General features: G+C 42.7%; 1 protein-coding gene and 1 long non-coding RNA gene across 4 annotated transcripts; one reads left to right on the plus strand and one right to left on the minus strand.

Annotated features, from left to right (window-relative positions):
• Positions 1–23636: 23636 nt before the first annotated feature.
• On the minus strand, positions 23637–28648 carry LOC129824191 (uncharacterized). Its single transcript, XR_008754725.1, has 2 exons — positions 25722–28648; positions 23637–23976 (listed from the first exon to the last, which is right to left on the minus strand). It is a non-coding gene; the product is annotated as an uncharacterized LOC129824191 (long non-coding RNA).
• A 165-nt stretch (positions 28649–28813) lies between these two features.
• On the plus strand, positions 28814–60700 carry LOC129824189 (CDK5 and ABL1 enzyme substrate 1-like). 3 transcript variants are annotated; one of them, XM_055883637.1, is made up of 10 exons: positions 28814–29522; positions 38940–39011; positions 39378–39470; positions 40801–40878; positions 49800–49905; positions 50000–50159; positions 50712–50818; positions 54350–54456; positions 54691–54898; positions 56424–60700. In XM_055883637.1, the coding sequence occupies exons 1-10, from the start codon at positions 28960–28962 to the stop codon at positions 56562–56564; spliced, it is 1635 nt and encodes a 544-aa protein (XP_055739612.1). In that variant the 5' UTR covers positions 28814–28959; the 3' UTR covers positions 56565–60700. The 3 variants fall into 3 exon arrangements, with proteins under 3 accessions (XP_055739612.1, XP_055739613.1, XP_055739614.1); XM_055883639.1 differs by lacking the exon at positions 28814–29522 and adding an exon at positions 38422–38659; XM_055883638.1 differs by lacking the exon at positions 40801–40878 and having other exon boundaries at positions 28815–29522.
• Positions 60701–65204: the final 4504 nt, after the last annotated feature.

Here is a 65204-nt window from a genome sequence, read left to right on the forward strand (position 1 = left end):
GGATGTTTGCGTCGAACGGCCTACTTTGAATTTGTTGTTTACATTTCCACTTGAGGTATAGGAACGGGGTGGCTAGACAGAACAGTATAGAACAGACGTTGGTGGTTGCGTTGCATTGAATCGCTGCCAGAAATGTGTTGTGAATGAAATGTATTCACTTGGCTCTTTGATACCTACTAGGTCGACCGGGAACTTGAATCTTCCCACCAGAGGAATGTGAAAAGGCCAACAGTGAATTCTCCCTACGTGTCATAATGGAGCGCTCTCAGTCTCTGAGGACGAGAGTGAAAATGAACATTTTAATCATTGATCATTTAATCTGGGAAACATCCCAAGGTTTTGCCTTAATATTTATTCTATTGTGAATTTCTTTGTTACAAAACTGTACTCATGTTGAAAGACATGTTCAAAAGTACAAGCCACATTGCGGGGTATCAAGTTCAGGCCATGCTATTGTTTAGGTCTAAATTGAAACAAGACACTCCCTCAAGAACATAGTCATTCATATTTGCTAATTGAATCTGACATATGATACATAGCTTTTTTAAAGAAATATACATATTTCCCTTAAAAAGACCCCATTAATTATAATGATACGGTACTCAAATATAAAATAAAACATTCCAATAGATATTTCCCTGCAGGAAAACATAAATAATGACAACAAATGAACATCCCCAGAAGAGATGATTCCAGAGGCTTCACTTAGAACTTCTCTTATCCAGACCAGTGAGGACTACGAGCAGTCTGACCTGTGAACTTTGAACTCTCTGTGTCTCCATGTCACTATCTTCCTGGTGTTCAGTAAGTGGGCCTCCAGCTCCAGGTTCCTAAACTAACCTCAGTTCCACTTTAAACGGAACATATCTTTAAATGGAACATCACTTATAAGGATGAATACAGGCATCATAAACCATATATAATGCAGAAATGAAATGTAGTGCCATAGCCTGTGGCAAAATTGTTATGACACATTTCTAACAATAATCATATTGAATCACAAAGGGGCAGCAACAGAACCTGGGAAAGTAAAAAGAAACACACCATACACTGTATCAAGTTTGTTATGCCACTTGTCATTTTCATATCGTTTCTAGCCAAAGCAAAATGGAGCTGCCATACATCACATAAGGGAATATGCAACATGAGCTATTAGCATAATAGAATTTGTAGGGTAGAGTTTGGAAAGATCCCGAGAGAGCTTTTCTACTCAACATTCCCATCTCTACTTCACTCCCAAATCTGTTCACTGCTTACAAACTACAAGGCCCTTATATTGCTGGCCTGAAATGGTGGCTACATTTTCACGGTTTATTTTCATATGGTAACAAATGATAAATGGATATGTTTATAATGTTAAACAATGGTAGTTTATGACTGGTTAAACACTTCTCTGCTGTATCTCATTTATCAGAGGTTGGTGGAAAGTTGACAGAAACATTAAGTTGGGGATGTTTAGGATTACATGTTGGGTCAGACATGTGTAGCACTGGCTAGTCACTATATGTGGAGGGTTAACGGACTTGAGCTTTCTATTGCTGCCCTGAGGAGAGAGCCCTTATAGCTTAAAAGTACTGTACCTCAATTGAAGGCAAAATACTAGGAAAATGAGGAATTTGGCCAAATACAAACGCAGCAACAAAAAAAAGAAGAAGAACCCTGAAAATGAAAGGTGAATAAAGATGGTTTTGCATGGGTGGCTACAATAACAGAATCCCACCCGTTTCAAAAACACTGCAACGGGCCACTGAAATATAACATTCCAGTTTCAAAGAGTGGCACTGAGAAATCCTGGAAATAGTAGACGGAGTGAGGAGTCATCCCCTGCTCATGATCAAGCCTGGTTGTTCTTTGCACAATGTCTTCATCACCTCACTCCCACTGGAATCTGATGACAAACTAGGTTTAACCTCCCAGCTACAAGGAGCTGGATGTGCTACTCCACCACCTCCTAATGCTCCAGGGTGTGGGAGTTGTATATTTCAGCGAGAGATGGATCGGTAGTGTACCGTTCTGTAGTAGCCTCTGTAGGTTATGTTTCAGAGCAAAGGGAGGGAAAGGAGGTATGAAAGTCCAGGACTGTGAGATGATGACTCATGTGAACACAGTATACCAGGAAGAGAGGGGTGGTGGACGACGCCCCCCACTACTTGCTCAGAAGACAAATGGTTCAGAAAAGTACGGCCGGGAATTCAATTAACACAACTTTTTTTTGTTCACAAAATAGGCCTCTTGTAAGGAACCATGCAAAGATGATGAGTAACCTTGCTTGCGACCTGAAGACTTTAGCTCAGCAGGCCAATACAGTTTTGTAGCCTGAGACCCGAGTTCAAACCCAGTCGGCCACACCACCTCAATATCTCACCATAGCGTGTACACTATGCTCTAAATATAAACTGGGTGGTTCCAGCCCTGAATGCTGATTGGCTGACAGCCGTGGTATATGAGACAGTATACCACACCCCCCTGGGGGTGCTGTAAATACCCTCCTCTCTCTAGAAAAGATAAAACTAGTGAAAGCTTAATTAGCTTGACATCAAAGCGGCTGCAACATTTTCAATACATCCCTGCTGGCATTTCAACTTGTGCCAGTTCTTTCATCTCATCCCCCCAGGGTCTGCCACTTAGACGGAGTCAGGAAGTCATTTCTATTGCCTGGCATGCTGGGATAGTAGAGGACCAGGAGAGAGAGGGTTCTGTTGGCTAGTCTATAAGGTCAATCATCACAACACCATATATATATTTTTTTGGGGGAAAAGTCTCCTACTCAAATAAAGATGCATTTGTATTTTATTTGTATTTATCAGGGCATGCTGCAGCACCTTCAGCACCCGTACTTCCTGCAGCTATGCTCACAGGTTAAATGACTTGGTGTTGAACACAAGTCAGGAAAAGGTTTGAATATTACTGAAGTAGAAGGCCTTTAGTAGCTCTATAAATCAGGGCATGAAGCTACCTCTGTTGTCTCACCACAACACAAACTGACACTCCATGTGCCATCCACCATCCTTTCACATGACAAATTATTCATATTTCCACCCGATGCGTTTCCTCCTCTCCGCCACAACAGACAAAAGAAAGGGAAAAGTGCTGATGCTGCTCGAAAGAGGCTGTTTTCATAAGTGGTCCGGCATTGCTGCTGTCACAAAAGCTGTCCTGTCACCCTGCCTCAGCTATCCATTAGCTTCTGTTGGAGAGAGGAAGTGATCCAGGGGTCTTATTGTGTGCGTGTGTGTGGCTCCAGATGAACGCAATGGCTCCAGGGGGCCTGTCCTGTCCTCCCCCATGGCTCCCCTCTGGGCTGGTGGTGAGACAGACAGGCAGGCAGAGGATGGGGCTGGATATAGAGGGAGGGAATGAGGACAGACAGAAAGGGGTGGGAGGAATAGAGAAAAAGACAGAGACAGAGACAGAGAGAGAGGAGGCGCTGGGCCGGCTCTTGCCCTGTCTCTGACAGTATCTGGTCAATGTCCTGCCGCCGAGGGTCGCGGCCCAAAGCTTACACACACTCTCTCTCACACACACACATGCACACACACAAACATATCTGCAGTGCATCTGCCCAGGCCTCCTGCGCAGCCAGCCTGTCTCCAAGGCGGCCTGCAAGCTTTTTCCTGCTCGGGGGAGGGGGGAGGAGGGAGAGGGGATGGCAGAGAGAGAGTGGGTAGGAGGGGAGGGGTCTCAATGGGAAACTGAGCTGAGCTATAATGAAAACACCAGCCCCCTCCTGAGTAGCAGGCAAACTCTTGCACTTCTGAATTTTGGACAAACAAAAATAGCTCTGAAGACTGGCTGGCTATTGACCCACTCTTTCTGTCTGTCTGTCACTTAAAATTCCCACGCGTGTAACAGGCTCATTTTCAGACCTGAGCCGCTTGCAAGAACAGCTCATTTGCTCTTCTGTTAAGAAAAGGAGGGAGAAAAAACAGAATGAAATGTAATAATTCTAGTGGAGCCCCGTGTATTTATCATTCCTTCTTTCTGTGGACTGATTCAGGTCCGATTGGCGAGTCATTTCATCATTCATGCCGAATGCGCTCAAATTCTCATGACCTAATGCGTTGTAGGATAATTGCAGTAAAGGAGTCAATGGAACGCAGACGTTTCATTTACCATATTGGCGCACATTCAACAAATCTGATGTAACAAAGTGGATATTTGTCAAATATGTCATGATTTATGTATTGTAACAGGCCCACAATGTGGTTACTTAAGTCCGATTTGGATATATCTGGCTGTTTTCGCTGCATAAAATGTAGAAGTTGTCTCTTTTCAGATTTAGAAGAGTTGACTGCTTAATGCTAACTCCCATTCGTATAAGCTGGTTAGCATAGCTAACTCCCATTCGTATAAGCTGGTTAGCATAGCTAACTCCCATTCGTATAAGCTGGTTAGCATAGCTAACTCCCATTCGTATAAGCTGGTTAGCATAGCTAGCATACAGACATCGGCGGTGGTAGTCAAAGCAGTTTTTAACTGTAATACAGATGGTTGGTAACGATGACATGAACATGTGTTGGGGTCAATATCCATACAAGTATTTTACACAGATGTTTACCTCAACATAGTGTGAAATACACATATAAACAATAGCCTAAATGCAGTGGTGAAAAAAGTACCCAACTTTCATACTTGAGTAAAAGTAAAGATGCCTTAATAGAAAATGACTCAAGCAAAAGTCACCCAGTAAAATCCTACTTGAGTAAAAGTCTAAAAGTATTTGGTTTAAAATATACTTTAGTATCAAAAGTAAAAGTATAAATTATTTCACATTCCTTATATTAAGCAAACCAGATGACACCATTTTCTTGTTTTTATTTATTTACGGAAAGCCAGGGGCATACTCCACCAATCAGACATCATTTACAAACAAAGCATTTGCGTTTAGTGAGTCCGTCAGATCAGAGGCAGTAGGGATGACCAGGGATTTTCGGTTGATAAGTGCGTGAATTGGACTATTTTCCTGTCCTGCTAAGCATTCAAAATATAACAAGTACTTTTGGGTGTCAAAGGAAATGTATGGAGTAAAAAGTACAATCAATTCTTAAGGAATGTAGTGAAGTAAAAGTAAAAGTAGTCCAAAATATAAATAGTAAAGTAAAGTACAGATATCCAAATAAACTACTTAAGTAGTACTTTAAAGTATTTGAACTTAAAGTACTTTACACCACTGCCTAAATGTAGACTAATTTTGCTGGGGGGAAATGAGGAGACTCGGGATCTTTCCCCCCACGTGTTTCCATGGGAATTTCATTGTTTTGTTCGAGTTGGACTTACCTCTTTACCGCATCTATTCCTGAACGGTGCTCATTATGTTCTCTGTAATCCACTCCACTCCATCGTCAACAGAACAAGAGAGCCATGACAGATTCTACATGGGGGAAAATGGAAGTTACATTTGAATCATTCTGACAGAAAAATTGCAGTTATATTTGAGAGGTTCTGACCGACTGATGAAGTGGAGATAAATTAAAGAGGATACTATGATGGAGAGCAGTGCTTGTCTGTCTGCTGGTTAGAACTGCCAGGGTCAAGTACCTCAGATCATTGAGAAGTGATTTATTAGAAATAGGGGCATAATAAAAATGATTGAACTATATTAGAGGCATGTTATATGTCCCAAGGACACCATATACAATTGACAAATAATGTTGAGTTATATATGTTAAACAGTGCATTAGTTCTGTAGTAAATCTGATTTCTAAAAGTTACTTAAATAATTTTATTTCTTCTTTCGGGGTTGTTCATACTGTATTTTAGTCTTAGGACAAAGGTTTGTCTCAGTTTCTCATTTTTTGGGGCTGAAAAACAGGGGGTTGATGATGCTGGTATATGCCATAGTAATCCAGCACTTCTAGGACCTGTTGTAGATTCTGCTAAGCCGTCTCTGACAGTCTACCCGACACTGACACATGCACAGTCATAAACCTCTAGAGCACAGCTCTCCTCATCTGCTCCTTGTTGGGAGCCCTGTTCCAGTCAGACCTTTAGCACTGGAGCTACAGAGGTAAACCCTAGCTCGGAGTGTTTACAAGACAAAGTAGCATCTCATGACCTCTTGTATTAAAATAGAAAGAGAGAGAGAGAGAGCGAGAGGGCGAGAGAGAAAGAGAGAGGGAAAGAGAGAGAGAGAAAGCCAGAGGATGTGTCATATTGCATTCCCTCAGAGAAAAGACAGTAACGCGTACAGGAGGCAGCCGAGGGGAGAACGGCTCGTAATAACGGCCGGAACGCAGCAAAATGGAACGGAAACCATGTGTTTGATGCATTTGATACCATTCCACTCATTCCACTCCAGCCATTACCACAAGCCCACTCTCCCCAAATTAAGGTGCCACCAACCTCCTGTGCAGTAATGTTATAGTAATGTCATGAAGTACGGTTGCATTTCAGTCTTATTTTAATTGGAAGTAAGAAACCTGGGACAATAGCAGCTCTACTGGCAGGGCTAGAGCAGAGAGGTTTAGTCATGCTCTGAGCTGAGTGTTGTGCTCCATTCTCCGCTTTCCAGGGGTCATATTATCCACTTTGCTCCCATTGACATCACTGTAAACATAATAAGAGGAGTCAGAGGTATGAGGGAGAATGCGATTTGTATCCAGCGCCGCACAAACGGGATGTCGTTTTCTGCGTATGGAGGAGGGGGCAAAGCCGAAGAACTTTACTTCACACTACGATCGGGACGAAACTGTGAGAAGAAAGAGAGGAGGAGAGGTAGAGCGAGAAAGTAAGGGCAAGAGGGGAGGATAGACAGAAGAGCCTCCCTCCTGTTTTAATGTACATTCTGTCCTGGCTGCATTTCTCAAGGTTGCCTGAATAGTGTGTGTGTGTGTTATGTGTGAGTGTGTGAGGTGCCTGCTGGTGCCAGGCACAGTGGAGTGACGTCTCCTCCAGCCCAGTGTTGACCCTGTACAGTCTGAGTACATGGTGATGAATACTCCTCCTACTACTACTCTGGGCGAGGCTCCACACTGCATGTACAGAAGACACACACACACACACACACACACACACACACACACACACACACACACACACACACACACACACACACACACACACACACACACACACACACACACACACACACACACACACACACACACACACAGAGGCAGGCGCTTAAAAAAGCAGACAAATGAATACACTTGAAAACACACAGTGATACACCAAGGGCAACGTAGAAGTTGGAGTAGAAGGGAGACAAATGTATTGCCATGGAATTCATCAGCACAGGTGAAAACTAAACTAGAGGATCATGGTCCAGAAATTAGGTATAGGATGAGATGGTCAAGGTCCTCTCAGGTCACATCTCTGACTTTGACACCATTGAATATTGTCCATTCAGTAACACCCCCCTTACTATTGGAATCTGGTGGAAATGTATAGTCTACTACCTCTTGCATCCTTCCTCTACACGGCCCAATGTTCTTTACTATGGAATTCGCTGGTATGTTTCATCAATAAGGCTGTGTCTGAAAGATAACAACTCATTACGGAAGACCTCTCTGAGTTATATGATTCTGGTTAGACTGTCTCTGCTCCCTCTCAATGAGAAGTCCCCTGGTATTCCAGATGTTCTGAGTGAACTCATATCGTCCCCCTTGTCATAATGGTGCCTGGTCCTATCTAGCCACCAGCCTCAACTCCTTCACTCACTCTGTCTTACCCACACCCAGACACCCGCAAATGAATACAAATGAGTGTTTTCATTCTGAGCTAGACGGCAAAGTATGTTATCACAAGCCTGCGTTCCTACTCTCAAAACGAACCAATCTCATCCCCAAGAAAAACAAGGCAACAGGAAACATGTTGTCCCCCACGAATGATGCAGCGCCCCCCTTTGGGACAATTGAGATATGGTGTGTAAGTAATACATTTCAGTTACTATAGCTCCCGCCTTGGGCCAATCAGTGTAATTTTGTAAATGCTGGATCTCCATGGCAAGACGCACAATTCACCCAAGTTCCATCAAAATCGCGCCAATGTGTCTGAGACATTGCGTGTGACTAACAGACGAAGGGACGGACACAGATCCACAGTCCCCTCCCCAATTTGGTTGTGGGGGACAATACATACTCTTAGAAAAAAAGGTGCTATCTAGAACTTAAAAGGGTTCTTTGGCTGTCCTCATAGGAGCACCCAGAGGGTTCTACATGGAACCCAAAAAAGTTCTACCTGGAACCAAAAAGGGTTCTCTTATGGGGACAGCCAAAGAACCCTTTTGGAACCCTTTTTTCTAAGAGTCTATGATGCGGTGGAACTCTTGAAAATGCAATCGTATTGTGATCAAATTGCTTCTAATGTCCATTAATTACTGGAGCTGAGGACCGAGAGAGCTTCACTGATTGATTCAGTGTTTTGGTCATAGAGTCATTGAGAGGGCATGCTCTATAACGAACATGTTTTTTGATGTACTAGTAGGCTATGTGGGAGTGTTACATATGTATGATGGACCAGGTGAGCTACTTCCTCAGCCAATAGGATCATACACAGAATGCATAGCTCTTATACTGTTTAAGGGGTGAATTCGTTTTTTCCACCTAACCATTATTAATGCTCCATAAAAGTTATTTCCTCATTACTGTGGAATTCTCAGTGATGCCAGGAACATGTCAGAAATATAGAGGAGGGTTGAGTAACTTACACCCTGCCTCGGAGTTTGACTCAAACTATTTGCTAATGTGTTTATAGTTGATGTTGCTGAAAATTTACTTCAGAATCTCACAACTTAGTTAATGTAACTATGCACGTGGTGACGCAAAGAACAATATATACGACAGCTACATTTAGTCAAATCCTCTTCAAGTCTTTCAATTAAACAATTTCAGATGAATGGCTTTAACTATGTTTTTTTCATAATTCCCCAAAATATTTTGAAATATTGATCATATTTGGGTAACAATTTACAGACATACCGATGTTAATTCTCCGCATATTTGAGCAGGTCTGGTTAATATAGAGGTTTCGGTGAGGGGACGTCACAAGGGGCTGAGAGGGCTACAATGTCTACAATGTGAAGGCTGCCTCAGTATAAATCTCTCAAGCAGAGGCCTGGGTTGACCCTCAGCCTTAGCCTTTGTTTGGCAGACGCCTTGGCCCCCTTTAATCTTGTGAGGAGATAAATCCTTTGATGGACCTGGCCTGACTCAGTTGAAAGAGCTGCCTGGCCATCTCCATAGATCACCACAACCCGGCATGTTTGAAGTTGGACTGGGGAGCTGTGGTGGACAGTGCGGGTGGGCCTGGAGAGGGACGAGGGGGCTGGGGGGGCTTCCTCACGACCCAGAACAGAGGCATCAATCCTGGATCATGACCAGAGACCCCTCCTCCCCCTCCTCTTCAAACCAGACACACACACACAACCAGACCACACCAAAACCACTCCTACTGCTCTCTTGACCACAGACAACCAACACCATTCGATAATTCTACTCGGTTATAGTCACAGCCGTGTACAGTACCAGTCGAAAGTTTGGACACACCTACTCTTTCAAAGGTTTTTCTTTATTTTTACATTGTAGAATAATAGTGAAGACATCAAAACTATTAAATAACACATATGGAATCTTGTAGTTACCAAAAAGTAGCAACCCTTTGCCTTGATGACAGCTTTGCACACTCTTGGCATTCTCTCAACCAGCTTCACCTTCAATGCATTTCAATTAAAAGGTGTGCCTTGTTAAAAGTGATTTTTTTTAAAGTGATAATTTGTGGAATTCCTTTCCTTCTTAATGTGTTTGAGCCAATCAGTTGTGTTGTGACAAGGTAGGGGTGGTATACAGAATGTCACCTGTGCTCCCTCTCCGGCCTCTAGGTCACCAGGCTGCTCGTTGTGGCGCACACCTGTCACCAGGTTATGCGCACCTGCGTGTTATCAGACTCACCTGGACTCCATCACCTCCCTGATTACCTTCCCTATTTATGTCACTCCCTTTGGTTCCTTCCCCAGGCGTTATTGTTTCTGTTTCATGTCTGTGCGTTATTCGTGTTTTCTTGTTTTGTATTATGTTACGTTAATTTATTAAAACACTCTCTCCCTGAACTTGCTTCCCGACTCTCAGGGCACTCGTTACAGAATAACGCCTCACCAAAGGGAAGTATCGGGGAGTGTTTTTTTTTCCGTGGGAATGACGTTGTGTCTGGGAGCCGCTACAGGCTCTCATGCCTCAGCCAGCTCGTCAGGCTTTCATGCCTTTGCCAGATAGCCAGGCTCACCTGCATCAGCCGGTCTGTCAGGTTCCCGCGCTCCAGCCGGCGACAGGTTTTCGAGCATCAGCAGGGATGACCGGTCTGCTCCTGATCCCCGGGATCGTCATATTGGTCTGAGTCCTGCGGCTGGAGCCGCGCGCCGGGAAGGGGGTACCGTCACGTATGCTCTCTCTCTGGCCTCTAGGTCACCAGGCTGCTCGTTATGGCGCACACCTTTCACCATCATTATGCACACCTGCTCGTTATCAGACTCCCCTGGATGCCATCACCTCCCTGATTACCTTCCCGATATATATCACTACCTTTGGTTCCTTACCCAGGCGTTATTGTTTCTGTGTCATGTCTGTGTGTTTTTCTTGTTTTGTATTATGTTACGTTTATTTATTAAAACACTCTCTCCCTGAACTTGCTTCCCGACTCTCAGGGCACTCGTTACACAGAAGATAACCCTATTTGTGTAACGGTTCTCCTCTTCCTCTGAAGAGGAGGAGCATGGATTGAACCAAGACGCAGCATGATACTTAGACATAATGTTTATTAAACAAGACGAAAAAACACGAAACGAAATACACTTGAATAATTAACAAAACGGAGTAGACAGACCTGGACATGGAACTTACATAAAACACGAAGAACTCACGAACAGGAACAGACTACATAAACCGAGACAGTCCCGTGTGGAGCGACAAACACTGACACAGGAGACAACCACCCACACCAAACACTGTGAAACAACCTACCTTAATATGACTCTCAATTAGAGGAAACGCCAAACACCTGCCTCTAATTGAGAGCCATACCAGGCAACCCTAAAACAAACATAGAAACAGAAAACATAGACTGCCCACCCAAACTCACGTCCTGACCAACTAACACATACAAAACTAACAGAAAACAGGTCAGGAACGTGACAATTTGGTAAAATACCAAGTCCATTTTATGGCAAGAACAGCTCAAATAAGCAAAGAGAAACGACAGTCCATCATTACTTTAAACATGAAGGTCAGTCAATTCAAGAAAATTCCAAGAACTTCGAAAGTTTCTTCAAGTGCAACCGCAAAAACCATCAAGCGCTGTGATGAAACTAGCTCTCATGAGGACCGGCACAGGAAAGAAACACCCTGTCACAGCCGTCAACAAAAGTAGACCAAAGAGCAGCGTGGTGAGGGTACATATTCCTTTATTATATGACGCTGACAAAAACAATAAACAATCCAAAACAACCGTGAAGCTAAAGGGCTATGTGCCACAAACAAAGTTAACCTCCCAAATAATAGAATTAAAGAACATAGAATACCCACCCCAAATCACACCCTGACCAAACCAAATAGAGACATAAAAAGGATCTCTAAGGTCAGGGCGTGACAGACCCAGAGTTACCTCTGCTGCAGAGGATAAGTTCATTAGAGTTAACTGCACCTCAGATTGCAGCCCAAATAAATGCTTCACAGAGTTCAAGTAAAAGACACATCTCAACATCAATTGTTCAGAGGAGACTGCGTGATCAGGCATTCATGGTCAAATTGCTGCAAAGAAACCACTACTAAAGGACACCAATAATAAGAATAGACTTGCTTGGGCCAAGAAACACAAGCAATGGACATTAGACTGGTGGAAATCTGTCATTTGGTCTGGAGTCAACATTTTAGATTTTTGGTTCCAACTGCCATGTCTTTGTGAGATGCTGAGTAGGTGAACGGATGATCTCTGCATGTGTGATTCCCATCGTGAAGCATGGAGGAGGAGGTGTGATGGTGCTTTGCTGGTGACACTGTCAGTGATTTATTTAGAATTCAAGGCACACTTAACCAGCATGGTTACCACAGCATTTTGCAGCGATACGCCACCCCATCTGGTTTGCGCACAGTGGGACTATCATTTGTTTTTCAACAGGACATTGATCCGAAACACACCTCCAGGCTGTGCAAGGGCTATTTGACCAAGGAGAGTGATGGAGTGCTGCATCAGTGCTGCAACAATCAACAGACCTCAACCCAAATGAGACGGTTTGGGATAAGTTGGACCGCAGAGTGAAGGAAAAGCAGCCAACAAGCTCTCAGAGTATGTGGGAACTCCTTCAAGACTGTTGGAAAAGCATTCCTCATGAAGCTGGTTGAGAGAATGCCAAGAGTGTGCAAAGCTGTCAACAAGGCAAAGGGTGGCTACTTTGAAGAATCTCAAATATAAAATATATTTTGATTTGTTTAACACTTTTTTGGTTACTACATGATTCCATGTGTGTTATTACATCATTTTAAATGTCTTCACTATTATTATACAATGTAGAAAATAGTAAAAAATAACAAAAAACCTTTGAGTGAGTAGGTGTGTCCAAACTTTTGACTGGTACTGTATATTCCTCCTCAAGCCGTTACCACGACGGCCCTCAAAGAACTACACTGGACTTTATGCAAACTGGAAACTACATATCCTGAGGCCGCATTTATTGTAGTTGGGGATTTTAACAAAGCAGATTTGAGGAAACGCTACCGAAGTTGTACCAACACATTGACTGTAGCACGCGTGAAGAACATTGGACCACTGCTGCTCAACTTTTCGAAATGCCTACAAGGCCTTCCCCCGCCCTCTGATCACGACTCCATTTTCCTCCTCCCTTCCTATAGACAGAAACTCAAACAGGAAGTACCCGTGCTAAGGTGTATTCAACGCTGGTCTGACCAATCGGAAACCATGCTTCAAGATTGTTTTGATCACGCGGACTGGGATATGTTCAGGGTAGAATAACATCGACGAATACGGAGACTGAGTTCATCAGGAAGTGTATAGGAGATGGTGTACCCACTGTGAATATTAAAACCTACCCTAACCAGTACCATGGATAGATGGCAGCATTCGTGCAAAACTGAAAGAGCGAACCACCGCATTTAACCATGGCAAGGTGACTGGGAATATGGCCGAATACAAACTGTGTAGTTATTCCCGCCGTAAGGCAATCAAACAGGCAAAACGTCAGTACAGAGAAAAAGTGGAGTCGCAATTCAACGGCTCAGACACGAGACGTATGTGGCAGGGTCTACAGACAATGATAGACTACAAAGGGAAAACCAGCCACGTCGTGGACACCGACATTTTGCTTCCGGACAAGCTAAACACCTTCTTTGCCCGCTTTGAGGATAACAGTGCCACCGATGCGGCCTGCTACCAAGGACTGTGGGCTCTCCTTCTCCGTGGCCGACATGAGTAAGACATTTAAGCGTGTTAACCCTCGCAAAGCTGGCTGGAGTGTTAACGGACATATTCAATCTCTCCCTATCCCAGTCTGCTGTCCCCACTTGTTTCAAGATGTCTACTATTGTTCCTGTACCCAAGAAAGCAAAGGTAACTGAACTAAATGACTATAGCCCCGTAGAAATCATTCTGTCATCCTGAGAGGATAGTTAAGGATCTTATCACCTCTATCTTACCTGACACCCTAGACCCACTTAAATTTGCTTACCGCCCCAATAGATCCACAGACGATGCAATCATCATCGCACTGTACACTGCCCTATCCCATCTGGACAAGAGGAATACCTATGTAAGAATGCTGTTCATTGACTATAGCTCAGCATTCAACACCATAGTACCCTCCAAGCTCATCATTGAGCTCGGGCCCTGGCTCTGAACCCGCCCCGTGCAACTGGGTCCTGTTCTTCCTGACGGCCCGTCCTCAGGTGGTGAAGGTAGGAAACAACACCTCCACTTCGCTGATCCTCAACACAGGGGCCCCAAAAGGGTGCATGCTCAGCCCCCTCCTGTATATGCCCTTTTCACCCATGACTGTGTTGCCACACAAGCCTCCAACTTAATCATCACGTTTGTAGTCAACACAACAGTAGTAGTCCTGATTACCAACAATGACGAGACAGCTACAGGGAGGAGGTGAGGACCCTGGGAGAGTGGTGCCAGGAAAAAACCTCTCACTCAACGTCAACAAAACAAAGGAGCTGATCGTGGACTTCAGGACACAGCAGAGGGAGCACTCCCCTATCCACATCTACGGGACCGCAGTGGAGAAGGTGGAAAGCTTTATGTTCCTCGGCGTACACATCACTGACGATCTGAAATGGTCCACCCACACAGACAGTGTGGTGAAGAAGGCGCAACAACGCCTTTCAACCTCAGGAGGCTTGGCCCCTAAAACCCTCACAAACTTTTACAGATGCACAATTGAGTGCATCCTGTCGGGCTGTATCACCCGGGGGCGGCCTGTTCCCTCTGCTATCAGCCAGAAGGCGAGGTCAGTACAGGTGCATCAAAGCTGGGACCGAGAGACTGAAAAACAGCTTCTATCTCAAGGCCATCAGACTGTTAAATAGCCATCACTAACTGGCTTCCACCGGGTTACGCTACCCTGCACCTTAGAGGCTGCTGCCCTATATACATAGATTTGGAATCACTGGCCACTTTAATAATGGAACACTGGTCACTTTAATAAGGTTTAAATAATGTTTACATACTGCTTTACTCATTTCATATGTGTATATACACTGTTCAAAAAAATAAAGGGAACACTTAAACAACACAATGTAACTCCAAGTCAATCACACTTCTGTGAAATCAAACTGCACATTTGTGGCCTGCTGGAGGTCATTTTGCAGGGCTCTGGCAGTGCACCTCCTTGCACAAAGGCGGAGGTAGCGGTCCTGCTGCTGGGTTGTTGCCCTCCTACGGCCTCCTCCACATCTCCTGATGTACTGGCCTGTCTCCTGGTAGCGCCTCCATGCTCTGGACACTACGCTGACAGACACAGCAAACCTTTTTGCCACAGCTCGCATTGATGTGCCATCCTGGATGAACTGCACTACCTGAGCCACTTGTGTGGGTTGTAGACTCCGTCTCATGGTACCACTAGAGTGAGAGCACCGCCAGCATTCAAAAGTGACCAAAGCATCAGCCAGGAAGCATAGGAACTGAGAAGTGGTCTGTGGTCACCACCTGCAGATTCACTCCTTTTTTGGGGGTGTCTTGCTAATTGCCTATAATTTCCACCTTTTGTCTATCCCATTTGCACAACAGCATGTGAAATTTATTGTCAATCAGTGTTGCTTCCTAAGTGGACAGTTTGATTTCACAGAAGCGTGATTGACTTGGAGTTACATTGTGTTGTTTAAGTGTTCCCTTTATTTTTTTGAGCAGTGTATTATATTCTATTCTACTGTATTTTAGTCAATGCCACTCCAACATTGCTCAATCTAATATTTATATACTTCTTAATTCCATTCTTTTACTTTTAGATTTGTGTGTATTGTTGTAAATTGTTAGATACTACTGCACTGTTGGAGCTAGGAACACAAGCATTTCGCTACACCCGGAATAACATCTGCTAAATATGTGTATGTGACCAATAAAATTGTAATCTCTTTCTGTTTTTTTCTCTCTCTTAATTATTAAGAGCACCTTAAGTCTGTAACACTTTACATTAATTAAGTTGTAATTACAGAATTACTAAAGGAGAAAAAATGTACTTCATGTAAAGTCTGACGTAAAAGCGCAATCCAAACCAGTTCAGAGGGAAATTCCTAAGATTACCCTGAGAGAGCTACCCTTTTCTCATGAGGGTCTATGTGTATATGTGTCATCCAGCAACTAGCTCTCACAGTCTCACGTCAGAATTAGACGTTAATTTATGTTTTCCAAACGTCAAATTTCGAAGTTGTCGAAAAAGTGTTTAAGGTGAAGTTTAAGCATTAACTCTGGAATTTTTAAGGTTAGGGTTAAGTTTAGGCATTAACTCAAAAATCTTAAGGTTCGGTATTAACTCAGAATGGTTAAGGTAACGGTTGAGGTTTGGAATAGGCTTAAAACATCGCTGGATTCAAACTTGCAACCTTTGGAATCAGAGGCAAATGCCCATCCGCCATCCCCATCACCCTGGCTAAACCAAAACCTACTTGAAGGATAACAGAGCTCATTGTTGCCCTTAGTGGCCGATTTCCACATCTCCCGACGCCCTCAGACATGGATGGACGTCGAATACTGACTTGTATCATGAGTGACTTGGCTGCATCTAGAATATGAATGGAGGTGAACCACAGGGAGATCTTTAGCTGTTAGCTACTGATAAGACCCTCTTTTTCCCATTACATTATTGTAGCCGCTCACACAGTGGAAGTGCTGCTCTCCCTCCTCACACTCTCCCTCTTATCTTAATCCTTCATCAACACAACCACTAATCTGAACACGGGCTAATTTTGATATATCTTTTTTTGTCTCCTCAGGACATAAGACTCTCACACCCTGGGTGAGGAATAACATATCAAAGCTTTAAAAGGCCATTTAAACGACTTATCTTATTTCTCATGTTACAGAAAGGGTTTCGTTGCTATGGCTGTTAGGGATTTACAAAATGTTCTGCAGTCATGATGGGCTGTGTTTTTCCATGCTCATGCCACGGTGAAGTGTTAAAGATGAAGGTCTTGTTGGGTTTTTCCATGTGGCTGCTGACCTAGGGTGCAGCGTTCTGGAAGTGTGTGTGTGTGTGTTCTAGGCATGCATACAAAGTGTGTCCTTCTCCAAGCAAGCCCAACTAAGGCAAGCGACAATAACACCCCCTGATACTAGCTTGACAGGCATTTTAATTGCCATACCCTGCATTAGCTCAAAATATTACTGGTTGAAAAACAAAAAGATACAAACTTTCCCAGCACTAGTATTAACAAAAAACCTCAACAGTCCTGACTCAATACTGGAGAAAGTATCTGACGTTGATTCATGCCAAGTAAGATAATGGATTTAAAAAATAAAATAAACAATTGCATCGTTTAAGATATTTCACCCTCACCCCTTTCCTGGCTCATCTCTTTTTAATTTCTCATCCTCCTCTTTTTTATTACCCCCATTATTACCATCATACTACAATATCCCTCCATTCCCATCTTGTTGCTGTAAACTAGTCAGGTTCAAAGTTATTGGCACCCTTGACAAAGGTGAGCAAAAAAGACTGTATAAAATAAATAATTCAAATACTGAGCTAAATTATATTATGTTATACTAATACAATTGCTCAGAGAAAGAGATTGTTGTTTAACAAGTAATAAAACTAATTGTCAAAAAGATACATTATTGGCAGCCCTGTTTCTGCACCCTCAACTTGCGAGGATAACAGCACTGAGCCTTTTTCTAAAATGTTTTATGAGATTGTAGAACCAATTGGAAGGGATCTTAGACCATTCCTCCATACAGAATCTTTCCAGATCCTTGATATCCTTTGTCTGTGCTTATGGACTGCCTTCTTCAATTCAAACCACAGGTTTACAATGGGGTTCAAGTCAGGAGACTGAGATGGTCAATGCAAAATGTAGGATTATGGATTTTGATGTGTGCTTCGGGTTATTGTCTTGCTGGAAGATCCACTTGCGGACAAGTTTCAGCCTCCTGGCTGAGGCAACCATGTTTTTGGTTAAAAGGTCCTGGTACATGGTAGAGTTCATGATGCCCTTGACCTCAACAAGGACCCCAGAACCAGTGGAAACAAAACCGCACCATAATAAAAAAAAATCCCCCACCATATTTTACAGTAGGTATTAGGTTGTTTTCTGCATATGCATCCTTCTTTTGAGGCCAAACCCACCAGTGGTGTACATGGCCAAAGAGCTCTATTTTCGTGTCATCTGACCATAACACCGGTTCCAATCCAAGTGTCAACGACGTTTAGCAACCTTCAGGCATTTACATGTTTTTGTTGCACTCAATTAAGTAATTTTTTTCTGGCAACCCTTCCAAAGAGCCTATTGGCATGGAGGTGGCGTCTATTTGTAGATTTTGAGACATGGTGACCCGAAGATGCGACCACGTACTGTAATTCTCCAAATTCAGCCCTTGGATTTTTGTTTGCCTCCCAAACCATCTTCCTCACTGTCCATGGGGACAAGAAACACTTGCATCCAATACCAGGCATGTTTACCACTGTTCCAGTGTTGCCTTAATAGTTGTAGGTGGTATATTTCATTATTTTGCCATTTTTTGCACCTATTACCTGATTTATGAAGGTCAACAACCATTTATCTTTTTACGTTTGTGAGCTCTTCGCCTTTTCTATGGTGACCAATGACAACGACGGATTTTACATGCGTGTTCCTCATTTTTACACCCCAGTCAAACAGGAAGCCATGGAAGGCTACAATACAGTTCCTTGAGCTGAGATTAACTTAAAGTAGAATGTTAATGCAGATTTTATTTTGTTTGATTTTATTTCGAAGAATCTTTAGGTGTGCCAATAATTATGACACCAGCATATTTTTGAGGGGAAAAACATATTACTTGTTAAACAAAATATATTTCTCTGAGCAATTGTATTAGTATAGAATATCATTTACTCATTTGCTTGAGCACACAATATAGTTCAGTATTTGAATAATTTATTTTATAGTCATTTTTGCTCATCTTTATCAAGGGTGCCAATCATTTTGGACAAGGCTGTATTGTCTGCACCTCATAACCCTTCAGGAGTAGTGCTGGTAATAATTTATGGTGCTCTAACACTTGGCATGTTTTTCCTTAATCAACTCTAAAGTAATAGCAGAGTCATGTGCATTGCGGCTCACAATGAGGTGCCAAAGCACTTCATCTGTAGGAAGCTTCACACAAACACAGGAAGTCCAGTGTTTCACGGCAACGGAGGGGGTAGTAGGAGTCGGAGCCATAGCCCACGTCTCTCTCTCTCTCTCTCTCTTTCCCAGCTGATGGGCAGCTCAGATTAATGGTAGGTGGCTAAAGGACCTGCAGTTCAGAGACAGAATCTAACCTAAGGCATCTGAGCCTAAGATCTGCAGTGCACACTGGTTTCATTTTACATCATTGTATGGCATTGCACAGTAGTGTTCTGCTACTGGGGTTAGGAAGTAATAAAACAAATGGGCAGCATGGGCTTGGATCAGTGTCAAGAGTTACTCAAAATCAGCACACAATTACAGAAGTTACTATAGCTAGGGCCAGGAGTTTTCCTGACCATTTGACCTTACCAGAAAGTGAAAAACTCCTGGCCCCAATTATAGGTATTCATCATTAAATGTCATCCCCTAATATTCCTCTGCAACTATTGTTCAATAGTCAGTCTAAAACTCCATTGGGATGTGTATTAGTAGGACAGTGTGGTTGACTCACCAGAGATCAGAGTAATATCAATCACCCCAATGCTTTTGACTGCTTGTCTTCTCGGGAAAGAATGTTCAACTTGACACTACTAGCAGCCCTCATCTACTCCTCAATTGCAGGAGTTGGTTAGGATTCTTTCAGCAAGAATCCGACATGGGAGCCTGTGTGGGTTTAAAATGAACACAGTGAGATTAGAAGAGCCACAGGGACATCCAGTGGTGAGTAGAGGCCTTTTCATCATAAACTGTCTAAATAACACAGCTTCCTGGATGGCGTTTTAGGGAACTATCTTTCATAAATGAAAGGCAAAAACGCTAATGCCACGCAGGGGGGGTTCCTACTACACATTGGTGATTGGTGAACGCAGACTCAGTGAAATTAGCACTATTTTGTGTTGGTGTATAACTGCAGTATTGTGATTTAGTCTAAAAATGTCCTAACCTGACTACTAAATCAGAATAAACCATGTAAAGCAGACAGATGGCGCAAATGTTGAAGAAATACAGAATTGCATACTTTGGAAATACTGCAGGTTCTATTCAAGGGGCCAGGGTTCTGGTCTAGAAGCACTGTTTCAACTGCTCCTACAGTGTTGCTTCGGTACTGCACTTTAACTGACGCCCGGCCCAAAAAGACAACTTCCATAGACGGCCACATAGAGAAGTCAGATTTGAAAACTCCTAATAAGACACTTTAGTCATCACCTTTGTGCACAAAACATCCATTGAATTATTAAAATGACGGTTGCTGAGGCCAATTTTTTCCCCGTCCTCACAGCCGAAGATATGATCATTTTATTTTCATCCAATGACTTATCCCTGTGAGCACTGAGTGCGCATGTGATGTTGGTCCATGTAAACGGATTCAACCGAATATTATGGATATACTGACAAGATGTCCCTTCACCTTAACAACGGAAGTCGTTGTCCACAAAGCGGCACGACGGGCTGTCTTGCTCCCACCTATCCTTTCTCTGGATTGGTGAATACATCTCATTATTGTAGTAATTTTTTAATATTCGATAAAGGTTGTTGACGTCAACCGCCTGTATTCAATGGAGAGAGATGCGATGCTTACTAGCCTAATGTCATGAATGTGCATAGCCATCTCGAGACAACTCCGATATTGTGTTTTTTCTAAAAGTTGCCGGGATGTCACGGGTCCTATCAGTACACTCGTAACAACTTTTAAGCATTACGACACTATTCGATCAAATAAACCTCTCTCATTGACCTTCATACAACAACTCCTTGCTAGGTGGGCGAAGCAATGACACAACCCCGATATACCCAGAGAATGATAGAGGCCTCTAGTGGCCAAGAGTCTGTTATAGCAGGGGCAGCGCCATTGAAGGCTTCCACCATTTTAAAGTAGTCAACTGGGTTGAGATTCCTACGGGTTGTAGCCTCAATGGCTCTGCCCATATTGTCGCAGAAGCTATGGCACAGATATAAAGATCAGTCCTCTATCTTTCTCTATGTTTATACCGCAGCGGTTCCATTGCTCAAAAAAATGCGCAGCCCACTTATTTTCAATATCAAGGTCTGTTGTTTTATAGATTCAATGTAGGTATTTTAGAGACTTCCATGCAGTAAATGTTCAATATTAATGATTTGGAGTCTTGGTAGCCTAGGGGATTAGGGTAGAGTGTATAGGTTATTTAACCAATTACTTCCACAATATGACACCAAAGCACACTATAGTTTCCCCCAAAAATAGTTTTCAGTGAAACATTCCCGTCTTTGCCTGCAAGTTTTTGTATCTTTGCGTATGTTACCCTGCCCTTTGCTTTCGCCAAATATTTTTTTATAACTAACCCAAGACAGACCACAGCCTGTCATTTCCAATGGGAGCAAATTAATCATAGTGGGCAGAACAAGAAAAGAGGTGGACCGAGCCAAGCACCAGCTATCGAGAGCCCGATGGGGCATTCTAGCCTGAATTTCCGTTAGGGAATGCCTCAACTCCGTGACGTGCATATGTGCAACGACTCAATACGCCCTATGCTTTCCTTCTTAACAAAACAATTTTTAAAAACTTTGGCAAAGGGTAAAGTCTACAAAATGTTGTCCACTCTGTTCGCAACAGATTCTAGTTTTGGAAACATAAAACTGTATTGAGATCAAATGTTTAAATCGATGAGAAAATTTGCAGAACGTTAACCTAACGCCATGTAGGTTTGTTACGTTCCCCAGTTTCTGTGTTCTGTTTTGTATTTTAGTGTGTGTGTTTCAGGAGATGGCTTCCTGAAGTACTCCCCAACCAGCTGATTGGTCAACACCAGGCTAATTGGTGATTGGAGCTGACCCCGCCCCCTCGTCAAGAAGCAGCTGACTCTAATCACCATTGCCACCTAAAGATAAAAGCCAGTGTTCTGCCCAAGAGAGAGAGAGGAGATGAGATTTGGAGTAGAGATTTGGAGTTTGAGAGAGAAAAATTAGATTGTGATATAGTGTGGGTTGTGTATCAGAAAGTGTGGTATGTACTGTTGTTGTTGGTAGCAGTTTTTCTATGTCCTGTGTTTGTGAAATCATTAATAATTACTCGGTTTCATTTGTTCCCAGGGGGGAAGGAGAAGGCACTTTGGGAGTGCTTAGGCAAGAGGCCCGTGGGCATACATATACCCGTAGTATATTTACTGTCTAGGCACACTAGGTAAGACCTGGGCGGACCACCCCCTGTATTTTGGTTAGGGCACCAGACGGTGCTAAGTTAGGTAAGTTAAGTGGGTAGGCAGGTTAGATAGGAGAGGGGGAACTTTGATATTTACTTTCTTTGCTTTGGTTCCGTCCAGCCCCTTTTCCCCATATTACCGTGTAAGAAAATAAATTCTAGTAAACGGTAAATTCTGCTTTTGTGTCATCCTTACTCGCACCTACAGTCCATACCTCTTGCACTTCAGAGAGTTGAGTTGTAGCAGGGAGTTGCGTTCCCTCTTCTCAGAGGCGTGCGTAACAAGGTTAAATAGGCTACCCTGCGCCCAGGTAACTTGCTAGCAACTGGTTTGTTACAGTATAAAGTAGCTTAATTGATCATTCCAGAAGTTAGATGTGTTGATTGTATCCCCTGAACTATTATCTTCAGCACCTAAACGTCACCTATGTTAGCTAGCTAACAGTTGATTTTATTAACAAAAAATCAATACAGAAAGTACATGAGGGAACACAAGTATATATAGATTATATACAATAGACAATCGAGCTAGGGGGTACAATATCACATTACAATTACACAAGGACCATAAGGGACATACATACACTTACAATTCTAACAGCTGTTTTGTTAGTAGAGTATTTAACTGTCTTAAAATACAGTTCAATTTCTTTTTGTAGGGTAAGAAAATGTGTTTTTTTGTTTGTAAATTTACATTTGTGTATATGAAATTTGGCCAAAAGAATGAAATGAATTATATAAAAATGTTTCAGCTTATTTCTATCGTATGTAGCTAGCTAACAGGTTAAGAAGCTAAGTGATTCACACATATGACCGAAGATACAACAATGAGACAGAGATTTCACTGGATGTATAAATGTGAAGCATCCGGTTGGTGTTTCCACTCACTACCAAATATGATGGTGAGAGGAAACCCAATGACCGGCAGTGGGAGAAGACGGAGCGAGATGGATTTCAGCCGAAGTTCTGCTAAATTTATTATCAATGAAACATTTGTTCTCAATACAGTTTTCTGTTTCCAAAACTAAAATATGTTACGAACAGAGTGGACTAAGTTTTGTAGACTTTACCCTTTGCCAAAGTTTCAAAACATTTCTTTGTTTAGGAGTGCAAGGGCGAACTGAGTTAAGGCACACACACAATTCACAAAGTAGTAGATATATTTCCCTAACAGAAATATGCAAATACATGCTAGAACACGCCAATAGGCACTCGCTAGTTTGTGCTTGACTCTGCTCACCTCCTTGCTTATTCTGACCATTATGATTAATTTGCTCCCGTTTGAAACAACAGGCTGTCGTCTATTTTGGATTAGTTATACAAATATTTGATATGACTGGTACTTTTATTAGATAGCTGCAGTGCAACATAAGAAAAAACAACTTTTCTAAACACATCAATCCATGCTTATATGGCCAGTAACAATAGATCCAAATGTGTATTTGTCAAATATGAATAGACAGAATAGATGGACATAACCTTGGCCTTAACATTTTTTGAGCTAGTCCTTGGGGAGACAGTTGACGAAGCTGTTACTTGACTCAATACTGTTAAAGCTGCATTATTGTGTATAGAGTTTTTCCTTGTTAATGTCAACTGGAAAATCAGAAGCATAAAGCAGATAAGTGTTAGTTAATTGTCATGTCCATCCACAATTAACCATCAATTATTTTATTAAGGATATACCCCTTATTGTACATTTAGACATTTTCCTACAGGCAAGATTTATTGTCCTTAGATGAATCACTGGTGTTCAAGAAACAAATTGAAATTTCCACAAAAAGTGTTCAACTAGTTTTCCTTGATAATGGTTTCCAACATATGATTGGCAGAACTTCACTAAAGAGCAAGAACATTTCTGTATTGTAATTGTATAAGTCTGCCCTACTCTTTCTCATCGGTACAGTTAGAAATATTAGCAGTATTGTTGGGAACGAAGTGATATTCCACCATGGCTTCTCTCAGCTATGGAGACAGGTCATCAGCCAGAACCACCTGTGGAATAAATTAGCACAATTATGCAAAAAGGTTAACATGAATGAAAACCTAACACAAATTCTTAATGTACAACTAATGATAAGTGCACTCGTTACAATTTTTAAAAATGTGCATTATTGTTCACGATAACTGTATGCTCCAGGATAATGCATGTTGTCACAACAACCATTAATTCACTCAATTTACCCAAGTATGGTCTTATTATACACTGCTCAAAAAAATAAAGGGAACACTTAAACAACACAATGTAACTCCAAGTCAATCACACTTCTGTGAAATCAAACTGTCCACTTAGGAAGCAACACTGATTGACAATACATTTCACATGCTGTTGTGCAAATGGAATAGACAAAAGGTGGAAATTATAGGCAATTAGCAAGACACCCCCCAAAACAGGAGTGATTCTGCAGGTGGTGACCACAGACCACTTCTCAGTTCCTATGCTTCCTGGCTGATGCTTCCTGGCTGATGTTTTGGTCACTTTTGAATGCTGGCGGTGCTCTCACTCTAGTGGTAGCATGAGACGGAGTCTACAACCCACACAAGTGGCTCAGGTAGTGCAGTTCATCCAGGATGGCACATCAATGCGAACTGTGGCAAAAAGGTTTGCTGTGTCTGTCAGCGTAGTGTCCAGAGCATGCAGGCGCTACCAGGAGACAGGCCAGTACATCAGGAGACGTGGAGGAGGCCGTAGGAGGGCAACAACCCAGCAGCAGGACCGGTACCTCCGCCTTAGTGCAAGGAGGTGCACTGCCAGAGCCCTGCAAAATGACCTCCAGCAGGCTACAAATGTGCATGTGTCAGCATATGGTCTCACAAGGGGTCTGAGGATCTCATCTCGGTACCTAATGGCAGTCAGGCTACCTCTGGCGAGCCCATGGAGGGCTGTGCGGCCCCACAAAGAAATGCCACCCCACACCATGACTGACCCATCGCCAAACCGGTCATGCTGGAGGATGTTGCAGGCAGCAGAACGTTCTCCACGGCGTCTCCAGACTCTGTCACGTCTGTCACATGTGCTCATGTGCTCAGTGTGAACCTGCTTTCATCTGTGAAGAGCACAGGGCGCCAGTGGCGAATTTGCCAATCTTGGTGTTCTCTGGCAAATGCCAAACGTCCTGCACGGTGTTGGGCTGTAAGCACAACCCCCACCTGTGGACGTCGGGCCCTCATACCACCCTCATGGAGTCTGTTTATGACCGTTTGAGCAGACATGCACATTTGTGGCCTGCTGGAGGTCATTTTGCAGGGCGCTGGCAGTGCACCTCCTTGCACAAAGGCGGAGGTAGCGGTCCTGCTGCTGGGTTGTTGCCCTCCTACGGCCTCCTCCACGTCTCCTGATGTACTGGCCTGTATTGTCAATCAGTGTTGCTTCCTAAGTGGACAGTTTGATTTCACAGAAGTGTGATTGACTTGGAGTTACATTGCGTTGTTTAAGTGTTCCCTTTATTTTTTTGAGCAGTGTAGTTCAATTAGGTGTTATACTGTAGTGTTGGCAATTGCCAAAATATACAAACAGAAAATTGACTTGCAACAAACAAAATGTAATTTACAAGAACTCACGGGTGGGGGGGGTGAAACTACAATAAGAATATAATTCCATTTAAACTCTACTGTAAACACTACCATGTCGTAGAGTAGCACTTAAATCGGAATGTTGCTGTAGGCTTCAGCTACAGGGCTAGACATAGAGGTGGTTGAGAGAGCACACAAGGGCTACGTTCCACTTGGTCAGTACACACCTGTACTGACCTCGCCTTCTGGATGGTAGCGGGGTGAACAGGCAGTGGATCGGCTGGTTGTTGTCCTTGATGATCTTTTTGGCCTCCCTGTGACCTCGGGTGCTGTAGGTGTCCTGAAGGGCAGGTAGTTTGCCCCCGGTGATGCATTGTGCAGACCGCACCACCCTCTGGAGAGCCCTGTGGTTGTGGGCGGTGCAGTTGCCGTACCAGGCGGTGATACAGCTCGACAGGATGCTCTTGTAACGGATGTGAAATGGCTAGCTAGTTAGCGGGTGCGCGCTAGTAGCATTTCAATCAGTTACGTCACTTGCTCTGAGACTTAAGTAGTGTTGCCCCTTGCTTTGCAAGGGCCGTGGCTTTTGTGGAGCGATGGGTAACGACGCTTCGTGGGTGTCAGTTGTTGTGTGCAGAGGGTCCCTGGTTCGCGCCCGTGTCGGGGCGAGGGAACGGTTTAAAGTTATACTGTTACACTCTCAATTGTGCATCTGTAAAAGTTTGTGATGGTTTTAGGTGACAAGCCACATTTCTTCAGCCTCCCGAGGTTGAAGAGGTGCTGTTGCACCTTCTTCACCACACTGTCTGTGTGGGTGGACCAGTTCAGTTTGTCCATGATGTGTACGCCGAGGAACTTAAAACTTTCCACCTTCTCCACTGCTGTCCCGTCGATGTGGATAGGGGGGTGCTCCCTCTACTTTTTCCTGAAGTCCACGATAATCTCCTTTGTTTTTTTGACGTTGAGGGAGAGGTTGTTTTCCTGACACAACACTCGGAGTGCTCTCACCTCCTCCCTACAGGCTGTCTCGTCAGTGTTGGTGATCAAGCCTACTACTGTTGTGTCGTCTGCAAACTTGATGATCGAATTGGTGGCGTGCATGGCCATACAGTCATGGGTGAACAGGGAGTACAGGAGGGGGCTGAGCACGCTCCCTTGTGGGGCCCCAGCGTTGAGGATCAGCGAAGTGGAGGTGTTGTTTCCAACCTTCACCACCTGGGGGCGGCCCGTCAGGAAGTTCAGGACCCAATTGCACAGAGTGGGGTTGACAACCAGGGCCTCAAGCTTAATGATGAGCTTGTAGAGTACTATGGTGTTGAATGCTGAGCAGTAGTCGATGAACAGCATTCTTACGTAGGTATTCCTCTTCTCCAGATGGGATAGGGCAGTGTGATGGTGAATGCATCGTCTGTGGACCTATTGGGGCGGTATGCAAATTGAAATGGGTCTAGGGTGACAGGTAAGGTGGAGGTGATATGATCCTTAACTAGCCTCTCAAAGCACTCCAACCGCAAAGCACTACTGAGGGTAGTGCGTACGGCCCAGTATATCACTGGGGCCAGGCTTCCTGCCATCCAGGACCTCTATACCAGGAGGTGTCAGAGGAAGGCCCTAAAAATTGTCTCCCGTCACCCTAGTCATAGACTGTTTACTTTACTGTACAGCAAGCGGTACCGGAGCACCAAGTATAGGTCCAAGAGGCTCCTAAATAGCTTCTACCCCCAAGTCATAAGACTCCTGAACAGATGCAAAACATAATTGTCTATAGTACAATCACACTCTGATGACAAGCTTTCAGGTAGTAGTGCCATAGCTCTGGAGAGCCCAAAGCCATACAGCACTGGAGTCATGAGAAGGGCTAGCCTTGATCATGACTCAATTCCAAAACATTACACATAAAAGTCATTGGACAAAGACGTCTTGTGTAGAGGGGGGGGGGGGGGGTTGTTAAGAGCCGCAACACTCGGTTTGAATACTAACACGCATTGCTTGTGGTACAGTTTTGGAAGCATTAGGACCTTATCTTTCATATTGGCAATAGATTTTTTTTAAATTAACTAAAGGTTAAATTGATACACACTTTTCTAGGGTTAGGGTTTCCACGCTGCCATATTTCCATGTTACAGCGCTTGTTTACTGAAAACAGACAGTAGACAGAGTGCTACCTGTGCTAATTAACTATCTGTGTCTCCAAACACCTGTGTGTAAACAAAGACAGACGTTACAAACACGTTGTCACTTAAAACAACTGTTTAAACCGGTAAAAGCAGTGTACACCAGAGGAGGCTGGTGGGAGAAACAATAGGAGGATGGGCTCATTGTAACGAAGGGAATTATGTTTGACTCGATTCCATTCCAGCCATTAGAATAAGCCCTTCCTCCTATAGTTCCTCCTCTAAGTGTGTATTTTGTATTTGTGAAATTATTTTTTATGTAATATGAAAGTAGAGGGATTTATGTTTATAGAACCGTACCACAATTGAGAATCGACTCATGTTTAGATGGAGTATTTGGCTGTTTTGGCTTCCAGAGCCAATTCGCCCTTTAAACAGAAAAAGTCATTGGAATAGTAGGAATGAATGGTAGGCTCCTTTAGCCCATTATTATGCTAGAAAGGGTTAATAGTGCCCTTGTTCTCGAATAGCCACATACTGTACCTCTAGAGTAACTTCAGAGTAAGTTCAGGGCATCATATCTTGCTTGCTACCGGTGATATAAATTATATAACCATGCTAACTTAGCTACCTAAAAAATACATTTACCTAGGATGTTTCGCGATGTCCTTCTTGTCGTACATTTTACGCTAGCTAGCTAGCTAGTAGCCACTGAGACCTTTTTATCTGAAATGGAAAAGTTAAATACGTTTAAAAAAGTGAAAACAAATCAAGGATGACCTGTCATTCCAAAACCAGTTGACCAATAGAGACGCATCTTCTACGCCTCCCTTTAAACCCCGCCTAAATGGCTAAAACAAAGGGCGGTCAGGGTAACGTGCGTTTCTTCGCAATCATTGAAAATGTTTAAATGAAAACCATTTTTTTCTCATTCATTTACAATTTATTTGTTCTTGCCTTTCAAAATTATTTCCTTGCTATGTTATTTATTTGACCTCAACACTTGTGGGTTAATGTTTTCCTTTCAATATCATTTTTGTTTGCAATAAGAATTTTATTCACGAATTCAAAAGGGTTGCTTGATATTAAAAAGGCACACAAGTAATTCCATAGAAGAGGGGAGGAAAAAAATCTTTCATACGTATCCCTGAAAGCTTATTGGTCAATTTTTTTCTGCTGCCACAATTCACAATACTGCACACACGTGACCATCCTGTGTTTAGTCAGTGTAACGCTTGCACTTAAAAGACAAGCATTTGTCATTTACTAACTACATAAGCACTCTTTACACACTTGTAATGTAATCTTGACAAAACCGCTGCTCGCAGCTTCGTATAGCTGAAAGCGGACCATGGCGGCTGCCATGAGCAGCAACACAACCACGCTTCAGATCAAGTATTCCAGTGTCGAGCATACGCGGAAACGCATAGACCCTCGGAGGAGACAAGCCGCGCTCTCTTTTCTCAGTAACATTTCTTTGGATGGTCGACCCGTGCAAGATGATGCCGACAATCAGATCGAAGAGGATAATTCAATTGAGGCCAGAACTAGACAGAGCCTGGTTTCCACAGCAGAGCGCTCGCTGTACGCGGTTGGCAGTGGCGCTGCGGTAGCAACCCCCACCGCCGCCCAGGCGCTCGCTATTGCAAACCAGGCTCTGATTGCTAACACCCGAGCCAGTTTTGGGATTGGTTCAGCCGCTGCAGCTCCAGCATGTACATATCCGGAAGGGGATGCTTTCGGCCCTTCGATTTTCAGTTCGCCCTTCTCTGTAGTACCAGCCGCGACTAGAAGCAGGCTTCAGACCTACACTCAGGGAGTCGTGCCTGCTGCCCACTCCAGGCAGGCTTCCCAGGTCTGCTGTCTGGAGGGAGGACAGATCGCCAACTCGGGACTGGAACTGCAGAGATCAAGGTAACTATAGATCTCTGCATCATGTAGCGTTAGTGTTTACATTCATTGAGGTGTGAATGAGTTTACACTGACTGTTATGTATATCAATGTTGCCTATGTTGGGTAGACTACTGGCACAGAAGCCCACACAGGCAATGTTTACACTGCACTCTCACAAATTAGGCATCATGTCGTATGCGACAATATTGCAACCCAGTAGTGTCAACACTACACTATAGGCTACAGTATTGCTACAGGTAAGTGTTATCTTGATGAAGGTCTTTTTTGAGTGAAGCCAAGAAACGTGATCCACAGATCAAGGCTAGGCTAGGTTAACGTTTATCAACAGAGATAATTTAAACAACAGAATGGGTTCGTTCTGTCACATTTTGTAGTATGGTTGCTCAAAGGTCATCATAAGTCTTAGTCAGTGTACTGCTAAAGACATGTTAAATAAAAAGAAAGCGACAGACAACAAAGAGAAAGTGCCCTCGGATTTGTGAAACTGTATCTCATCAATGAGCGATTTATACACTTGTGTGCCGAGATTCATTAACACACCAATACACATGCGGTGGCCCATTGATTCAAGGAAACGGTTAACCATTGTGCCATCATTTCGATTAGCCTGCCTTAACAGTATGATGCACGTCCTTAAACAGAATTTGTAAAACATGTTAGGGATAGCACTGAAACCATGTGAGAGATCAAACAAGTAAAGGCATGTCCAGAAAGGGGTGACTTTTTCTCCCCCATGCAGATTAAGTCCCACCATGACTACTTGACAGGCATGGAGATGAAGGCCTATATAGATCAAGCTGTGGCCTAGTTCCTTTCACAGACCTCATCACTTCAGACAAATGTTTCCTATCTTGAGGACTGGTAATCTACTTGTTACCTAACATGGCCAATTAAGTGGGGGCTAACTGACCATATAGCCTATTGGTTTGCACAGTACAGTATATAAAGCTAATGCTGCCCAGGTAGGCCTATTGTTTATTCTGGATTGTTTATTCTGGAGCTGAGGGTATGTGTATTTTCTCCCCATAATCCGTTGGATGTGTATGTCTTTCTAAAGCGGCCCAGCACCTCCCGCCTTGCCCTCTCCTATGCGATATAAACATCCTGTAACCCAACACGGATGCCTTTTATTCCATACCTTTGTTTACTCTGTAGAGTAGACCAGAGCACGGGGAAATATGAGGCTGACTCTTTCTCTTGCCACTGCAGGAGAGCTGTCAGTAACAGTTCTCTCTCCTCTCTCTCTCTGTCTCTCTCTCTCTCTCATTTATATATACTGCAGGAGAGCTGTCAGTAACAGTCTTCTCTTTCTCTCACTGTGTCAGAAAATGCTGTTAGATACACTACACTCTCAGGCCACTCCACGATGGAGACACTCCACGTCTTGCAACTGCCAGACTTCACAGGACAACGCAGTCATGAAGCCATTGTGAAGCGTTTAGTTCACCTTTTGACTTCATCGAAGTGACATTAGTCAGACTGCCCCTGAAATCTGTCATGAGCTAATGCCATATCTTAATAGTGAAAAGTACATGTAGCGTAAAACATGCCATTTGATAATGAATGTGTTATGAAGTTGTTATATTAACAAAGACCTTACAGATGATTTATGTTTTGTTAAAAAAAAAAGTTTTTAAAAGTGGAATTCATGTGTTTTTATCAACCCCAACAGTATTTTACACAAAGTTTAATTCATTAGCTTACTGCAATATATTTTTCTTGAAGGTGTTATGATGACTACAGTTTGCGTAGGGGGCTTCTCATTGCATTAGTTAGCCATGTAGAGAGCCTGAGTTACAGTACCATGATTTATTAGCTAAACCCCCACAGGTTATGGAATGTGGTCAGTCAGAGAAGGAAGCCCATGTAAACTGAATTATAAGCTAACTAGGGCGACCTGTTGATAGACCCTGGACACATTTTCCACAGGCATATCATAGATGGGAGTCCCACAGTGGCTGGTTTGTTTTCTCAGGGTAGCAGCTTGGTGGAAACGTGGCCAGGTTCAGAGAACCCTGGCTGGGAAAGGCAAGGCAGGATGCCCAGGCTTTCAGAGACGCTGCCCGGCCAGGCTCTCCTTTCTCTCGTTTTCTATCCTCTACTTCCTCTCCCAAGGGCACCAGACTAGACATTCTTTCTCTTTCATCTCTCTATCTCTCTCTCTCTCTAGATAATAAACAAAAGTGGAAAAATAATAATAACCAAGTTACTGGCCCAACACTCTTAACCTCTAGGCTACCTGCCACCCAAATGCTCACAAAAGTTTTAAATAATATAGACATTTGAAATGTTATATTACTGGCTATGTACAGTTTTGTAACAATGTGCAAATAGTTGAAGTATGAAAGGGAAAATAAATAGACCAATAAATATAGTTTGTATTTACAATGTGCTTCACTGGTGGCCACAACTCCTGCTGGAGTTTATCAAAATGTGATTTGTTTTGTGGGTCTGTGTAATCTGAGGGAAATATGTCTCTCTAATAGGGTTATACATTTGCCAGGAGGTTAGGAAGTGCAGCTCAGTTTTCACCTCATCTTGTGGGCACATAGCCTGCCTTCTTTCGAGAGCCAGGTCTGCCTACGGCAGCCTCTCTCAATAGTAAGGCTATGCTCACTGAGTCTGTACTTAGTCAAAGCTTTCCTTAATTTTAGGTCAGTCAGAGTGGTCAGTTACTCTGTTTAAGGCCAAATGGCATTCCAGTTTGCTTTGTTTTTTGGTTAGTTCTTTCCAATGGCAGAGTTGCAAAGGAAAAGCCATATCAGACTGGCCAATAAAAAGAAAAGATTAAGATGGGCAAAAGAACAGACACTGGACAGAGGAACTCTGCCGAGAAGGCTAGCATCCTGGAGTCGCCTTTTCACTGTTGACGTTGAGACTGGTGTTTTTTTTTTGTGGGTACTATTTAATGAAGCTGCCAGTTGAGGACTTGTGAGGCGTCTGTTTCTCAAACTAGACACTCTAATGTACTTGTCCTCTTGCTCAGTTGTGCACCGGGGCCTCCCACTCCTCTTTCTATTCTGGTTAGAGCCAGTTTGCGCTGTTCTGTGAAGGGAGTAGTACACAGCGTTGTACGAGATCTTCAGTTTCTTGGCAATTTCTCGCATGGAAGAGCCTTCATTTCTCAGAACAAGAATAGACTGATGATTCTCTGAAGCTACTCAACTAGTCTAAAGAAGGACAGTTTTATTGCTTCTTTAATCAGGACAACAGTTTTCAGCTGTGCTAACATAATTGCAAAAGGGTTTTCTAATGATCAATTAGCCTTTTAAAATGATAAACTTGGATTAGCTAACACAACGTGCCATTGGAACACAGGAGTGACGGTTGCTGATAATGGGTCTCTGTATGCCTAAGTAGATATTCCATTAAAAATATGCTGTTTCCAGCTACAAAAGTCATTTACAACATTAACAATGTATACACTGTATTTCTGATCAATTGATGTTATTTTAATGGACAAAAAATGCTTTTTTTTTTCAAAAACAAGGACATTTCTAAGTAACCCCAAACTTTGAACGGTAGAGAGTGTGTGTGTGTGTACAAAACATTAAGAACACCTGCTCTTTCCAAGCCATAGACTGACCAAGTGAAAGCTATGATCCCTTACTGATGTCACTTGTTATATCCACTTCAATCATTGTAGATGAAGAGAAGGACACAAGTTAAATCAGGATTTTTAAGACTTGAGACATGGATTGTGTTTGTGTGCCATTCAGAGGGTGAATGGGCAAGACAAAATATTTAAGTGCCTTTGAACAGGTTATGGTAATATCTGCCAGGTGCACCAGTTTTTCTAGAACTGCAACGTTGCTGGGTTTTTCCACACTCAACAGTTTCCAGTGTGCATCAAGAATGGTCTACCACTCAAAGGACATCCAGCCAACTTGGTACAAGTGTGGGAAGCATTGGAGTCAACATGTGTTTTTTACTTGATGTTTTTTCTCTCTCTCTCTCCCCCTTCCCTCTCTCTCTCTTTTGGCCTCCAGTCCTGCTTCTGCTCCCAGCCAGCAATCCCCAGCCCCCAACCCTCAGATCATGTGCCAAAAGATACTAGACCAGAGCTCAGGGCTGCTTAAAACCATCCTCTTGTCCGGTGTGCCCTGGTTTGAATGCATGCAGATGATGGCTGGGTCTACATAGGCTGCAGTATTCTACTGCTCAACCTAGACTCATAAATTAGACTAGAATGGAAAAGGCATCGTTTAAGACACCAACTCCGTCTTGCTGCTAAAGGTGTGTCCGCCTGAGCTGTTGATCAGTTTGAACCGGTTTAAATGTAAATGTATATTTAGCGTAGTGAGCATTGTTGGCACAAAATCTATTTCATAGAAATGGTTGTTGATTGACAGTTTAATGCAGTTAATTAAATTGTGCATTGCAAAGTCTCCCCATGTTTTAAACCATTTTTCAGAAGTTCTCGTTGTGTTCAGAAGCCTACTATGGGGAGACTATGAAGCCAAGGGAAGCCATAGCAGAGAAACCACATGCGGTATAAGCCATTACAATAGTCTGGTCCTTTGCAGTTTTGTGTGATCGAGTCATATCCTTTAGGTTAGGAGGTTGATTGTTCGGTGATGTCATAGCTGGCATAATCACATGTTTATGTAAGCAGCATACTTAGGCTAGTTTTCCTCTGAAACCCTTGAGACTTGAACTGTAAGCAAAAGCTCCAAACAGCTGTAGGATATGGTTAAAAACGCCACCATAATCAAAACATTACTGGTAATGAGTCTTGAGACAAGCTAGTCAGTATGGATTACTCCTTAGTTCCAAAATGGATCTCTGAATACAAGTTCAAGTTCCACAATGCTAGTTGCACTGTTTCTCACCCTAAACGACATGCTATTTTAAGGGAATGAGGACTAAATGGATTCAGTGTTGTTTTTACTTTGTCAAGCCACTGGGAAAGGGGGATACCTAGTCAGTTGTACAACTGAATGCATTCAACTGAAATGTGTCTTCCGCATTTAACCCAACCCTTCTGAATCAGGGAGGTGCAGGGGCAACTAACCACACGGTTCTGTGTCTTGAACAATATACAGTTGGGTTTATTGGCACCTTTTTGCACACTCCCCTGGTTGGAAGAAAATAAGATCCAACAAAAGAGTCTAGATCAGAAAGTGTAACAATAACATCCATAGTTATGGACTTGCAAACAGAAGTCTTCAAAATGTCCAATACTGTAATGTTGTAGCGTTAGGTTACAGTAAGGCTTAAAGTTAGCTAGCTAGCTTATTGTCTTTGAGAAGGTCTGTTACTTATGCATTACTAGCTACTTAACCCCAACATTTCTCTCCATCGTTATAAAGCCATAGTTATTTTGTTGGTTTGACAGTCATTTCTGAAGAGGATTTATTTCATGTGATTCATTTACGTCCGCCCTCGTTTTTAAGGTCAACCCTATTACGTGAACTGAACTCTCGTTTTAATATGGTGAAGATGTCTGGCCATTTTTTCTGGTGTTTTGTGGTGTAAAACTGAGTTGGTCAAGCATAACACATCAACCCTGTTACCCATAGATAGACAGGTTAGAATTAGTTTTTTTATTAAGCATTTTTGTGAAGAATTCAATTGCGCCTCCCGGTTGCACACAACAAGCTTCCATTCCTCCTGTCACAAGGGGATTTATAGCTGATTTAAGATGAAATCTTCAACCCTGTTATGTCAACCCTGTTACTTTATTTTGCACTTAAATGTCTAATGCAAACGTTTTTTATCTCAGTAGCCAAATCATTTCTGGGTAACAATAAATGACCTTACTGTGATTGTTTTCAATTCAAATGGTCAAAAAGAAACAAATAGCTTCTCAGCAAAGAGTTTTGATAGGCCTGCCTGGGACTGGGGAGGGGAAAACGGATCATTTGCTGTTATTGGGAAAGAGGTGATGTCACCAGGCAGGCCAAAATTCCATCCCACCTAAGCAGGCTAAAATTTCAGGCATTCTTTTCAAACAGCTATTACACTAAAAGGGCATTATCATTATTTTTACAATTTCACAGTATTATTCCAACCTCAGTGTGGAAATATATATATAAAACACAGTACAATATTTGTGGGGACTGCACTGGGCCTTTAATAGGCACTTACTATAGAAATGTTTTTATTTAACCTCTTCATGGGGAGAATGTGTTCATACTCCCTGACTAAGGCCATAAGTTTTTAACATCTTGGTTCCATTGAACATGCCATACAAATAAAGGCATTTTAATTAATTATATGAGTGCCTTGATCCTCCTTTATCTTTGGTGTTTCTTATGAAGATGAACGTGTGCTCGTTTTGACAGAATGTTATAATTAGGTGAAATCAAATGTTATTTTGACCAAGTTACACTTTTCAAAAGGCACCGAATTGGTGAAACAACCTATTTTAATTCCACCCCGTCACCCGTCAGTGGAACGGGAAGGCAATGTCCATGGCAGGCTGCCAATGGCAGGCTGCGTGCATGTGAAACAATTTTTTTATTCTAGAGCACTCCTGCTCCGTAACTTAAAACGGCAAGCATAGCAGACAGGTTACATATGGATTTTGTTTTTACGTTTATTGTAAAGATTGATCATTGACCTTGCTTGAAATTATTCATTGTTCATTTGAACAGGGCTTGAAAACAACCACTTGAGGCAACAAAGACACAGACAAATAGGGTCTTTCATTGGCAGCTCTACTAACAGATGCCATTGTTGTTCTTTCAACGTTGAAGGAGGCAAGAATCATAAGTAGCCTGTGCTCTGCGTTGAAGCTTCTGAGTCTGACCAGTCCTTGTTAACATCAGACCAGTGGATTCTATTGATCCAACATCCATCCTTACCCTCAGTTTAACATCCAATAGCTGGTCACGTCAGAGTTTTGTCTGAAGTGAATGAGTGGTCTGGTCTGTGTTATTGTGTCCACAGTTTACACTGGTGTGGAAACTGTCCTTTGCCAAAAACCATGTCCTGGCTGGCCTGCTGTTGCTCATCTACAGTGGCTGGATCAAAGTCCTAGTGTCCCACTGAACTGTGGAAACTAGTTTTCATGGCAGCTGGATTTTCAGAGAGCTCAGATGTGTACCGTACGAACTGCGAAAGAAAAACCTATTCGTCGAAGGAAAACTTGTATTCTGTCCAAAAACATTAAAAAAGGAAAGGTGCCTCCGAGTTATAAGACTTTTTTTGTCCTCTACTCAAAAACCGAGATGGTGTAGTAGGCCATCTGTAATTGAGTGAACCTAATCATTTGTACCTGGAACCAGGTCATGGTCACTGCTATGTTTGTAACAGTGAGAGAGCCTGTATTTGTTCAGCTGACTGCTATTGCCTAGCTGTTCGTGTTAATATATTCTCCAGGGAGAAGGTGGAGAGACATACAGGTAACTGCCAAAATATAGGAAACACTTGAGTAAATGATGGTTACAAAGTATATTGAAAGCAAAAGCCAATTTTTTAGGCGGGAATACTTTTTGTACATCAGTGATTCTACGCCTCACTTTGCTTAAGCTGGACTCAAACCCAGGTCCAGTGATTACAAGCCAACACCTTAACCGTTAAACGATGTTAGGATTTTGAAAGTCGTGTAGTGTACGCCCGGCATTGATGATTGCGTCTCTGACCCACTCACGTTAAACAAGCGTCGGTGACAGCCGCATGCCCCGTGTAAGGCAACGACATGGGTGTTTTGTCTCCGATCTCAAAAACCTGTCTGGGACAGCTGAAGAGAGGCCTAACTCGGCGGGAAATCTGTCTCACTCCAGCAGGGGGCGTTTTTTTTTTCTCCCACCAGTAAGGATATAAGTTATATACATTTCATAATGCTTAGGTTCTTACGAGTACCGAAATAAGTAGAATGTGACGTCCCCGCAACTTTGAGAAAAAACACTTTATATCGGAGTTGTCTCGAGGTGGCTATGCATATTCATGGCATGAGGCTAGTAGCATAGCATCTCTCCATTGAATACAGGCAGTCGACGTCAACACCCCTCATCGAATATTCCAAAAAGTATTCATATAATTACATGTATCCACCATTCCAAAGAAAGGATAGGCTGGAGCTAGACAGCCTGCCATGCCGCTTTGTGTACAACGACTCCCATTGTTAGGGACGGAGAGACAAGTATCTTATCAGAATATCCATAATCAGAACATTTCCTAGGATTTCCTGCAGCAACACTAGTGGACAATGCTGGAAATACTGGTAAAAACGCCTGGCCCTATTTTCTTCCACCATGAATTTAAGTCCGTTGTTCATGAGATGGATTGTAATTCTTGTTTTGTCCTTTTATAAGTAAGGTTATGACTTACTATAGAAAAGTCCAGATTACATTTCTCGAGCTTGTATAGGCTTAATCTCACATGTTCAGTAGGCCTGGCTGCCTACTTCTTCTAAGACTGGCAGCTGATTTATATAGGGGCGGCAGGTAGCCAGCCTAGTGTTTAGAGGGCCAGTAACTGAAAGGTTGCTAGATCGAATCCCCGAGCTGACAAGGTAAAAATCTGCAGTTCTGCCCCTGAACAAGGCATTTAACCCACTGTTCCTAGGCTGTCATTGTAAATAAGAATTTGTTCTTAACTGACTTGCCTAGTTAAATAAAAATAAATACAGCAATAGCCTAATAGATGTGGCTCTGCCTGTTGAGTTATGCAACCCAAGTGTGAAAGAAAGGCCTGTCTGTGAGGAAACAGTTCTACATGAGAAAATGCTTTCAGAATCAGCCCTTGTCTTTATCCTCTCAGTTACCAACCAAACCAGTGCCTGACTCTAGATTGTTCTAGCCATTCTACATGATCTCACACAGAGGCTGCCGGTCAGAATTTCGAACACAACAGTGGTCATTGACGACGGCAGCCAGGCAGTGTTGATGTCAGTGATTACAGCTCTGCTTTGTAAGAGGCAGCACAGCACACAGCTGTGGAGGTTTTAGCAATGCCTCAAATCTGACTTGGAGCCACATGAGGTCTAGTTAGTTTAGGCTACTCATTCATTCTCCAGACCGTTAAAGAACTATGAAAATGATTGTCGTTGCTGATCACTGTTGCTTTTAGATCTTCAATGATTTGAATATTTGCGTTCAGAACAGGACCGTGTTGTCGATTTCTGCAAGGTTGTCCAATACTCATATAATGGTCTTTTATTTTTTTTAGTACATCACCACGTTGTCATGGTAAGCCCAGGACATTCATATGCATAATCATTATCAAATTAATGACCAAATTTAGCAATCATATTTCGCAAAATATCTTGCAGTGCAGAATAAAATATTAGAAATAGGCCTAATGCTTATTGTGTCCAGCTTTTCCTCCTCCATGGCCAGGTAAGAGCTGGTTAGCAGCACCGCAAGTTGCTTGTAAATTCCATACCAGCATCTTTCCTAACAACTGCTTCGTTATTTCTCTCTCCTTCTCCCTCTGCCCTCTCTTCTTCTTCTATCCTTTTCTCCACAGACGGAGGCTCATCTCTCAGCGTTCCTCCTTGGAGACACTGGAAGACATTGAGGAGAACGCCCCTCTACGCAGGTACTGTATAGCAACAACTGTCACAGACAACACGGCACGCCACCCCGAAATAAGTTTGGCTTGCTCATATTTTCCTATCATTTTAGAGCTGTACTTGACAAGTCAATAACAGCTTTAGCCGGGGAAGTATTTAGGTAGATAATGACATTGGAGGGACTGTAATTTCACTTCAGTTTGATTTGTGGAGTACTTTTATGTTCTGTGGGGTAGTGATGGTGGAAACGTCATGCTGTGGCGGTAATGTATTGGTCTGGCTCCGTCTCTCTGTTTAGAGTTGTAAAAATATATGTGGTCTTTACGGCTCAAATGGATCCCACTTAATCACATTTTGTTTTGATCAGTCTTATTTATTTGGTGTGTTTTTAGATGCAGAACCCTCTCAGGTTCACCCCGACCAAAGAGCTTCAAGAAGGTTCACTTCATCAAGAACATGAGGCACCATGATATGCGCAATGGAAGGTATGAATGAAAACGACCCCAGCCCTAATTCCATAAAAAGTTTCAATGGAAAATGGCAGGATGCCCCCCAATGAACACTCAGCAGTTTGAATGTCTATCAGGTTACCCAACTTTAACCTACATCTTGGACAAGAAATGTAGGTTATTAATGAAAGGTTAGCGTAGCGTAGAAGTACTTTATCAATTAATGTACTATTGGTTAATAACTGATCTAATTGATTGATTCATGTGTCAGACTGCTCGGCAGTTCATTGGGAGTCCGGTTAGTTTTCACTGAAATATTCTCAAATGGAGTTTAGATCTTTGTTCTGAATATTTTGTTAAAGCTCTACATTAAGGATCACACCATTGAATCACAAATTAGTCATGCAACATGTCACTCTCTCATATTTATAAACAATGCTGCGTGCATGTTGACTTAGAAATTCCAGAGCACTGAAGACATTTTAGCACACTGGTTTATTTATATACATGCACACAGTTATATGTAGCTATTGTTCAGCTTCTCTCAGTAATGAATACTATCACCTTTTTATGGCTGTTTTCTGGAATGTAAAAGGAAATGGACAGTTAAACTATTTCCATGGCACTTAATTTCGTATTATACCGATCACTCAAGTAGCTTTTTATTCTGGAATTTTTGAGCTACAAGCCTCAAGCTTCTTTTACACTTGGGTGTACCGAACCCATTTCTTTTTGATTCATTGCTTTTGAAATATCAGTCTTGACAGGTATTTGTACAGGTCTTTCTTCTGTCCCAGGAAGAAAATAGAAGTACATATATTCTGTTGTTTTTATTTACTCGTATCTAGCTTATCAGTGTGCCATATACAGTAGTAATACATTGCCACAAGTCACATTCTGCCTGTGACATTGATATTAATCAATGAGTAGGCCTCTTATTGGGATGGGAACTCCGAAGGTATAAATCAGTGACAAAGTTTATTAAGCAGTAGTTATACAAACCACTTCTTTCAGGAGTGATTCAATTTTACTGTTCTATCGTTCAATGTTTTTACCTCATGTGTAGCTGATATTCAGATATTGTAAGATGAACAAGTTTTGTATTTTTTAGTCTCTTTAGACATGGCTAGTAGCCTCATTTTTAAAATATCAATATACAAAAAATGCATAATTTTATCCCCAAACCACTGACTACACAACTCTCACACAACACATATAAAAAATAAATAAATACATGATTTCATTTAGTTTTCTAAATCTTGATTGTTTTACTGCACACTTTTTTTCTCCATCTTAACCTGTAGATCTGAGTGTCTTTTTCAGAGTTAATTTCTAATTAGCATATTTATTATTTTTGTTTTTATAGGATAGTCCTAATCAGTGGCAGAAGATCCCTTTATAGTGTATTTTCTGTCCTGCCCTATCGAGATTGTAGCCAAGCAGGGTATGTATCCTACAGCATGCCATCCTTCTAACTTTGTTCCTTCGTTCCCTGCTTTCCCTCCATTCTCTCATGGTTCATTCCACCAATTCGGTGCCTTTTGAGAAGCTACATGGTTCTCGCCACTGAATATAGGGGATAACACACTTAAGATCACGTAACGCTTTTAAAACAATTACCTGCACTCCAGATCGCCAAATCAGCCAATAGATTGTATGGGCTTACTTGTCTAGAACACATCCATCCGGCCTCCTGAGTGGCGCAGTGGTCCAAGTGCTAGCTGTGCCACTAGAGATCCTGGTTCGAGTCCAGGCTCTGTTGTAGTCGTCCGCGACCGGGAGACCCATCGGGCAGCTCACAATTGGCCCAGCGTTGTCCGAAGAAGGGTTAGGGGAGGGTATGGCCAGCAGGGATGTTCTTGTCCCATCTCACTCTAGCGACTCCCGGGCTGGGCGCAGTGCACGCTGACACGGTCGCTAGGTGTACGGTGTTTCCTCCGACACATTGGTGCGGTTGGCTTCCGGGTTAAGCGGGCATTGTGTCAAGAAGCAGTGCGGCTCGGCAGGGTTGTGTTTCGGAGGACGCGCGGCTCTCGACCTTCGCCTCTCCCGAGTCCGTACGGAAGTAGCAGCGATGGGACAAGACTGTAACTACCAATTGGATACCATGAAAAAGGGGTAAAAAAAACGACAACAAAAACACATCAATCCGTTTACTGTATATCTTCATGACAAAGTATGTATTTCGCTTAGATGTGCTTAATATAAGCCATGTACAATTTTTTTTAAACTCAGTTTCTCCTTCAAATCTCGCAATGAAAGGGAAAACCTAGTCAGTTGCACAACTGAAATGTGTCTTCCACATTTAACCCAAACTCTCTGAAACAAAGAGAATCATGACATGGACGTAACCGACGTCCATGTCATCGGCACCCTGAGAGCAGTTGTGTATGGGGATTAACTGCCTTGCTCAAGGGCGGATCAGCTCGGGATCACCTGCTCGGGATTCGAACCAGCCACCTTCCGATTACTGGCGCAACGCTCTTAACCACTAGGCTACCTAAACACTGTGTGTCTGTGGGGGAAAGGGCCGTTGTCGCCAAAGCAATGTACACTGCACTCACCTTGGCGGAGACCAACTGCAAGTTGAACTCGGTGAGATGGATTCCTAAATTGTTCAGGTGATTTTTACAGACACTTAACTTGCTGATCTTGACTTTGGAATTATTGTGTGTAGCTATGTTTGCTAGCTAGCTAGCCAGCCAGCCCAGAGAGAGAACATTGCATTATGGGTATTGTAGTCAATTTTGCGCTGCAACAGATTTCCACACCGATTTTCGCATGTTGTTACCAACCTTGTTATGACAACAAATCACTTTTTTCATATAAAATTATCAGATTTATTGAATTTTCCATGGGGCTTATTTTAAACGGCACATTTAATATAACAGGCTTTTAATTCTAATTTGGTGCACAATTCCTACTTAAAATAAAAGGCACTCTTTTTGTGGAACGATTCTAATCCCTTTTGTTTCTGCGGATATAATCTCCTATAACTGGTACTTTATTACATTGGGAGGGTTGAACATTGTTAGATTGAACAATTTCCTGGACGTTTTGGTAGATATTTTTTTAACAACAAAAAAGCTGAGAGATGAACAAGTAATTAATCGCACCCATTTTCAAGGGAAAATCCACTCAAATTATGCATTTTGCATCATCATTAATAATATCATGATTAATATCTAATATCTTGAAAACCTTGAACTGCTGACATGCAATACATTTTGGGACTGTATCAACAGTGGAGTAATGAAAAAAATACCAACAAATAGTTTTTGGGTGGATTTTTCCTTTTTTGGCTTGTATCCATTTCCCTATGTTTTCATATAGTTCTATAGCGGAGGAGGCTGGTGTGAGGAGCTATATGAGGATGCACTCATTGTAATGGCTGGAATGGAATATAATGGAACGGAGTCAAACGTGGTTTCTATATGTTTGATACCGTTCCATTTATGCCATTCCAGCCATTACAATGAGCCCGTATTCATATAGCTCCTCCTACCAGTCCTCTGGCCTATAGGTTGTTGTTGGCTGTGTCTCTAGATCTCTTTGGAAGAAGTCATGAAGTTCAGTTAGTTTCATTCTAATAAAATGTTTTGCCCGTTGCAACCGTTTCTGGCTTTGCTGTTATCATGTAGACTGCACCTTTCCTCAAGTCATTGCTGCCGTCAAAGATTGCGTAGCATGCTTTTATCTCAGCACTCACTCTGAACTTTGCATGCGCTTTGCTGCAACTGCATAACACACATTACAACATTTTCGGAGTGGACCCAAATGAACCATCCATAAAAGAGCATTTGAGTTTTTCAAGTCCAAGCTTCTGTCTGTTTACACCTGATATGATATGTTGTTTATCCTCCCTGTGTGGTTAGAGGTGATATTTTCTTGCCCTTGGAAGAGAAAGCCTGGCTTATCAGTAGTCATCTTTCTTATTGCAACACAAGGTTCAGACTCCTACATGTTTTGGGAACCCATAGTAGTCCTGAACACTCTCCGGCCTGGTATCCTCCCACCTGGCCTGCCTGCCTGTCTATGGGGAAAGTGGCAGTGTTGTTGCGACCTAGGTCTTAGTGCCCCTCCAAGAAAGAGCTTGTTTTGGAGGAAGCGTAAGAGAAAAGGAACTGATCAACACAGAGAATACAATGGACAGAGAGAAAGAAGGAGCCATTCCAGGGGCTTAGTGAAGAGCATAACCGCTTCGTTTATGTGGCGTAGTCTTCCTAAGAATACCCATACATCAAGGGGTTTTAAAGAGCCCCTAGTTATATCCAATAGCTGAGCCCTGACTGCCTAATGCTGCCACAGAGGTTTTCAACAGCGGCAAAAGTAAATGTAAATTATGTGGATTATAATGAATGGACATTTTTGTTGAGGTTGATAAAAATAAAAAAGTATAAGGGAAAATCCAGTCTGAAATTTCAGTGGAAATTACAAACTTTCAGAATATTTTTTTAAAACCTCAAATCCACCGCAAGTTTTAGATTTCCTGCATTGCAGGAACGTTCTACTGCAACAGGGTGATCAAATTAACATCCTACACCTGTAATTGACCGTTGACGGTTATGTAACGTCCTGGGAGTGTCGCTACATCAAAATACACTGACTATGTAAAGAACTGCCCAAGCTAAAATCCCATGCCTGTCCTAAAATGTAAATACTCAGTGCCATGTACAATTATGATCACTGACATTATGTCCATGAGACGTACAGTGCATTCGGAAAGTATTCAGACCACTTGACTTTTTCACATTTTGTTACATAACAGACTTATTCTAAAATGTATTAAATTGTTTTTCCTCTTGTCAATCTACACACACACACACTACCCCATAATGACAAACAAAGCAAAAACACGTTTTGAGAAAGTTTATTACAAATTGTAAACTGAAATATCACTTTTACATACAGTGGGCTCCAAAATTACTGCCACCCCTGACTGGCAATGGACAAACAATACTTAAAACAAAATTATTATAGAGAAACTCAAAATGCCAAATTTGAGAAATAATGTACTTTATTAATGTTTCAATGGAACCAACTAGAATCATACAATTATTTAATACAAAATACATTTCCCCAAAATCAAGGCTTCATAATTATTGGCCCTCCTCATTTAGTACTTAGTACAACCACCTCTGGCAAGGATAACAGCATGGATTCGTTTCCTGTAGTTTTTGATAAGATTTTGGAACACATTTGGACGGATTTTGGACCATTCCTCTATGCAGATCCTTTCCAGATCCTTTTAAATGACGGTTGGCAAACTTCAAGCGATTGCGTCTGTGTCTTGGGGTCATTAAGGTCTTTCTTCTGGCAACCCTTCCAAAGAGCCTGTGGTTGTGGAGGTGGCGTCTGATGGTACTTTTTTAAAACTGGTGACCCCAAGACACCACCAAGGCCTGAAATTCTTTCACAGTGATTCGTGGGGATTTTGTTGCTTCTCTCACCATCATCCTCCCTCTCCTGGGGGGCAAAATGCATTTGCGTCCTCTACCCTTGAGGTTTTCAACTGTTCCATATCGTTTGAATTTTTTAATTATTGCCCAGACAGTGCTCAGTGGTATATTCAATCATTTGTTGATCTTCTTGTAGCCATTACCAGATTTATGAAAGTCTGACCATCTGTCTCTTTTGAGCTGCCAGTTATTTTGTTTTCTTCGTGGTGTTGGATGGCAAAGAGATATTGCATGCCTTTTACCTCATTTTTATACCCTAGTGAAACAGAAAGTTATGTAATGGCTCAATATAGTTCCTTAAGAATTTAATTCCTGGGTTAATTTTGGTCGATGTTATTTACAATAATCTTTAAGGGTGCCATTAATTGTGAAACCTTGATTTTGGTGGGTTCCATTGAAACATTAATAAAGTACACTATTTTTCACATGTTGGTATTTTGAGTTTCTCTACAATTATATTGTTTAGATTTTTATAAGTATTGTATGTGCATTGCCCATCAGGGGTGCCAGTAATTTTGGAGTCCACTAAGTATTCAGACCCTTTACTCAGTACTCTGTTGAAGCACCTTTGGCAGCGATTACAGCCTCAAGTCTTCTTGGGTATGACACTACAAGCTTGGCACAACTCTATTTGGGGAGTTTCTCCCATTCGTCTCTGCAAATCCTCTCAAGCTCTGTCAGGTTGGATGGGGAGTGTGTCTGCACAGCTTTTTTCAGGTCTCTCCAGAGATCGGGTTCAAGTTCAGGCTCTGGCTGGGCCACTTAACGACATTCAGAGACTTGTCCTGAAGCCACTCCTGCATTGTCTTGGCTGTGTGCTTAGGGTCGTTGTTCTGTTGGAAGGTGAACCTTCGCCCCAGTCTGAGGTACTGAGCACTCTGGAACAGGTTTTCAAAGATTTCTCTGTACTTACAGTTGAAGTCAGAAGATTACATGCATACATTTGGGTTGGAGTCATTAACTCGTTTTTCAACCACTCCACACATTTCTTGTTAACAAACTATAGTTTTGGCAAGTCGGTTAGGACATCTACTTTGTGCATGACATAAGTCATTTTACAACAATTGTTTACAGACAGATTATTTCACTTATAATTCACTGTATCACAATTCCAATGAGTCAGTGTATAAATACACTAAGTTGACTGTGCCTTTAAACAGGCTTGGAAAATTCCAGAAAATTGTCATGGCTTTAGAAGCTTCTGATTGGCTAATTGACATCATTTGAGTCAATTAGAGGTGTACCTGTGGATGTATTTCAAGGCCTACCTTCAAGCTCAGTGCCTCTTTGCTTGACATCATGGGAAAATCAAAAGAAATCAGCCAAGACCTCCACAGCCAATATTGTTGACCTCCACAAGTCTGGTTCATCCTTGGGAGCAATTTGCAAACGCCTGAAGGTACCACGTTCATCTGTACAAACAATGGTACGCAAGTATACACACCATGTGACCAAGCAGCTGTCATACCGCTCAGGAAGGAGAAGCGTTCTGTCTCCTGGAGATGAACATACTTTGGTGCGAAAAATGCGAATCAATTCCAGAACAACAGCAAAGGACCTTGTGACGATGCTGGAGGAAACGGGTACAAAAGTATCTATATCCACAGTAAAACGAGTCCTATACCGACATAATCTGAAAGGCCGAATAGCAAGGAAGGAGCCACTGCTCCAAAACCGCCATAAAGCCAGACTACGGTTTGCAACTGCACATGGAGACAAAGATCATACTTTTTAGAGAAATGTCCTCTGGTCTGATGAAACAAAAATAGAACTGTTTGTCCATGATGACCATCGTTATGTTTGGAGGAAAAAGGGGGAGGCTTGCAAGCCGAAGAACACCATCCCAACCGTGAAGCATGGGGATGGCAGCATCATGTTGTGGGGGTGTTTTGCTGCAGGAGGGACTGGTGCGCTTCACAAAATAGATGGCATCATGAGGTAGGAAAATTATGTGTATATATTGAAGCAATATTTCAAGACATCTGTCAGGAAGTTAAAGCTTGGTTGCAAATGGGTCTTCCAAATGGACAATGACCCCAAGCATACTTCCAATGTTGTGGCAAAATGGCTTAAGGACAACAAAGTCAAGGTATTGGAGTGGCACTTCACAAAGCCCTGACTGAAAAAGTGTGTGTGAGCAAGGAGGCCTACAAACCTGACTCAGTTACACCAGCTCTGTCAGGAGGAATGGGCCAAAATTCCCCCAACTTATTGTGGGTAGCTTGTGGAAGGTTACCTGAAACATTTGACCCAAGTGAAACGATTTAAAGGCAATGCTACCAAATACTAATTGAGTGTATGTAAACTTCTGACCCACTGGGAATGTGATGAAAGAAATATAATCTGAAATAAATCATTCTCTCTACTATTATTCTGACATTTCACATTCTTAAAATAAAGTGGTGATCCTAACTGACCTAAGACAGGGAATTTTTACTAGGATTAAATGTCAGGAGTTGTGAAACTGAGTTTAAATATATTTGGCTAAGGTGTATGTAATCTTCCGACTTCAACTGTAGTTCCGTTCATCTTTCCCTCGATCCTGACTAGTCTCCCAGTCCCTGCTGCTGAAAAACATCCCCACAGCATGATACTTCCACCACCATGCTTCACCGTAGCGATGGTGCCAGGTGAAACGTGACGTTTGGCAATCTCCAAGTGGGCTGTTATGTGCCTTTTACTGAAGAGTGACTTCCGTCTGGCCACTCTACCATAAAGGCCTGATTGTTGAAGTACTGCAGAGATGGTTGTCCTTCTGGAAGGTTCTCCCATCTCTACAGAAGAACTTGGGAGGTCTGTCAGCGTAACTATCGGGTTCTTGGTCCTCTCCCTGACCAAGGATCTTCTCCCCCGGTAGTTCAGTTTGGCCTGGCGGCCAGCTCTAAGAAGAGTCTTGGTGGTTTAAACTTCTTCCATTTAAGAATGATGGAGGCCACTGTGTTCTTGGGGACCTTCAATGCTGCAGAAATGTTTTGGTACCTTTCCTCAGATCTGTGGCTCGACACAATCCTGTCTCGGAGCGCTACGGACAATTCCTTTGACCTCAGGCTTGGATTTTGCTCTGACATGCACTGTCAACTGTGGGACCGTGTATAGACCGACGTTTGCCTTTCCAAATCATGTCCAATCAGTTGAATTTACCACAGTTGGACTCCAATCAAGTTGTAGAAACATCTCAAGGATGATCAATGGAAACAGGATGCACCTGAGCTCAATTTCAAGTCTCATAGCAAAGGGTCTGAATACTTATGGAAATAAGGTATTTCTGTTTTTTTATTTTTAATAAATGTGCAGACATTTCTGAAAACCTGTTTTCACTTTGTCATTTAGGGGTATTGTGTGTAGATTGAGGATTTTTATTTATTTAATCCATTTTAGAATAAGGCTGTAATGTAACAAAATGTGGAAAAAGTCAAGCGGTCTGAATGCACTGTAGAACTAGACTGTGAACAAGTCCAAGCTTCTGTCTGTTATGACTTTTTCCTGCATTTTCTCCCTTTCTTGCCTCAATTACAATTTTTATTGATTTACGACAGTGTTCATAATAACTATTTATGGCACCGTAGAATTCTGGGAACTTAGAATGCATTTTGCTTCTCTTCTCTATTTGGTCCAATTCCACATTCCTTTCTTTAGAGCCGTCTCCTGTTGTTAATATTAAAAAGAACATAGTTTTCATTGCTCATTCCTGAACTGGAGGTCTCTTTCGTAACCTTGATAATTGTTAATGAAAAAACATTTGAATACATTTAGGTTTGATTCTGCTTGTTTAGATATTGTGGTTTTATGTCTAAAAAGGCTGATCTTTTTTGTGGATCTTTTTTTTTTTTTTTTTTTGCCCCTTGTTTCTTATGAATTGATCCCTCAGCCACTTGACAAGATACTCTCTGTTTCCTTCCACTACTGTGTTCTCTGTTTCATCCTTTGACAGACTGCAACCCCTGGCTTTCCTGGCTTGCTCAGTTTCCTCCCTTATCTCCCTTCCTTAAAGTTTTCTGCCTTGGGATCTTTGTGTGTATGTGTGTATGATGCATCTGTCAACAAGATTTTCCCATGTGCCAGATAATGCTATTTTCATCACAGCTCCACCTCAGACAGAATGCCAACTATTCCTAATAACAATGGTCATGTGATGGCCATCTGTGTCAGTGTAAAGCAGTCATGCTTGTCCAGTGGCCTTTTCCTGCTATTGCTACTGGCCTTTCTGACAGGAAACTGTAACCACCACATACCCTTTTGTCAAAACAGTGGTGAAAGTCTATGAAGTGATGAACGTTTAATAATAATGCATTTTCATTTAGTATGAGTCAATGCGAAACCTTTAGTTGGTAGATAGTTTTACAGTAACACTGGACCCCGAAAGGTTTTTTTTTCTAGAACATCTGCTCAAGGCTGTAACCTGACGGGTCATTTCCAACGACTGTGTACCACTGACACAGTTTCAGCTCAGCGCAGTACTACATTTCCTTCTTTAGTCAAGCATGTGACCCGCTTTTTACTTAGAAATCTAACACACTGATATGAAATGTAGAGTACTTGTGATGCAACGTCTGAGCTGCAACCGCCTGCATTCCTTCAACCCTACTTGGCAGAATGCTCCAGTATGTCTCTATGAATCCACACACTCATTTCAAACCTCGCTGTATACTTCTTCTTAGGATTCCAAATTCTAACAAAGATCACCCACCCAGTCAGAGATCACAAACAGGTAATCAGAGAATCTGATTGGGTTAGTGCAGTGCTCTACAAATCAATAACAAGCACATTTAACTGTGTTTAAAAAAAGAAAATGGAACTAGATGGACAGAGTTAGAGATGCTGAGGTGGAGTCTAGACAGCAGACTGTTTGCCAGGGGGTGTGGGCTTTTATGGGAAGGGAATGTCTAAAGGTGCTGTGCCCTGGCAGGGATGTGAAACTGGAAAGCGGGCGGCAGCGGCACCCCTCGGGCGGGGTCAGTGCCAAGGAGATGGTGATCGGGCTGGAGGGAGTGGAGCTGGGTGCCGACGGAAAGGTGAGACAGGACTGGAGACAAACCCTGTGCGAGAGCCTTAATTAACAATAACATGCTCTTGAAAATGTGTGCATGTCTCCCTCTTTCTCCGCAGACTGTGTCGTACACCCAGTTCCTGTACCCCACCAACGCCCTGGACAGCGGTCGCAGGAACACCATAGACTCCGTGTCGTCCTTCACTCAGTCTCGTAACGTCAGCCACCGCAGTCTCAGCCTGGGCCGGGCCAACAGCAACCAGAGCAGCATCGACACGGGTAAGTCATGAGTGTGTGGAACCTCTGGAGTAGTTGTAGTGTTCGTACAGGTCCGTGTGTGGAACCTCCATGCTAGAGAGAGGCCCTGAATATGAGTAGACCTGTCAGAGTAAGGGTATGATGCATATCACTTTTTCCGAGGCATAACCATCCACAGTGTGACGTTTTAGTTGAGTCAATTACATGTTCAACATTGAGGGCTTCTATGCATAGTCACTTCACCCCTACCTACATGTACAAATTACCTCGACTAACCTGTACCCCCACACATTGACTCGGTACCGGTACCCCCTGTATATAGCCTAGTTATTTTATTGTTACTTTTTATTTATTTTCTTAACTTTATTTTCTTAACTGCATTGTTGGTTAAGGGCTTGTCAGTAAGCATTTCACTGTAATATCTACACCTGTTGTAATCGGGGCATGTGACAAATAACATTTGATTTGACTATGTATTAGAAGAAGTGGAAAAACACTGTATATTTTTCTTTCTTGTCCCCAGTGTTTGTTTTTCCTTGGCTCATTGTATGACTGTCATTTTGTCCCCTATAGGGAACGATCTGGGGGACTTGATCCGGGAGTACGACCCTAATCTGTTGGACGATCCCCAGTGGCCGTGTGGGAAGCACAAGAGAGTCCTAATCTTCCCCTCATACATGGTGAGACACCACTCTGCTTACCCGACCTGGGTTCAAACAGCATTTGTTTTAAAATACTTTGAGAGTTTGATTGAGCCGGCCTTTAGTGCCGCGCGGACCGGGTTTGTACTCCATTGATTGTGCCAGACAAGTTCAATCAAGCACATCTAAAGTATTTGAAAGATTTGGGGCCTATCTTGTTTTTCAGATTATCAACATTTTTCAAAATAAATAGTTGTCAGAGACACAACCTAAGAGAAACAACTAACCAGCTCCTGTGTATTATTACAGACCAGAGGTGACAACAAAAGGTTCCAATTTTTTCCCTGGGTCCCAGAGTATTTCCTGATCTGGTAACCTAACCAAATAACTCTGGACCGTATGACAGTGATTCGTCAGTTGCAAAAAGGTTTCATGTGGGCTATGATGGCCCCAAAGTTTTTTTTAAAATCAGGCCACATGGTTTTTTTTTTAAACTGCTGAAAAAACTTCTGTCCCTGGGAGGGTGAAAACCCTGTCAAACTGCAGCAACCCTGTTCTTGTTCATATGAATTATATTTTAAAACAAGACTCGTGGGGGTTTCCTCAACACAGAGACAACAATTACAATAGAACTCACAGGGCTGACTGCTTCATGCAGGTTTGCATCGTGTATGCCTACTTTTTATTGTAGGCCTATTTCAAAATTAACCCGTTCCATGTCATCACTATTGTGTTCATTTTGATTATTTCCAGTTAATACTTTTGGATTAAAAAGTTCTAGGTAGCCTAGCCAGCACAAGTTTGATCACATTCACATTTTCTCCAATCACAAACAGATGAGCTATAAATACATAATGTTACCGCTTTGTTTACCTTGCCCAGAGGGACAGGGCGCATAGTAGGCTGTATACAGCTGCTGTTAGTAGCCTACAGCAGAGGTTTTCAACCGTGGGTACCTTATTTAACCAGCTAAACAGATGCTCTTAGTGAAAATGTGTTTAGAGTGACCTTTCTAGCTAATAGACTATGTTAGAGTTTACTTCCTCTTCCAATTATAATGCTGGGAGGTCAAACTACCAAATCTATTATTTATAAATGTTGATTAGTTCTTAATTCCCCTGACAAGACAAGAATATTTGTATTTAGACATTAATATTATTATTATTTTTGCTAAAGTATGATAGGGGTCTCTGGGTCGGTGTTTTTTTCTGGGAGTGGGTCCCTGGTTGGCGGTTTTTCTGGGAGTGGGTCCCTGGTTGGCGGTTTTTCTGGGAGTGGGTCCCTGGTTGGCGGTTTTTCTGGGAGTGGGTCCCTGGTTGGCGGTTTTTCTGGGAGTGGGTCCCTGGTTGGCGGTTTTTCTGGGAGTGGGTCCCTGGTTGGCGGTTTTTCTGGGAGTGGGTCCCTGGTTGGCGGTTTTTCTGGGAGTGGGTCCCTGGTTGGCGGTTTTTCTGGGAGTGGGTCCCTGGTTGGCGGTTTTTCTGGGAGTGGGTCCCTGGTTGGCGGTTTTTCTGGGAGTGGGTCCCTGGTTGGCGGTTTTTCTGGGAGTGGGTCCCTGGTTGGCGGTTTTTCTGGGAGTGGGTTCCTGGTTGGCTGTTTTTCTGGGAGCGGGTCACTGGGCAAGAAAAGGTTGAAGACCTCTGGCGTACAGTTTATCAGACTGAGAAATTGTCTCGTTTTCATCCATACAGCATGTCAGCTCACTAATGTTTAGGTGTAGGCAGCTACAACATTTATGGAAAGGGTTTTAGTTTTTGTCGTTCGGAGGAAAGTGGTGAGTGCGCTTTGAGCTTTGCTAGACGTGCGCTGTAACCCGGCCCCCACGACCTGTGATCTCCGTAATCTGTCAAAACACGCACAGAACCTGCAGCCCTCCGATGCGAAGGACAGATCAATTTTAAATTGAGGCAAATCAGCCTAAAAAAAATGTACTTTGTCCCTATTTTTGAACGCTTTTGCATCAATATATATATATTTTTTTGAAAATTCCTCGGGCAAATGCCAGCTCGCCACACGTTTGCTCATGGCTCTACCTCATACTGCATCAACTGAACTCACTGTAAGTCCAAAGACGCTGTCTGACCATTCTAATCAGAAAAGTCATTGGCCCAATCCCTGGTTCAGCTCACACTCCTACTTGTCTGTGATGTGTGTGAATACACTCCCTGTCTCTCTATACAGTAGCGCTTTAAACAGCCACTTCATAACAGCTAGGCTGTGTTAGAAATGGCACCCTTTTCCCTGTATAGTGCACTACTTTTGACCTGGGCCCATAGGGAGTTAGTGCACTAAGTCGGGAATAGGGTGCCATTTCAGACTCACATCTAATGTTGTTTATCCGCACCCCTCCTTTTCCTGTGGACATACCTCACTGTTACTTAATCACTTTCTCATGTCCAGAACTTGGCAAGGGAATGCTCGTTTTGTGTTCAAATCAAAGCAACAACAACAGACTCCCAGTTCATTTCTCATTTGGCTCCGTTGGTGTTATCTGGGCTGGTAGAATAGACAGACCAGACGTGAAGTATTCAGTTAAGGCTAGACAGTTTTTTTTGTTGTTTTTTTTCTCTTAACTTCCTCCCGTTGCGAAACAACAATAGCTATTGTGTTTACACTCGAGGAATGTGACCAGTAGATGCTGAACGTTTCACTGCACGATCAGTCACTGTGCTAATCTAAGCCTTTTATCTTTCTTGAACTGATCTTTCAAGTCTGCTACTAACTGTAGAGCGGGATAGAAATCATTTTAGTACATTTAGTTTCCTTTGCGGTAAAGGATATGTCTCTAAATTTACAGTCCTTTCGTTTTAGAAATGCTCCCTCTAGGTTTGCCAGGGCCCACAGTAGCCACAGATTTGCTGCAGCAGTCAAAGTATACTTAGAAATATTTTGGTTGGTACAAATAGTTTGGTATATTTCAGATTCAGATAGGGAGGAATGCAAGTTTGAACAAAGCAAATTACTTGCCATGAGCCAACTTGGGCAGTATGCTGTTTTGATTATTGCTCTCCTATCACATGCCTAGATTCAGCAGGTCAACTGCAGTGCTCTTTCTATCTTCCTAAATAACAGATAGGAACCTCTGACCTGAAATAAAGTTAAATGGCTCCGCTAAAGTACATCAACCGAACGTACAGAGCGTCGTAAACGTTCTGGAGTATTATTCTATCTTATCGTGGAACGTGTACGGTGTGCCACCCAATGTTACCTGTCTCCAGAGGAGGCTGGTGGGGGCAGCTATAGGGGGAAGGGCTCATTGTAATGGCTGGAACGGTATCAAACCTATGGAAACCACTTTTAACTTCGTTCTATTAATTCCATTCCAATAGCTCCTCCCACCAGCCTCCTCTGCCTGACTCCAATATCTCGTGCACCGTCTCTGATACTCAACCACCACCTCAATGAACCCTAACCCTGAATCTGAAGGTCACATCACCTTCCATAGTGAGATAGATGCTTCTCTGTGTCCTCTTCCACATATACAATGACGTTACACTTGCACAATTTCACCGACGGTAGAGCTTAACGTCAGAGCGTGTCTTTCTGACACCAATACTTTCATCCCTTTTTCAGACTACAGTCATAGAGTATGTCAAGCCTTCTGACCTCAAGAAGGACATGAACGAGACATTCAAGGAGAAGTTCCCCCACATACGGCTGACCCTCAGCAAAGTCAGGAGGTAGGGACGTCTATGCGAAACATACGTTTTAGTATGATGTTGAAAATATCATTTTGTGTCAGCCTTATTTTAACCCCTTGTGGTTAATTATATCAACACCAGTTCCTGACAGACATTGGGACACTGGTACTTTTTTTTCTTTAGCATTGACCTCTCTGCATTTGTCTGTTATCGCCCTGCCTTCACCACCTTCCACCCCCTCCCTCTCTACCTTCCTCCCCATCCCTTCACCAGTCTGAAGAGAGAGATCCGTAAGCTGGCCCAGGAGGAGTGTGGCTATGAGGAAGCCACCGTAGCCATGGCCTTCGTCTACTTCGAGAAGCTGGTCCTCCAGGGGAAACTCAACAAGCAGAACCGCAAACTCTGCGCCGGCGCCTGCGTCCTGCTCGCCGCCAAGATCGGCGGAGACCTCAAGAAGCACGAGGTCAAGCAGCTCATAGACGTAAGTGTCATCCGCATCTCTTAGTGCGTTAGGCTTCGGCTCTGAGCAGCCTGGTGGAAACCATGGGCGCTTTCCTGTCACGCCGACAAACAGCAATTCTGCACGGAATATACGATTTGTTATATCATATGAATTCCTTAGATGTGGTTCCTTTGAAGTTAAACACTTTTTCAGACGTTCTAAAGATATCGGCTGTTATGTAGTCTGTGTAGAATCTGCGTGACAGAGAAGCACCACATGACAGATGGCAAAGTGGCTAGCATAGAGATCATAGACAAAATATTTTTTGTAGTCCCTATACACTGAGTTTACAAAACATTATGAACACCTGCTATTTCCATGACAGACTGGCCAGGTGAAAGCTACAGTGCCGTGAAAAAGTATTTGCCCCCTTTCTGCTTTTCTCTTTTTTGTATATTTTTGAATCGGTCTCTCACATTGCTTTCGAGGAATTTTGGCCGATTCTTACGTACAGAACTGCTTTAACTCAGCGACATTTGTGGGTTTCAAGCATGAACTGCTCGTTTCAAGTCCTGCCACAACATCTCAATTGGGATCAGGTCTGGACTTTGACTAGGCCATTCCAAAACTTCAAATGTGTTGCTTTTTAGCCATTTTCATGTAGACTTGATTGTGTGTTTTGGATCATTGTCTTGCTGCATGACAGAGCTGTACATCAGTTTCAGCTCACAGACTGATGGCCTGACATTCTCCTGTAGAATCCCAATTGAGATGTTGTGGCAGGAATTGAAACGAGCAGGTAATGCTTGAAATGCCACAAATGTCGCTGAGTTACAGCAGTTCTGTATGCCAAAATTCCTCCACAACAATGTGGGAGACTGATCAACAACTACAGGAAGCGTTTGGTTGGAGTCATTGCAGCTAAAGTTGGCACAACCAGTTATTGAGTGTAAGGGGGAAATTCCTTTTCAGACAGGGGCAGTGGGTGTTGCATAACTTTATTTATGAAATAAATTAAATAAGTATGCAATTGTTGTGTTATTTGTTCACTCAGGTTCCCTTTATCTAGTATTAGGTTTTGGTTGAAGATCTGATAACATTCAGTATCAAAAATATGCAAAAGTATAGAAAATTAGAAATGGGGCAAATACTTTTCATGGCACTGTATGATCTCTTACTGATGTCACTTGTTAAATCCACTTCAATCAGTGTAGATGAAGGGAGAAAATGGGTTAAAGAAGGATTTTTAAGCCTTGAGACAATTGAGACATGGATTGTGTATGTGTGCCATTCAGAGGGTGAATGGGTAAGACAAAAGATTTAAGTGCCTTTGAACAGGGTATGGTGGTAGGTGCCAGGCGCACCGGTTTGTGTCAAGAACTGCAACTTTGCTGGGTTTTTCACACTCAACAGTTTCCCTTGTGTGTCAAGAATGGGGAGGGGGCAACTCAATATTAGGAAGGTGTTCTGAATGCTTTGTACACTGTGTGTATTACAGGATATAGGAAGTAATAAAGTGGGTTAGTTTGTACATTTCTCATCTCCCTTTTTCTCTGATGTGTAGAAACTGGAGGAGAGGTTTCGTGTGAACAGGAGGGAGCTGATAGCCTTTGAGTTCCCTGTGTTGGTGGCCCTGGAGTTCAACCTGCACCTGCCTGAGAACGAGGTCATGCCCCACTACAGACGCCTCGTCCAGACCTCCTAGCATTAGTGACCCATCAGGAGGAGCACCCAGCCCTCCTGATCCAGGACCAGGAGACCCACCCTACTGGACCACCCCACCTCACCGAGTCCCACGACCAGCTGGTCTCCCTGCAGCCTGGAGATCCATCGTGGACCATAGTGTTGGAGATCCTCTACACGCTACTGCAGGCCACATTCATATGTACATTTTCAGATCGAGACTTGAAAGCAGCCAAAGTTACCCGTATTCTTACTTCAACATACTTCTACTTTCTTTAACACTATTTACACCTTCAAAGGATTGGTAGCTGAAAGTTGGCGAAAGTTGTTCATAACAAATCATTTTTTTTGTAATCCTTGCTTGGCATGTTTTGGTTGCCTTATGATTGTCATGAAGAACGAAGCAAACCTGTCGCGTGGCCGATTTTGACAGGACTGTTATCCCAGTGACTCTGTGCTTTTTGAAAAACTTTTTCCAGTCTCCTCACTAGAAGTGCACTTTCTGAATATTGCAGACATGGATAGAGGCCATTTTCAGAGACTCCTGACTGGGTGAGGGTTGTGAAACAACCTCATTCTGATCAATTTGAGTTGACTCAAACCCCATAAGGGAAGATGATCTAAATGGCTTTCAATAGATGTTCTAATCCATTTCCTTTTTCTGTTTACTAGCCACCAATCCCACTATCCGCATGACAATTTATCGACACAACCTTTTCGATTGCAAAATACTTACAGATTTAATAGGATTTTATACTGTACATTATTCAGTACATTTAAGTACTCTTCTTGTTTTCTACCTGTTGAGTGCTTGCTTTGGACATTATGTGAATGGGCCCACTCTTGTCATTCAATGTGTAATCTCCTGTGCTCTATATTAGAGTGTATTATCGGCACGTTTCTAGTGCTTTACTAGAGTGGGTGGAAAGGTATCGGGAGTAGGGCATGATGTTGCCAATGCTACAGCTGTGATATTGAAACTGAACTTGAATTAGCGTCATAATCACAATATCTGTCAAGACTTGACAAAGTGGTTGATATGGCAGGTGATCAATTTGTCATGGTCACAATATGATTGTGCCATCTGTCTTGTATGACAACTGGTTCCAGTTCGAAGGTCACCATTGTTAGTGTCCCAGTCATTATTAAATAGAATGTTGTTGCCCTGCCCGACTGTAGGGAAAATAACCTTGGCTCACAGCAAAAACTTGACCTTTTTTCAAACACAATTTTCTTGTTGTCTGCTTGTGTTTGTCAATTAAAGTGACAGTTAAGAAAAATAAAACATGTCTAAGGATGACTTTTCAACATTGCCTGCTCTCAAGCGTTCTCACTACTTAGAAAATCGTAATATTGTAGGGCTTCCCTTATGCCCCTTTTCATGAAGGCGTTAACGTTAGCCACGTGAGTGCTAGCTAGCTACCAACCAGAACATTAAACTAGCCAAGACCAACAACACAAACAAACTGACTATAAAGCTACAAGTAGTGATTGGAGTTACACACAGACCTGTGATTAAATGTTTTCTAAACAAATAACTATGTGTAGCCTACTTGGACACTGGGTCCCCACAATTTCCCAAACTCCCACACTGAATAGTCTGAAGCCACAGGGCTCTTCTCCCATGCTCTATTTCCCTACGTGGGAGCATTGCAAACCGTAGGTTGGGATTTACCAGGTACATAAGCATGTACAGCGCATTCGGAAAGTATTCAGACCCCTTTACTTTTTCCACATTTTGTTACGTTACAGCCTTATTATAAAACAGATCCTCATCAATACCCCATAATGACAAAGCAAAAACTGTTTTTTTTTTTAGAAATGTTGGCAAATTTATAAAAATGTAAAAAACGGATCACATTTACATAAGTATTCAGACGCTTTACTCAGTACTTTGTTGAAGCACCTTTGGCAGCGATTTCAGCCTCAAGTCTTCTTGAGTATGACGCTATAAGCTTGGCACACCTGTATTTGGGGAGTTTCTCCCATTCTCCTCTGCAGATCCTCAAGCTCTGTCAGTTTGGATGAGGAACGTTGGTGCACAGCTATTTTCAGGTCCCCAGAGATGTTCGATCGGGTTCAAGTCCGGGCTCTGGTTGGGCCATGCAATGACATTGAGACTTGTCCTGAAGCCACTCCTGCGTTGTCTTGGCTGTGTGCTTAGAGTCGGTGTCTTATTGGAAGGTGAACCTTTATCCCAGTCGGAGGGACTGAGCACTCTGGAGCAGTTTTTCATCTATTATCTCTCTGTACTTAAATCCGTTCATCTTTCCCTCGATCCTGAATAGTCTCCCAGTCCCTGCTGCTGAAAAACATCCCCACAGCATGATGCTGCCAACACCATGCTTCACCGTAGGGATGGTGCCAGGTTTCCTCCAGACGTGACGCTTGGCATTCATCCCAAAGAGTTCAATCTTGGTTTCATCAGACCAGATAATCTTGTTTCTCATGGACTGAGAGTCTTTAGGTGCCTTATGGCAAACTCCAAGCAGGCTGTTATGTGCCTTTTACTGAGGAGTGGCTTCCGTCTGGCCACTCTACCATAAAGGCCTGATTGTTGAAGTCCTGCAGAGATGATTGTAGGGTTGTTGCCACAGTCGGAAGTCCTGAACGCTCTGGAGCAGGTTTTCATCAAGGATCTCTCTGTACTTTGCTCCGTTCATCTTTCCCTCGATCCTGACTAGTCTCCCAGTCCCTGCCACTGAAAAGCATCCCTACAGCATGATGCTACCACCACCATGCTTCCCCGTAGGGATGGTGCCAGGTTTCCTCCAGACGTGATGCTTAGTACTCAGGCCAAATAGTACAATCTTGGTTTCATCAGACCAGAGAATCTTGTTTCTCATGGTCTAAGTGTGGGCTGTCATGTGCCTTTCACTGAGGAGTGGCTTCCGTCTGGCCAATCTACCATAAAGGCCCGATTGGTGGAGTGCTGCAGAGATGGTTGTCCTTCTGGAATGTTCTCCCATCTCCACAGAGCAACTTGGGTTCTTGGTTACCTCCCTGACCAAGGCCCTTCTCCCCTGATTGCTCAGTTTGGCTTGGCGGCCAGCTCTAGGAAGAGTCTTGGTGATTCCAAACTTGGAGGACACTGTGTTCTTGGGGACCTTCAATGCTGCAGAAATGTTTGGTACCCTTCCCCAGATCTGTGCCTCGACACAATCCTTTCTCTGAGCTCTACGGACAATTCCTTCGACCTCATGGCTTGGTTTTTGCTCTGACATGCACTGTCAACTGTGGGACCTTATATATACCGGTGTGTGCCTTTCCAAATCATGTCCAATCAGTTGAATTTACCACAGGTGGACTCCAATCAAGTTGTAGAAACATCTCAAGGATGATCAATGGAAACAGGATGCACGTGCTCAATTTCAAGTATCATAGAAAAGAGTCTGAATACTTAAGGTATTTCTGTTTTAGTTTTTTTAATAGATTTGCAACAATTTAAAAAAAACGGTTTTCACTTGGTCATTATGGGGTATTGTGTGTAGATTGAGGGTAAAAAAAAAAAAGTTATCAATTTTAGAATAAGGCTGTAACATAACAAAATGTGGTAAAGTCTAGGGGACTGAATACTTTCCGAATGCACTGTACATAAGAATTTTGCTACACCCGTGATTACATCTGCAAATATGTGTTCATGACCAATACAATTTGATCGAACAACACAGCAGGTTTCCGACACGTTTGTTATTTCTTTATAAAATAAAATCTACGATGAAGTTGTTTCTTTTACAGTGGGGGTCAATGGGAAAGAATGTTTGTTTTCTCCAATTTGTGGGCGTGGTCGAGGGGAATTCCTTATGACAGAATACTGACTCGGAATATGCTAATGCTATTTTTATGACATCATAGCGGTGTTACCAAGAGTTTCTCTTGAAAAACAGGAAAGTATTGTTTATTTTATCAGATCAAAATCGTTTTTGTCTTTTGTACTACACTGTCTGATTTTAATTATACAGAAAAGATGCTGAAATCAGGGTGATATACTATTGTTAGATGTTATGTTTTGATTTCTAAGCCCAAAGAATTTGTTGTAGATACACACTTTTATGGTTTGGCAGAAAGCTCATGGTCAACAACACCAAAATACACATGTGTATGTTTGTAAATATACTGCCTTGCTTGTTCAATAAAAACAAGATTCCTGAAATGTGATTGGCTTCCTCATCATTTTGTGTCACTCTATTCTGCTGGCTGCTGATCTTGGTGAATTGATTTACTGCCATAACATAAGATATCTGGTTACACATTTAATATGTATTGCAGTGAACCAATAATCTATTACAATTCAAGCATGCATGATCAGGCAGTGCATGTTTCTCATAAAATCCTACCCCCTTGACAACTTAAGGAGGCTTAGCCCCAAGTGTTAAAACACGTTACACATCTTACTGTGACATTGAGTGTCACCTAAAAGGGGATATTATGAATAACTTGTAAATTAGACTATGAATATTAAAGTATATCCCGGGGCTCCAGAGTGGCACAGCGGTCTAAGGCACTGCATCTCAGTGCAAGAGGCGTCATTACAGACCCTGGTTTGATTCCAGGCTGCATCACAACCGGCTGTGATTGGCAGTCCCATTGGGCGGCGCACAATTGGCCCAGCGTCGTCCGGGTTTGGACGGGGTAGGCCGTCATTGTAAATAAGAATTTGTTCTTAACTGACTTGCCTGGTAAAATAAAAATAAATAAAAATATTTCTTGGCAGTATAGCATAAAAAAAACTACTCCAAGCCAGTGTGACTATTGCCGCGTTCACTTGCTAGTTGGAACTTTGCAACTCGGAAATCTCCGACTTGCTAACTGGTTGTAGTTATACCAAAGACAGTACAGTATGAAGATAGGCAGAAACTGCTTCGCTGATAGAAATCCCCAATCAGGATTTTTAGGTGATAACATGGCGACATTGGCTATCTAAGCTCATGCTGTAGAAACACGTTATCGGGTCTAACGGTCGCCTCGCACCGAACTATGCATGTGCAGGCCATCAAATCAACGGTACTCCTTCGATATAAAGTTGTTTTACGAAGTTGGAGTAATAACATGTTCAACTAGTTAAGACACTGGCTCGAATCTAGGTTTTGCCTTTAGATTTTGAGAAAATGAACAACTAAGGAAGAATTTACATCTCTCATTGACTTCTCAAACTCCAAACCCCGGCCTGGTCTGCTTCGTTAGCGTTCCCGGAAGTCTTGCGATATCGCGCTTCTGGGTTTAGAAACTCTGTGGTCATACACGTGCCGGGTTCAACCAGTTAGCAAGTCAGAAATGTCAGACTAGCAAGTGACCGGCTCTGTCCTACATTGAGCTCAGTGATCATGTTGTTGTGCCCGGCTGTGGCTCTGATGCAATCTGAGAGGAAAGTTTCTCATGGAGAGGGAGGGGGAAAAGGAAAATAAAGCAAACGGGAGGGAGAGAGTGAGTGAGATGGAGAAAGGGAGGGAACGAACAGGCTCTCTCGGGCCACCTGACACATATCCAAGGTAAACAAGGCGGGCGGTCACGCCAGTCCTAGTCTCGTGCTGCAATCAAAACAAACAGTTCCAGGCCTGGCCACGGCCACATGGCCTATATGGCTTTGTCCTCTCCATTGATACTCCTAATACCCCTCTTAGCAACTCATAAAGGGGGCTATTGACTGCCCTCCCTGGGGTCAGCTCACATGTCAGCCACCTCCATTGTACCAAATATGTGTTCCATCGTTTGGGGGGCAAGCCCCCTGGCCTAGTCTATTGCCCTTCCCTCTTTTTAAAATAACATTTGGCTGAAACGGCAGTTTGCCCCCCTCCTCGTGATGCAGTGACTCAGGGCTTTTCAACCCAGGTCAGACCCTGGTCACTGCTGGGCCCACCACGTTTGTAAACAAGGAAGTGAATGTTGGGAATGGTGGGAACTGAATGGTGGGTGCTGTGTGGCGTGTTGTGTCTGTCAGTGGGAGAGGGACTCCCTGGTTGGCTGTTTGTCTGGTCAGCGGGGAGTGGGGCACACAGGGATGTATTCAGTCAGTGATGTGAAATGTTTTGAATGTTGCAGATAGACATAGAATGAATAGAGCTGACACAATTTCCTATCTAGCTGACAGACATTTTATGTAGTCTAACAATACATTTCTATGTAAACGTTCTGTAACTTTACATCCCCCTGAACAAGCCCCAGGCAGCCCTGCAGTTGGACTTGTTTGTGAATCTGATCCTCTGCATGTCTGAGATGATTCTCTAGTCCCACTGGGCGGCAGGTAGCCTAGCAGGTAAGAGCGTTGGGCCAGTAACTGAAAGTATACTGGTTTGAATGTCTGAGCCGACTAGGTCGAAAATCTGTTGATGTGTCCTTCAGCAATGCACTTAACCATAATTGCTCCTGTAAGTGCTCTGAATAAGAGGGTCTGCTAAATGACTAAAATGTTTTTTTTTACCACTCAGTCTATTTTGGCGTCAACTGAGCCCGGCTCTAACAGATAACCAGTGACTCAAAACAACAGGGCATTAAATGCCTCTCTCACCTTACTTATTAATGGACCCTTTAAAGGGATTCAGTCCAATGTCTCAAGTAGAAAATAGAGCCAGTGGCCTGAATTTGAACCCCAAGGATAGTGTTGGCAGCAAATAATGCAACTCAATGACTTGTTAGGGGTAAGGTGTTGACAAGAAGTATGTGTACTTTCATGAACCAGCTTTGAGAGATGTGGAGGCGTTGCAGAATTTGCTTTGGATTCCTGGTAGGCAACTAGCGAGACAGCAGGAGATAATCCTCTGTCTGCCCTTATTATACTCATGTGATGTGTGTTGCTTGAATAAAGGTTTTGGTAAGCATACAGCATGTCATTGTGCCAATAAGATGTCATGGCAACGCACGTCAAGCAAAGTGACCTCACAGCAGAAAGAGAGGAATGATAATGTGTTATTTCACAGCATTACTTTTCTCTCTACATTCTTTCACATTAAATACTTCCTCTGAGGTGTTTTTAAATCCCTTATTCAACTTGATTAATGTAATAATGCACCATGTCTGCACCAATAATGCACTAGCTTGTATGGTAACTGGTGCTGGACAGTAAGTCTTCTCCCTCTCTGTGCCAGTAGAACATTTACATAACTTGCTTTAGTTTAGTGAGCTGCTGCCTTTTCGTCCCACAATTTCTACATTGCCTTTTAGTAACCATGTTGTGCTGTTAAAACAACAGTGCAATAGAGGACCATATTATGAGTCATAAAACCTAGCAGTCAAACAGGGAAATGGTTCCAATAGTTTTTTCACCATTCATTTGTCCCATAGGGGATTTTAGAATCACTTAAAATAAGCGCTGTGTTTCGTGGCTTACCCTGGCGTGACGTTTTGATAACCGTGTAAATCTGGAGGTATTGTCAACAAACGGAATGGATGGGAGACGCTGTACTTGAATGCCCACAGGACACAGCAACCTTGCACCTGAGAGATAGTACAGTATACTGTATGGCTGCTGTTCATAAACATTACCTTGTTTCACGGCTATATTCACATTCTCACTTGTAAAGCTCATCGAGGGACTGATGCTGAAAACAAGCAAAAGCATGGTGTAAATGACTCAATAATTCAGTGTATCTGTCTCTATTCAAATTAAGGATTTAAATAAATTATTGCAAAGCCTAATATCTGGCATGTGATTTGCAACTTAGTTGAAAAACAGCTGATGAAATATCAGCAATGGCAAATCAGCTGTACATTACAACCATATTATTAATTTAACAGCATTGTCTGCTACAGTGACAGCTGTGTCCTCTGCACTAAGCTGTAGCCAGTCTGGGGTTAAGCTGTACTGGGGCTCAGATGTGCGTGAGCTGGGTCAGGTGCAGGGTCCAGGGAGAGGTGAGCCATACAGGGCTTAAATAACACCAGAACCTCGATTCTCCTCCTCTGTCCTGTTCCCTACACAGCCCCAACCAGGGGGAAATTAATATTTTAATCTCTCTCTGACAGATTCAAAGAACAGCCCAAACACTGAAAGAGAAAACTGATTAATAAATGATGAAGTGGCATTTTGTGTGACAACACGGCTGCAAGGCTCGGCCAGAGAGGAAGTTGACACTGTTACCGACCGTCAGTCCTCGGTTTGGCAGACGATTTTTGTTAGGATATAATTTTCGATGTGGAAGTGCACGCACTGAGGGTGAATTTTAACGTTCATATTGTTACAAATGGTTGGTTTTAAAAAGCACGAAAAAAATATCTTTAAATATTCACGTCTTACAACCACAAGGCAGTAAAAACAAACGCGAGCCTTCAAATTGGCAGTAAATGTAAGGTATCGAAACTAGCAAATTAGACCACACCCATCTGAAGTGAGGAAATATTGTATAACAGCGACAATAGCCCTACGGATTGCTGAAAAATAAGTCAACACTAAGTCAGGAGAGGTAGTTCCAGGCAGCATACAGCTAGCTCTACTGTGGAATCTGGCGCCACAATGTGGTTTCTTTTTACATAACCCCCTTCAACCAGGCGGTTCCTTCTAAACATGTATACTGAATAAAAATTATAAATGCAACAATTTGAAAGATTTTACTGAGTTACAGTTCATATAACAAAATCAGTCAATTGAAATAAATAAATTAGGCCCTAATCTATGGACTTCACATGACTGGGAATACAGATATGCATCTGTTGGTCACAGATGGTTTAA

Source organism: Salvelinus fontinalis, chromosome 26, assembly GCF_029448725.1.
Source record: "Salvelinus fontinalis isolate EN_2023a chromosome 26, ASM2944872v1, whole genome shotgun sequence".
NCBI lineage: Eukaryota > Metazoa > Chordata > Actinopteri > Salmoniformes > Salmonidae > Salvelinus > Salvelinus fontinalis.

Bases quoted from the DNA above. Each gene is read 5' to 3' on its own strand.
- LOC129824189 (XM_055883637.1), top strand. From the start codon at position 28,960: ATGGCGGCTGCCATGAGCAGCAACACAACCACGCTTCAGATCAAGTAT. The intron at 39,471-40,800 runs GTATGAATGAAA...TTGTTTTTATAG, and splicing joins CATGATATGCGCAATGGAAG to GATAGTCCTAATCAGTGGCA. The intron at 50,819-54,349 runs GTGAGACACCAC...TCCCTTTTTCAG, and splicing joins TAATCTTCCCCTCATACATG to ACTACAGTCATAGAGTATGT.